The sequence below is a fragment of the Lemur catta genome, chromosome X (assembly GCF_020740605.2).
Source record: "Lemur catta isolate mLemCat1 chromosome X, mLemCat1.pri, whole genome shotgun sequence".
NCBI classification, from domain to species: domain Eukaryota; kingdom Metazoa; phylum Chordata; class Mammalia; order Primates; family Lemuridae; genus Lemur; species Lemur catta.
Window position 1 is genome coordinate 46903799 of NC_059155.1, and position 68975 is coordinate 46972773.

At 54.0% G+C, this 68975-nt stretch overlaps 2 protein-coding genes and 3 long non-coding RNA genes across 8 annotated transcripts; 1 reads left to right on the plus strand and 4 right to left on the minus strand.

The window, feature by feature from the left end:
- Positions 1 to 2853: 2853 nt before the first annotated feature.
- Positions 2854 to 8351, minus strand: LOC123628714. The gene is made up of 4 exons (XR_006731733.1): positions 8271 to 8351; positions 4475 to 4633; positions 3113 to 3150; positions 2854 to 2874 (listed from the first exon to the last, which is right to left on the minus strand). It is a non-coding gene; the product is annotated as an uncharacterized LOC123628714 (long non-coding RNA).
- Positions 8352 to 11454: 3103 nt separating this feature from the next.
- LOC123628716 lies at positions 11455 to 32414 on the plus strand. Of its 2 annotated transcripts, none has more exons than XR_006731737.1 (3): positions 11455 to 11471; positions 31990 to 32066; positions 32338 to 32414. It is a non-coding gene; the product is annotated as an uncharacterized LOC123628716 (long non-coding RNA). The 2 variants fall into 2 exon arrangements; XR_006731738.1 differs by lacking the exon at positions 11455 to 11471 and adding an exon at positions 31464 to 31474.
- On the minus strand, positions 15732 to 16971 carry LOC123628715. 3 transcript variants are annotated; one of them, XR_006731735.1, is made up of 4 exons: positions 16899 to 16971; positions 16394 to 16517; positions 15934 to 15983; positions 15732 to 15847 (listed from the first exon to the last, which is right to left on the minus strand). It is a non-coding gene; the product is annotated as an uncharacterized LOC123628715 (long non-coding RNA). The 3 variants fall into 3 exon arrangements; XR_006731736.1 differs by lacking the exon at positions 16899 to 16971 and adding an exon at positions 16582 to 16607; XR_006731734.1 differs by lacking the exon at positions 16899 to 16971 and having other exon boundaries at positions 16394 to 16571.
- Positions 32415 to 35789: 3375 nt separating the features above from the next.
- LOC123628235 (uncharacterized protein CXorf49-like) lies at positions 35790 to 39403 on the minus strand. Its single transcript, XM_045537865.1, has 7 exons — positions 38562 to 39403; positions 38063 to 38480; positions 37474 to 37630; positions 36873 to 36949; positions 36554 to 36599; positions 35901 to 35950; positions 35790 to 35813 (listed from the first exon to the last, which is right to left on the minus strand). Exons 1-6 carry the CDS (start codon positions 39401 to 39403, stop codon positions 35910 to 35912), a joined length of 1581 nt encoding a protein of 526 aa, XP_045393821.1. The 3' UTR covers positions 35790 to 35813; positions 35901 to 35909.
- An 8495-nt stretch (positions 39404 to 47898) lies between these two features.
- Positions 47899 to 50135, minus strand: LOC123628717 (uncharacterized protein CXorf49-like). The gene is made up of 6 exons (XM_045538624.1): positions 50122 to 50135; positions 49692 to 49866; positions 49107 to 49183; positions 48790 to 48835; positions 48142 to 48191; positions 47899 to 48055 (listed from the first exon to the last, which is right to left on the minus strand). The coding sequence occupies exons 2-5, from the start codon at positions 49858 to 49860 to the stop codon at positions 48151 to 48153; spliced, it is 333 nt and encodes a 110-aa protein (XP_045394580.1). The 5' UTR covers positions 49861 to 49866; positions 50122 to 50135; the 3' UTR covers positions 47899 to 48055; positions 48142 to 48150.
- Positions 50136 to 68975: the final 18840 nt, after the last annotated feature.

Sequence of the window (68975 nt, forward strand, 5' to 3'; positions counted from 1 at the left end):
CTGGCCTCGGGGCAAACCAAACGCCGCCGTCCCCTATTGGTTGGGACCCGAGAGACGGCCAAACAAGGGCTGCGCTGGTTAGCGGGGGCTGGGAGATGCGAACCAATGAGAAGGCAGCGGCGTTGAGCGGGCGCAGAAGCCAACCAATGAGAAGGCCGTGGGGTTGAGAAGGCGGGCGTTGAGCAAGGGCCGCGCTGTTGGAGGCCATGTCGTGTGGCTCCTGAGGGGCAGGCACCTTCTTTGTCTTGGCTGCTGCCAAGGTGGGTGTGTCCGGGGCTCTCCTGCTGTGACAAGGGCAGCCCTCTGCCCACAAACTGGACTGATCGAAGCAGCGACATGAGTTCCTCCGATGAGGTGTCTGTTTCGGGGGCCGCTTTCGGCCTGGAGGGCGGGGAGCGGGCCAGCGTCTGCCCGGCCAGCCCCGGAGCGCGGGGCCCCGGCCTAGACCTGGATCTGGGGGCGCCGCGGGGCGGCGAGGGCCAGGGCGCACTTGCAGACCCCGAGGGCTTGGACGACGATGAGGAGGACGGAAGGGGCGTGCTTTGGGGCCGGGAAGGCCGGCCCGGCACCCCGACTGACCAGATGTGGGACGATCTGGACTACGAGTCCCTCCAGGCTGACGAATGTGTGGCCATCGTGCAGCCGCTGAGCGAGTTGGATATCCGGGCCTTCCGCAGACAGCCATCATCAGTAGGCCACGAGGCCCAAATGTCCACTCTTTGGCCGGACCTAGGGGCAGGGCTCAGTGTTAGAGCCGCGCTGACCATGTCTGCCTCCCGTCCCACCTCCATCGTGCCCCGGAAATTCTGGGCCCGGGGGAACCCGAAAAGAGGCCCTAAAAGTAGGCTGAGCATGGGCGGCAGGGATCCCCAGCGGCCCTCCATGGAATGCCTCGTCGAGCTGCCTTCCAACCCCGAGTCACCAGCTGAGTTCAGGGAGATACCGATGAGGGTGAGCATTTACCCCAAAGGAGGAGTCCAAGCCAAACGAGGAGTCCAAGGCGAGCCCGGCAGCCCCGAGCAACCTGGGGACACACCCAGACACTCAAGTTTGCTTGTGAGGAAGAAGACACTTCCCATGCCAGGTTCTTTCTTGACCTCTGCTCCCCGGGGACTGGCTTCAGGCAGGGAAAGGCAGGCCGTGGGAGAGCTGCACGGCTCTTTCTCTAAGACAATTCAGGGTGTGGTGTTGGGGAAGGCAGGCAGCAGGCCCAGCTTCCCAGGAGCTGCTAGTGCTGCTGTGGGCGGCCTGCCCCAGGCTGCTTCCAGGAAGAAGGTGGCCCAGGAGAAGAAGTGCCCAGGGGCTGCCTCAAAATTGGCCCTGGGGAGAGCCTTTCCTCCATGGGGGCAGAGACTCTCAGCAGTTCCCCTGAAACCAGTCACCCTGCCCCCAATCGCTGGTGTTGGGCTGCTCGGGAAATCCAAGAGCTACTCCTTGGTCTCGTCCGGACCCAAACACTCCAAGCACAGCAGCACTGGGAAGAAATCTGGGGCGAGGAAGGCAAAGGATTCCAAGCCTGTGGCCAGAGACGATCATGACCCAAGTAGAGACCCACGCTCAAAGGCCCATGTGAGTAGGCCATCCTCCTCCTGTCTCCCCACACTTCCCCTCCCCGGCTCAGGCATCTATACTCTGTCGCTTGCTCAGGAGCTGTCCTTGGGAGTCCACGATCATTAGGAGGCCCAATCAGGGTCATCTTAGCAGGGGCAAAGGTTAAGAGAGCACTTAGTATGCGCCAGGCTGTGTACTTGACACTTTGCATGTTTCCTGCCTCTTCCCGAAAGAGGGGCTGGGCTTGATGGGATGACCCTTTAAAGATTGGGCTGCAAAGCTTGGAAGTCTAGACTCATCAACCTCCTGATTCATCATTCCTAGCCATTCCCCAAGCCTGCCTGGCAGGGGGCCTGGACTGCCTTAGCATGCCCCTGTTTTACCTGGCTCAGCGCTGCCTGCTGGCCTGGGACTGACTGAGGGAGAAAGTGCTAATAAGATTATGGCTTCCGAATTCCCCTCCTTGCTGCTTACCTCACCCGAGCCCCTGCACATACATGCTCACACCCACACGACCCAGCCCAGCTCTGAGATATTTTTGTTTCAGCTTCCAACGCCCAGGTCAGGGCCACCATGCCTGCACATACATCGTAGAGAATTCAGCAGTGGCGACCCCAATACCAGAGGCTTCCAGGTTCCAGGAAACTCACAGGCCACGGCCTTGAGCCAGGGAGGCGTCACGCCCAGAGGCCCTGCACCCTCCAGTGAGTCTTGTGGGTTTGGTGGAGTGGAGGGGAGAGGGGTGGAGGAGTGCAGCCTCTGGCTCTGTCACTTCTGGGGGCTCAGCTTTGCTCCTAGGCTTTCCGGGCTAGCCAGGCACCTCTTCCACAGGAAACAAATGTCGACAGTGCTGGGGTGGGAATGTGGGATGGGGGTGATTTGTACCACCACCCCAAACTCTGCCTCCAAAAGTAAACTCTCAGCAGAGCAGAGCCTTTTATGTTAAGTCCTCTTCAACCACACTGTTCCTCCGAGAGGCTGGCTGTGGCTGCAGCTGTGCTAGCATCCAACCCAGAGCCACAATCCCAGGGGCCACAGGCTCAGAAGGGCTGACACTGGGGAACAGGAACAGGGAAGGCAGGCCCAGAGAGAAGGTGGCAGCTGCTGGGCCGAACAGGAGCCAGTTGCCGCCAGGAGAGGGTGATGCTGCCTCACTTTAGAGCCAGCTGGGCCCTTGGCACCTCCAGGCTGTGAGGCTTGGAAGCTGAATTCCGTGTTCTCTTTCAGGTGATCAGGAGCCACCTGTCCATGCCCCAAGACCGGAAAGGCAGCAGCAACCACCGGGAGCACAGGGCTGTCCTCGGGTAATGCCTGGTCTGTCTCCTGGAAACGGAGGTCCTGACTAGATGGTGGGAACCGTGTCTGGGTTAAGCTGACTTCTGTGTCGTCCACTGCTTCCTTGCATCCCTCATCCCTCGCATCCCGCGTCCCACGCAGTGGGGGCGACGCGTTTCCACTGAGGATTCCTTGGTGGTCTGGCCACTGGGCTGTGGGTGGTGGGGGATGTAAGGGCCCCGGGCGAGAGGGAGGACAAGGAGAGAGGAGGGCAGAGTATACTCACCGTTTCTCTCCCTCCGGTGTTCACTGGGCTAGTGTGCTCTGCTGCGGAGAGACAGAGACCAACTTAAAGAGCGACTAGGTATGATGGACCCCTGGCTGGGGCTGGGAACAGGGGCTGGGACAGACCACAGTATCTTCCTGCAGATGCTGGGGACACGGGGCATGGATGTGCTGTAGGTACTGGCGACATCAGTGGGACCAACGTCCCCATGGGGAGGAGAACCAAGCAGTGCTCGCCCTGGAGCCTTCTGTGCATTTACAGCCAGGGTGGGCACGGATAAAATTGTATCGGCTGAGCTCTGTGTACACTTTGCCTAGGCATACTACAGAGCTCCTTCACATAGCACATTTAGTGCTACCTCATTTATTTCCCCATTTCTCTGCTTAGTATGGCTTGTACGGGTTTTGTTGTTGTTTCTTTGCTTGTTTGTCCTTTGAACACATTCTGAACAGTTCTCGTGGACCCCAGTGTTTGAGAAACACTGGTATATTTTGTTCCCGTTTACAAGACACTCCCACGTGTAATTCAGGTGGTGGGTGGGTGGGTCGGTCACAGGGTTACTGGACAGGGGCTGCAGAGGTTTCCGGTTGCAGGGCTAGGAGGGTCCTCCCGGGGACAGGGGGTGGTTTCTGTATCCCTATGTGTGTTGTGCCCGGTTATGCCTCTGTTTTCCAGCGGTCGTGGAGAGTGTCCTTAAAAAGTTGCACGCCCTTTGAAGTGAGAGAGTGAGAGTTACACATACCATGCCTGTTCCCGCAAAGCTGGTGGGTTTGGGGGGCTGTGGCCCGACCCTCACTCTGCTGTGTTTGACAGGTTGAACCCAGCATCTTCCTACCAGACCAACAGCTGGTACCTCTGGAGCCGGCGAGCTGCGACCAGCCTGGTTCCCTTTGTTTCTTCTTCAGCCACGGCTTCTTCTAGCCCCCTGCTCTTGCCCTCACCTCACCTGAGTTTACAGGAAATTATCAAAATAAAATACCTCTCATATTCGCATATTCTGTGGTCTGCCCTCTTTCTTCCGGGAGGTAGTGTCACTGCAGAGGGAATGGGTGGGGGTGCTCCTCGATTTTGGAGCTTTTGAAGCCAGGTTACCTGGGACCCTGTGCTCTGCGCTGTCCCTGTGGGGCGTCTCGACCAGGATCTGGGTGGCAGCCCTGCGCTCAGGCTCACCGTAGCGCCCTGGGTCTAGGCTCCGTAGGGTCCCTGCCCGGCCACATTAGGAGGCCCTGTTCATGGTCCCAACCAATGTCGTCTGATTCTGCGGTCTCATGGCTCCCATGCTGCACCGCTACCGGCCCCTCACCTTTAACAGGACCTAATCGACCTCCTCCCAGAGTTCCCAGCCCTCTTTCCCTTCCTCACTTGGTTCGCTGTCCTCGTTGGCCACTCTCGCCCTTCTTTTTTGTCAGCAGCATCCCTGGTCTCCTCCGTGGTTGATGCCCGGGGCCTTTCCTGCGGGGTTATTGCAACAGGTGTTAAAGAGCAGAGGCTTTCAACTTGGGATTCTGCTACCTACAGAGACTGGACGGAGCGTGCTACAGTGAGTCTGAGCACCAGGGCTGCCACCCAGATCCTGGCCCAGGCGCTGCATGGTAAGCTGGTGGAGCACAGGGTGCTAGGGAACCGGGCTTCAACTGCTCCAAAATGGAGCAGGACCCCTACACATCGCCTCCCCTGCAATGACCTCTCCCCCCAGAAACCAGGCAGACCATGGAATATGATAATACCAGACCTACTTTAATGTGATAATTTGTTGTAAGCTGGGCTGAGGTGAGGGCGAGAGCAGAGAGCAAGAGGAATCGGTGGCAGAAGAAGAAACAGAGGGACCCAGCTTGGTCGCAGCTCCTGGGCTCCAAAGGTACCAGCTGCTGGTCTGGTAGGAAGATGCTGGGTTCAACCTGTCAAACAGAGCAGAGTCAGGGTCGGGCCACAGCCCCCCAAAGCCACTACCTTTGCGGGAACAGGTATGGTATGTGTAACACTCACTTCAAGGTCCTCGAAGTTGCCAATGAGGCACTGCATGGCCGCTGGAATAGAGAGGCATAACCGGGCACAGCAGACATAGGGATACAGAAACCCACCCCCTGACCAAGGGGACCCGCCTAGCCCTGCAACCTGAAACCTCAGCAGCCCCTGTCCAGTCAGCCCTGGGACCGACCCACCCACCCACCACCTGAATTACACGTGGGAGTGTCTTCTAAATGGGAACAAAATATACCAGTTTTACGTCAACGATGGGGCACCCCAGAGCCCTTCAGAAGGTGTTAAAAGGACAAACAAGGAAAGGGAACAACAAAACCAGTACAAGCCCTACCAACCAGAGAAAGGGGGAAATAAATGAGGTAGAGCTAAACATGCTAAGAGAAGGAGCTCTGTGGGATTCCTTGGCAAAGTGCACACAGAGCTCAGCCGATACATTTTTATCTGTGCTCACCCCTGGCTGTCAATGCATAGAAGGCTCCAGGGACAGGACTTCTTGGTTCTCCTCCCCAGGGGAACCTTGCTCCCACTGATGTTACCAGTACGTACAGCCCATCCCTGCTCCACGTCCCCAGCATCTGCAGGAAGATACTGTGGTCTGTCCCAGCCCCGGCTCCAGACCGAGCCAGGGATTCATCATACCTAGTCGCTCTTTAAGATCGTCTATCTCTCTCTGCAGCATGGCACACTAGCGCAGTGGACGCCGGAGGAAGAGAAATGATCACCATATTCTGGCCTCCTCTCTGGTTGCCCCTGTACATACATACTCACACCCACATGCCCTAGCCCAGCGCTGGGAAAATTTTCTTTCTGCTTCCAAGGCCCAGTCCAGGGCAGACCTGCCTGCACATGCATCATGGAGAATTCAGCAGTGATGACCCCAACACCGTTGCCCCTCCAGCTCCAGGAAACTGACAGACCACTGCCCTGAGCCAGGGAGGCGTCATGCCCAGAGGCCCTGCACCCTCCAGTGAGTCTTGTGGGTTTGGAAGGAGTGTAGGGGAGAGGGGTGGAGGAGGGCAGCCTCTACCTCTGTCACTTCTGGGGGCTCAGCCTTACTCCAGGGATTCCCTGCCTACCCAGGCAGCTGTTCGACAGGAATCGGAGTGTAGACAAGGCTGGGGTGGGACTTGTGGATGGGGATGATTCATACCACCACCCCAAACTCTGACTCTAGAAGTAGACTCTCAGCAGAGCAGAGCCTTTTATGTTAAGTCCTCTTCAAGCACAGTGATCCTCCCAAGGGCTGGGTGTGGCTGCAGCTGTGCTAGCATCCAACCCAGAGCCACAATCCCAGGGGCCACAGGCTCAGAAGGGCTGACACTGGGGAACAGGAATAGGGAAGGCAGGCCCAGAGAGAAGGTGGCAGCTGCTGGGCCGAGCAGGAGCCAGTTGCTTCCAGCAGAGGGTGATGCTGCCTCACTTTAGAGCCAGCTAGGCCCATTGCACCTCCAGGCTGTGAGGCTTGGAAGCTGGATTCTGTGTTCTCTTTCAGGTGATCAGGAGCCACCTGTCCATGCCCCAAGACCGGAAAGGCAGCAGGAACCACCGGGAGCACAGGACTGTCCTCGGGTAATGCCTGGTCTGTCTCCTGGAAACCCAGGTCCTGACTAGATGGTGGGAACCGTGTCCAGGTTAAACTGACTTGTGTCTCGTCCCCTCCTCACCCGCATCCCGCACCCCACAGTGAAAGAGCACCTCCTTTCCACTGAGGATTCCTTGATGATCTGGCCACTGGATGTGGGCGGTGGGGGATGTAAGGGCCACGGGTCAGAGGGAGGACAAGGAGAGAGGAGGCCAGAGTATGGTGATCATTTCTCTTCCTTTGGTGTCTGCTGCGCTAGTGTGCTGAGCTGGAGAGAGAGATAGACGACCCTAAGGAGAGACTAGGTATGAGAAACCCCTGGCTCGGGCTGGGGCAGGGACTGGGACAGACCTAGGTGTCTGCCTGTGGCTACTGGAGACACGGGGCGGGGAAGGGCTCCAGGTGCTGCCGGCATCAGTGGGACCGAGGTTCCCGTGGGGAGAGGAACCAAGCAGGCCTGGCCCTAGAACCTTCTGTGCATTGACAGTCAGAGGTGAGCACGGATACAAACCTATTGGCTGCGCTCTGTGTACACTTTGCCAAGGAATTCCACAGAGCTCCTTGTCTTAGCACGTTTAGCGCTACCTCGTGTATTTCCCCCTTTCCCTGCTTTGTATGGCTTGTAGGGGTTTTTTGTAGTTTCCTTGCTTCTTTGTCCTTTGAACACGTTCTGAACGGTTCTGGGGTGCCCCAGCGTTGGCGAATCGCTGGATGGTACATTTTGTTCAGGTTTACCAGACATTCCCACATTTAATTCAGGTGGTGGGTGGGTGAGTCGGTCCCAGGGCTGACTGGACAGGGGCTGCGGACGTTTCCGGTTGCAGGGCTAGGAGGGTCCTCCCGGGGACAGGGGGTGGTTTCTGTACCCCTGTGTGTGTTGTGCCCGGTTATGCCTCTCTTTTCCAGTGGTCTTGGAGAGCGTCCTTAAAAATTTGCACGCCCTTTGAAGTGAGAGAGTGAGTGTTACACATACCATACCTGTTCCAGCAAAGCTGCTGGCTTCGGGGGGCTGTGGCCCGACACTGACTCTGCTGTGTTTGACAGGTTGAACCCAGCATCTTCCTACCAGACCGGCAGCTCGTACCTGTGGAGCCGGGGAGCTGCGACCAAGCTGGTTCCCTTTGTTTCTTCCTCAGCCACGGCTTCCTCTCACCCCCTGCTCTTGCCCTCACCTCACCCAAGTTCATGGCAAATTATCAAATTAAATTAGCTCTCAGATTCGCATATCCTGTGGTCTGCCCTCTTTCTTCCGGGAGGTAGTGTCACTGCAGAGGGAAGGGGTGGGGGTGCTCCTCGATTTTGGAGCATTTGAAGCCAGGTTACCTGGGACCCTGTGCTCTGCCCTGTCCCTGTGGAGCGTCCCGACCACGGTCTGGGTGGCAGCCCTGCGCTCAGGCTCACCGTAGCGCCCTGGGTCTAGGCTCCGTAGGGTCCCTGCCCGGCCACATTAAGATGCCCTGTTTATAGTCCCAACCAATGTCGTCTGATTCTGGGGTCTCATGGCTCCCATGCTGCATCGCTACCGGCCCCTCCCCTTTAGCAGGACCTAATCGACCTCCTACCAGAGTTCCCAGCCCTCTTTCCCTTCCTCACTTGGTTCGCTGTCCTCGTTGGCCACTCTCGCCCTTCTTTTCGGTCAGCAGCATCCCTGGTCTCCTCCGTGGTTGATGCCCGGGGCCTTTCCGGCGGGGTTATTGCAACAGGTGTTAAAGAGCAGGGTTGAGCTGAGCCTCCCCCTCCGGAGCCCCCGCCTCCTTCTGGAGTCATTCTCTCCCTCTGGAGCCGCCACTCACACACACAGCTCGCCCGGAAACTGGCGAATAATCCTCACTTCCTCTTTAGCCCTCACCTTGGAAACTCAGTTACCAAATCCTGTCAGATCTCCCGCCTTAGCTTCAGTGGAGGGGTGGAGGCAGGAGCCACATCCTGGGGCGTGGTGGAGCGAAAGGGGGGCTGCAGGGGACAAGGAAGAAGAGAGTAGGTTGGTCTCTGGGCTGCAGGTGGGGGAACTGAGTCCCTACTGGCGCCTCGGGGCCAAGCCGGGGGACACTGCCAGCTGGCAGCTTGGACAGATGGCCTATGGATCAGACCATCCACGTCCCTCAAGTCCTAGATGGACAATCGCCCCTTCTCCAGCCCGATGGGCTCCGCAGACTCCACTTGGGCAAGGCCAGTTAGTTTCCAGGGCACCTGTGCATGCTAGGTCTGAATGTCCTTGGACAGTCCCCGTCATATACCATCCGGGCACCCCCATGCCACAGACGCTGCTGGACGCGATGTTTCCGTGTCCCAGCTCAATCTTCCAGACTGCCTCCCGAGGCCACATGAGGTCTGTCTGAGCTCCCTGTTCTGATGTCACCCTCACTGACAGCTGGGATCGCCTCCTTCCTTCAGCGAGGGTCCCGGGCTGGGTGGGCCTGACACTCAGAGGGACAGACTCCTGTGTGGGTGAGGTGAGTGCATGTTCCGCCAGCTCCCATCGCCCAGAGACTGGGTGTTCACCAGACAAAGAGGGCACAAGTGCAGAAACCATCTGGGGTTAGCGTGTGCAGGGAGGGATGGTCTGTCTGTGTGTCTGTCTGCGTGCCTGTGGATCTAATCGGGGATGATCTCCCTGGAGGGAGAGACCTGATTGAGGGAGCGGGGGCAGTGTGGTCAAGGATCCGTAAGGGATGAAAACAGCCAAAGCAAGGGTGGGATGTCCCTTTCACAAGAGGTGTCCTTCAAGTCCGAAAAACACACAGGAGCGCACAGAGTGGGATGAGGTGGAAGGGGCCAAGCCCAGTGACGGGCACCAGGGCTCTGAGAGTGCTGCAGTCCCCGCAGCAGGCTCTTGATCCTGTGTGCGATGAATATGATGTCTCGAAAGTCCTGTGCGTGTGGGTGGCATGACAACGTGAAGGCTGGCTACCTGGGAGTCGGTGGGACGTGCCTCCCCTGTGAAGCAAAGGGCTCCCGTGGGAGACTGCCACGTTGTGAGCTGACGGAGACATGGGTAGCATGGGCGCGGTGAGGATGGAAACTAGGGAAGAGGGACTGCCCTGGGAAATCTACTCAGCCGTGGTACCAGCCCTCCCCCTATTCCCACTCTGCCTCCCTTCTGTGCCGGCTGGTCCGAGCTCAGGGAGACGGCCCATCACACGTGTGGTGGGACCATCACAGACCTCAGAGGCCGAAAGGAACATGAGTGGGGACTTAAACCATCCGCTTCAAACCCTCACTTGAGAGGGTGGGCTTGATTCCGCAGGCTGAACCTTTGACCCTGACCCCAGTGGTTCTTTCGTAGAAGGAGAACAGAGCGGGCTGGCGTCTGGGTGCAGACTCTGGCACAGATTTTCAACTTGGGATTCTGACACCTACAGAGCCTAGACGGAGCGTGCTACAGTGAGTCTGAGCACTGGGCTGCCACCCAGATACTGGCCCAGGTGCTGCATGGTAAGCTGGTGGAGCACAGGGTGCTAGGAAACTGGGCTTCAACTGCTCGAAAATGGAGCAGGACCCCTACCCATCGCCTCCCCTGCAACGACCTCTCGCCCTAAAAACCAGGCAGACCACGGAATATGATAATACCAGACCTACTTTAATGTGATAATTTGCTGTAAGCTGGGCTGAGGTGAGGGCAAGAGCAGAGAGCAAGAGGAATTGGTGGCAGAAGAAGAAACAGAGGGACCCAGCTTGGTCGCAGTTCCTGGGCTCCAAAGGTACCAGCTGCTGGTCTGGTAGGAAGATTCTGGGTTCAACCTCTCCAACAGAGCAGAGTCAGGGTCGGGCCACAGCCCCCCAAAGACACTACCTTTGCGGGAACAGGTATGGTATGTGTAACCCTCACTTCAAAGGTCCTGGACCTTGTCAACAAGGCACTCCATGTTCCCTGGAATACAGAGGCATAACCGGGCACAGCAGACATAGGGATACAGAAACCCACCCCCTGACCCAGGGGACCCGCCTAGCCCTGCAACCTGAAACCTCACCAGCCCCTGTCCAGTCAGCCCTGGGACCGACCCACCCACCCACCACCTGAATTACACGTGGGAGTGTCTTCTAAATGGGAACAAAATATACCAGTTTTACGTCAACGATGGGGCACCCCAGAGCCCTTCAGAAGGTGTTAAAAGGACAAACAAGGAAAGGGAACAACAAAACCAGTACAAGCCCTACCAACCAGAGAAAGGGGGAAATAAATGAGGTAGAGCTAAACATGCTAAGAGAAGGAGCTCTGTGGGATTCCTTGGCAAAGTGTACACAGAGCTCAGCCGATACATTTTTATCTGTGCTCACCCCTGGCTGTCAATGCATAGAAGGCTCCAGGGACAGGACTTCTTGGTTTTCCTCCCCAGGGGAACCTTGCTCCCACTGATGTTACCAGTACGTACAGCCCATCCCTGCTCCACGTCCCCAGCATCTGCAGGAAGATACTGTGGTCTGTCCCAGCCCCGGCTCCAGACCGAGCCAGGGATTCATCATACCTAGTCGCTCTTTAAGATCGTCTATCTCTCTCTGCAGCATGGCACACTAGCGCAGTGGACGCCGGAGGAAGAGAAATGATCACCATATTCTGGCCTCCTCTCTCCTTGCCCCTGTACATACATACTCACACCCACATGCCCTAGCCCAGCGCTGGGAAAATTTTCTTTCCGCTTCCAAGGCCCAGTCCAGGGCAGACCTGCCTGCACATGCATCATGGAGAATTCAGCAGTGATGACCCCAACACCGTTGCCCCTCCAGCTCCAGGAAACTGACAGACCACTGCCCTGAGCCAGGGAGGCGTCACGCCCAGAGGCCCTGCACCCTCCAGTGAGTCTTGTGGGTTTGGAAGGAGTGTAGGGGAGAGGGGTGGAGGAAGGCAGCCTCTACCTCTGTCACTTCTGGGGGCTCAGCCTTACTCCAGGGATTCCCTGCCTATCCAGGCACCTGTTCGACAGGAAACGGGGTGTAGACAAGGCTGGGGTGGGACTTGTGGATGGGGATGATTCATACCACCACCCCAAACTCTGACTCTAGAAGTAGACTCTCAGCAGAGCAGAGCCTTTTATGTTAAGTCCTCTTCAAGCACAGTGATCCTCCCAAGGGCTGGGTGTGGCTGCAGCTGTGCTAGCATCCAACCGAGAGCCACAATCCCAGGGGCCACAGGCTCAGAAGGGCTGACACTGGGGAACAGGAACAGGGAAGGCAGGCCCAGAGAGAAGGTGGCAGCTGCTGGGCCGAGCAGGAGCCAGTGGCCGCCAGGAGAGGGAGATGCTGCCTCACTTTAGAGCCAGCTGGGCCCTTTGCACCTCCAGGCTGTGAGGCTTGGAAGCTGGATTCCGTGTTCTCTTTCAGGTGATCAGGAGCCACCTGTCCATGCCCGAAGACCGGAAAGGCAGCAGCACCCACCAGGAGCACAGGACTGTCCTGAGGTAATGCCTGGTCTGGCTCCTGGAAACCCAGGTCCTGATTAGATGGTGGGAACCGTGTCCAGGTTAAGCTGACTTCTGTGTCGTCCAATGCTTCCTTGCATCCCTCATCCCTCGCATCCCACGTCCCACGCAGTGGGGGCGACTCGTTTCCACTGAGGATTCCTTGGTGGTCTGGCCACTGGGCTGTGGGCGGTGGCGGATGTAAGGGCCACAGGCGAGAAGGAGGAAAAGGAGGGAGGAGCCCAGAATGTAGTGATCGTTTCTCTTTCTCCAGTGTCCGCTGGGCTAGTGTGCCGTGCTGCAGAGAGAGATCGACAACCTCAAACAGCGACTAGGTATGATGAACCCCTGGCTCGGGCTGGGGCAGGGGCTGGGACAGACCACAGTATCTTCCTGCAGATGCTGGGGACACGGGTCAGGGATGTTTTGTAGGTACTGGCAACATCAGTGTGACCGACGTTCCCGTGGGGAGGAGAACCAAGCAGTCCTGGGCCTGGAGCCTTCTGTGCATTGACAGCCAGGGGTGAGCAGGGATACAAATGTATCGGCTGCGCTCTGTGTACACTTTGCCAAGGAATCCCACAGAGCTCCTTCTCTTAGCACGTTTAGCGCTACCTCGTGTATTTTCCCCCTTTCCCTGCTGGGTATGGCTTGTACGGGTTTTGTTGTTGTTTCTTTCCTTATTTGTCCTTTTAAAACCTTCTGGATGGTTCTGGGGTGCCCCAGCATTGACGAAACACTGCTATATTCTGTTCCAACTTTGAAGACACTCCCACGTGTAATTGAGGTGGTGGGTGGCTCGGTCGGTCCCAGGGTCTGGGTGAGTGGACAGGGGCTGCTGAGGTTTCAGGTTGCAGGGCTCGGCAGGTTCCCCCCAGGGACAGGGGGGTTGGTTTATGTGTCCCTATGTCTGCTGTGCCCGGTTATGCCTCTCTATTCCAGCGACCATGCAGTGCCTCGTTGACAAGTTCCAGGCCCTTGGAAATGAGTGAGTGAGTGTTACACATACCATACCTGTTCCCGCAAAGCTGGTGGCTTCGGGGGGCTGTGGCTCGACCCTGACTCTGCTCTGTTTGATTGGTTCTGCCCAGAATCTTCCTACCAGAGCAGCAGCTGGTACCTTTGGAGCCCCGGAGCTACGACCAAGGTGGTTCCCTCCGTTTCTTCTGCCACCGATTCCTCTTGCTGTCTGCTCTTGCCCTCACCTCAGCCCAGCTTACATCAAATTATCAAATTAAAGTAGGTCTCATATTGTTATATTCTGTGGTCGGTCTGGTTTCTCGGGGCAGGGTCGTTTCCGGAGAGGTGATGGGTAGGGGTCCGGCTCCATTTTCAGCATTTGAAGCTCGGTACCCTAGCACCCAGTGCTCCACCAGCTTACCATGCAGCGCCTGGGCCAGGATCTGGGTGGCAGCCCGGTGCTCAGAGTCACTGTAGCACGCTCCGTCTAGGCTCTGTAGGTGTCAGAATCCCAAGCTGAAAATCTGTGTCAGAGTCTGCACCCAGACGCCAGCCCGCTCTGTTCTCCTTCTACGAAAGAACCACTGGGGTCAGGGTCAAAGGCTCAGCCTGCGGAATCAAGCCCACCCTCTCAAGTGAGGGTTTGAAGCGGATGGTTTAAGTCCCCACTCATGTTCCTTTCGGCCTCTGAGGTCTGTGATGGTCCCACCACACGTGTGATGGGCCGTCTCCCTGAGCTCGTACCAGCCGGCACAGAAGGGAGGCAGAGTGGGAATAGGGCGGAGGGCTGGTACCACGGCTGAGTAGATTTCCCAGGGCAGTCCCTCTTCCCTAGTTTCCATCCTCACCGCGCCCATGCTACCCGTGTCTCCGTCAGCTCACAACGTGGCAGTCTCCCACGGGAGCCCTTTGCTTCACAGGGGAGGCACGTCCCACCGACTCCCAGGTAGCCAGCCTTCACGTTGTCATGCCACCCACACGCACAGGACTTTCGAGACATCATATTCATGGCACACAGGATCAAGAGCCTGCTGCGGGGACTGCAGCACTCTCAGAGCCCTGGTGCCCGTCACTGGGCTTGGCCCCTTCCACCTCATCCCACTCTGTGCGCTCCTGTGTGTTTTTCGGACTTGAAGGACACCTCTTGTGAAAGGTACATCCCACCCTTGCTTTGGCTGTTTTCATCCCTTACGGATCCTTGACCACACTGCCCCCGCTCCCTCAATCAGCTCTTTCTCCCTCCAGGGAGATCATCCCCGATTAGATCCACAGGCACGCAGACAGACACACAGACAGACCATCCCTCCCTGCACACGCTAACCCCGGATGGTTTCTGCACTTGTGCCCTCTTTGTCTGGTGAACACCCAGTCTCTGGGCGATGGGAGCTGGCGCAACCTGCACTCACCTCACCCACACAGGAGTCTGTCCCTCTGAGTGTCAGGCCCGCCCAGCCCGGGACCCTCGCTGAAGGAAGGAGGCGATCCCAGCTGTCAGTGAGGGTGACATCAGAACAGGGAGCTCAGACAGACCTCATGTGGCCTCGGGAGGCAGTCTGGAAGATTGAGCTGGGACACGGAAACATGACGTCCAGCAGAGTCTGTGGCATGTGGGTGCCCGGATGGTATCTGACGGGGACCGTCCAAGGACATTCAGACCTAGCATGCACAGGTGCCCTGGAAACTAACTGGTCTTGCCCAAGTCGAGCCTGCGGATCCCATCGGGCTGGAGACGGGGCGATTGTCCATCTAGGACTTGAGGGACGTGGAAGGACTGATCCATAGGCCATATGTCCTAGCTGCCAGTGGGCAGTGTCCCCGGCTTGGCCCCGAAGCACCAGAAGGGACTCAGTTCCCCCACCTGCAGCACAGAGACCAACCTGCTCTATTCTTCCGTGTCCCCTGCAGCCCCCCTTTCGCTCCACCACACCGCAGCATGTGGCTCCTGCCTCCACCCCTCCAATGAAACTAACGGGGGAGAACTGACAGGATTTGGTAACTGAGTTTCCAAGGTGAGGGCTAAAGAGGAAGTGAGGATGATGCGCCAGCTTCCGGGCGAGCTGTGTGTGTGAGTGGCGGCTCCAGAGGGAGAGAATGACTCCAGACGGAGGCGGGGGCTCTGGAGGGGGAGGCTCAGCTCAGTCCTGCTCTTTAACACCTGTTGCAATAACCCCGTGGGAAAGGCCCCGGGCATCAACCACGGAGGAGGCCAGGGATGCTGCTCACCGAAAAGAAGGGCGAGAGTGGCCAACGAGGACAGCGAACCAAGTGAGGAAGGGAAAGAGGGCTGGGAACTCTGGGAGGAGGTCGATTAGCTCCTGCTAAAGGGAAGGGTCCGGTAGTGGTGCTGCATGGGAACCTTGGGACCCCAGAATCAGACGACATTTGTTGGGACCATGAACAGGGCCTCCTAATGTGGCCGGGCAGGGACCCTACGGAGCCTAGACCTAGGGCGCAACGGTGAGCCTGAGCGCACGGCTGCCACCCAGATCCTGGTCGAGACGTCCCACAGGGACAGGGCAGAGCACAGGGTGCCAGGTAACCTGGCTTCAAATGCTACAAAATCAAGGAGCACCCCCACCCCTTCCCTCTGCAGTGACGCCCCCTCTCCCAGGAAAGAGGGCAGACCACAGAATATGCGAATATGAGAGCTAATTTAATTTGATGATTTCCCATAAACTCGGGTGAGGTGAGAGCAAGAGCAGGGGGTGAGAGGAAACCGTGGGTGAAGAAGAAACGTAGGGAACCAGCTTGGTCGCAGCTCCTGGGCTCCAGAGGTACCAGCTGCCGGTCTGGAAGGAAGATGCTGGGTTCAACCTGTGAAGCGGAAGAGTCGCTGTCGGGCCACAGTGTCCCGAAGCCACCAGCTTTGCGGGAACAGGTATGGTATGTGTAACACTCACTCTCTCACTTCACTGCGCCTGGAACTTGTCGAGGAGGCACTTCATGGCCGCTGGAATAGAGAGACATAACCGGGCACAGCAGACATAGGGACACAGAAACCCACCCCCTGTGTCAGGGGGACCCGCCTAGCCCTGCAACCTGAAACCTCCGCAGCCCCTGTCCAGTCAGCCCTGGGACCGACCCACCCAGCCACCACCTGAATTACACGTGGGAATGTCTTCTAAACGGGAACAAAATATACCAGTGTTTCTTAAACACTGGGGCACCCCAGAACCGTTCAGAACGTGTTCAAAGGACAAACCGGCAAAGAAACAATAAGAAAATGCACACAAGGCATATCAAGCAGGGAAAGGGGGAAATACACGAGGTAGCCCTAAACGTGCTAAGAGAAGGAGCTCTGTGGGATTCCTTGCCAAAGTGTACAGGGAGCTCAGCCGATACATTTATATCCGTGCTCACCCCTGGCTGTCAATGCACAGAAGGCTCCAGGGCCAGGCCTGCTTGCTTCTTCTCCCCACGGGAACATCTGTCCCACTGGTGCCCCCGGCACCTGCAGCCCATACCTGCCCCGTGTGCCCAGCACCTGCAGGAAGACACCTAGGTCTGTCCCAGCCCCTGCCCCAGCCCCAGCCTGGGGTTCATCTTACCTAATCGCTCTTTCAGGTCGTCTATCGCTCTCTCCAGCTCGGCACACTAGCACAGCAGACACCAAAGGAAGAAAAATGATCAGCATATTCTGGGCTCCAATCTCATCGTCCTCCCTTTTGCCTGTCGCCCTTACATCCCCCACCGCCCACAGCCCAGTGGCCAGATCATCAAGGAATCCACAGTGGAAAGGAGGTGCCCTATCTCCGTGGGGTGCGGGATGCGGGTGAGGAGGGGACAAAACACGTCAGTTTAACCTGGACACAGTTCCCACAATCTAGTCAGGACCTCCGTTTCCAGGAGCCAGACCAGGCATTACCCGAAGACAGCCCTGTGCTCCCAGTGGTTCCTGTTGCCTTTCTGGTCTTGGGGCATGGACAGGTGGCTCTTGGTCACCTGAAAGAGAACACGGAATCCAGCTTCCAAGCCTCACAGCCTGGAGGTGCAAAGGGCCCAGCTGGCTCTAAAGTGAGGCAGCATCACCATCTGCTGGTGGCCACTGGCTCCTGCTCAGTCTGGCGGCTCCCACCTTCTCTCTGGGCCTGCCTTCCCTGTTCTTGTTCCTCAGTGTCAGCCCACGTGAACCTGTGGCCGCTGGCATTGTGGCTCTCGGTTGGATGCTAGCACAGCTGCAGCCACAGCCAGCCCCTGGGAGGAACAGTGCGGTTGAACAGGACTTAACATAAAAGGCTCGAGTGTACTTTTGGAGGCAGAGTTTGGGGTGGTGGTACAAATCACCCCCACCCCACAAATCCCACCCCAGCCCTGTCTACACCCCGTTTCCTGTGCAAGGGGTGCCTGGGTAGGCCGGGAAGCCTGGGAGCAAGGCTGAGCCCTCAGAATTGACAGAGCCAGAGGCTGCCCTCCTCCACCCCTCACCCCTTCACTCTTACCAATCCCACAAGACTCACTCGAGGGTGCAGGGCCTCTAGGCTTGAGGACTCTCTCGGTCAAGTTCGAGGCCTGTGAGATTCCTGGAGCTTGGGGGCCTCTGGTGTTGGGGTCGCCACTGCTGAATTCTCCACGATGCATGTGCAGGCAAGGTGGCCCTGGCATTGGCATTGGAATCTGAAACAAGAATTTCTCAGAGCTTGTCTAGGACGTGTGGGTGTGAGCATGTATGTGCAGGGGCTGGGGTGACTTGGGCAGTAAGGGGGGAAATTTAGCGGCTATAATCTTATTAGCACTTTCTCTCTCAGGGCCTCAGGCCAGCAGGCAGCCCTGAGTCAGGGAAAACAGGGGGATGCTGAGAGAGTCCAGGCCCCCTGCCAGGCAGGCTTGGGGAACAGCTAGGAAGGAGGAGTCAGGAGGCTGAGGAGTCTACGCACCCAAGCTTTGCAGCCCAAACTTTAAAGGATCGTCCGATCGAAATCAGCTGCTAGCCCACTTCCTCTCTGGGGAAGAGGCAGGAAACGTGCAAACTGTCAAGAACAGTGCGTGGCATGTACCAAGTGCTCTCTTAATGTGTGCCCCTACTAAGATGACCCCGATTGGGTGTCCTAGGGACTGAGGACTGCCAAAGACAGGCCCTGAGCAAGGGACAGAGTAAAGATGCCTCTGATGGGGAGGGGAAGTGTGGGGAGACAGGAGGAGGATGGCCTACCCACTTGAGCCTTTGGGACTGGATCTCTACTTGGGTCATTATTGTCTCTGCCCACAGGCTGGGACTGCTTTGCCTTCCTGGCCACAGATTTCTTCCCAGTCCTGCTGGGCTTGGACTGTTTGGGTCCCGATGAGAGCAAGGAATATCTTTTGGACCTCCCAAGCAGTGGAACCCCAAGGATTTGGGGGAAGGTGGCTCGTTCCAGGGGAACTGCCGAGAGTCTCTGCCCCCATGGAGAAAAGGCTCCCCCTAGGGCTAAGTCTGAGGCAGCCCCTGGGCACTTCTTCTCCTGGGCCACCTTCTTCCTAGGAACAGCCCGGGGCAGGCTGCCCACAGCAGCAGCAGCAGCAGCTCCTGGGATGCCGGGCCTGCTCCCTGCCTTCCCCCACACCACGCCCTGCATTTGCTTAGAGGAAGAGCTGTGCAGCTCTCCCTCGTCCTGCCTTTCCATGCATCAAGTGAGTCCTCTGGGAGCAGAGGTCACGAAAGGGCCGGGCATGGGAAGGGTATTCTCCCTGACAAGCAAACTCGAGTGTCTAGGTGTGTCCCCAGGTTCCTCGGGGCTGCTGGGTTGGCCTTGGTCTCCTCCTTTGGGGTAAATGCTCACCCTCATTCGTACCTCCCCGAACTCATCTGGTGACTCGGGGTCGGAAGGCAGCTCGACCAGGCCTTCCTCGGAGGGCCGCTGGGGATCCCTGCCGCCGACGCTCAGCCTACTTTTAGGGCCTCTTTTCGGGTACCCGCGGGCCCGGGCTTTCCGGGGCATGATGACGGGGGGAGGGCTTCCAAAGGTGGTCAGCGCGCCTCTACCGGTGGGACCTGCTTCTAGGTCCGGCCACACGGTGGACACTTGGGCGTCGGGGCCTTCTGAGCATGGGTGTCTGTGGACGCCCCGGACATCCCAGTCACTCGGCGGCTGCACGATGGCCACAGGCTCCTCAGGCACGTGGTACTGGTAGTCCAGATCGTCTCCCTTCTCCTCACTCAGGGTGCGGGGCCCACCTTTCGGGCCCCAAAGCACGGCCCCTCCCGCCTCTATCACTTCCTGCCGGGCCTGGAAGCCCTCGGGGTCTGCAAGCGCGCCCTCGCCCTGGCTGCTCCGTGGCGCCCCCAGATCGAGGTCTAGGCCGGGGCCCCGCGCTCCGGGGCTGGTCGGGCAGTCGCTGGCCCGCTCCCCGCCCTCCAGGCCGAAAGCGGCCCCCGAAACAGACACCTCATCGGAGGAACTCATGTCGCCGGTTCGATCTGCCCGGTGTGATGGCAGACGGTCGCCCTCGGCACGGGGGCGGTTGCCTGGGACGCAGCACGAGATGACAGGGCCTGAAACAACGCGCGGCTTCCCTTCCCCTGCAGTCCCGCGCCGCGGCCTTCTAATTGGTTCGCTTCTCCAGCTCCCACCAACCAGCGTGCCCCTTGTTTGGCAGCCTCTCCGGCCCCAACCAATAGGGACGAGGGCGGTTGGTTTGCCCGAAGCCAGTCATTTGGCTGGTGGGAAGCCCATTGGGTCGCAGGTTCCCGGCCTCGTGCTCTCGTCCCACCTCTTTCTCGCCGTCCCTCTGCCGGGCATCTGCTTTCCACTGAGAGACACGTCTCTGAGCCTCAGTTTCCCATCTGTAAAGTGGACTAAGTGACGGCACCTAGCTCGGGGGCTCTTGAGGGTGAATGAGGGATGCGAAGCGCCCAGCGCAGGGAGGATTTGCAGGGCTTTATTCCACAACACCTCCCACCCGATAGGAAGATGCGCAAGGAAGCCCACGGTCAGTAATCAGAGCTTTTAGGGTTGTCTTGTCTACATGTGGAAAAATATGAAAAGTACCCTTGTGTTGTTTTGATAGGGCTTGCGTTGAATCTGTATATAACTTTGCGTAGTGTAGATATTTTAATAATCTTCCAATCCTTGAATGAGCACGGGGTATCTTTCCATTTATTCGTGTTTTTTCTCCCATCAGTGTTTTATAGTTTTGGTGTGCAGAGCTTTCACCTCCTTGGATAAATTTATTCCTAAGTATTTTTTCCTTGCATGCTATGGTAAACGTGAATAGTTTGTTGTTAGTGTATAGAAACACAAGTGACTTCTGAATGTTGCTTTTCTATCCTGCAACTTTACCGAATTTCTTTATTAGTTTTAATAGCTTTTTGGTGCAGTGTTTGGGGTTTTCTATATGTGAGATCATGTCATCTGCAAGCAGAGGTCATTTAACTTCTTACTTTCTGATCTGGGTTATCTTTCACTTCTTTTTCTTACAATAGGTAATCAAATCGGCGCGTGGCTGTGTGCCCATGACACTTTACTGGCGTGGCAGTTTGGCAGGCCAGAGCTTTCCCACCTCTCCCAGGCCCCCACACCCTCACTCTGAGTTTATTCAAGGAAGCGGGAATCCCAAGGCTCAAGGACCCCCCAAAAGATGCTCACCGTCACTGATCCTGAAGGTGCAAACTAAAGCCACAGATCAATTTTCACATGCCAGGTTTGCAACAATTAAAGAGCTTAGCCGTTCCAAGGGAGGGAGAGGTTATGAGCAAACCAGTGCTTTTGCTCACTGCTGGGGCAGGGGGGAAGAGGGAGAGCAGCCATTTGGGAGGGTAATTTGGCAGAGTCTGTGAAATGCAAGTTATATAACATTTACTATGTGCCCGGCTCTCTTCTAAGCACTGTAGATAAATACTAACTCATGCTCATGACAGTCCTAGGTCAAAGTACCTACTATTACCACCTTCGCACAGGCAAGGAAACAGGCACAGAGAGGTTCAGCGACTTGCTCAAGGTCATTCGGTATCAGCGGCAGGACGGAAACCAGGCAGTCAGGCTCCATAGTCCGTGCTGTGAGCCGAGACTCTTTAAACTGCGAAACACCCACTCCGTCAATGACCTGGCAGACCTGCCGGGTACACCTTCTGGAGAAACGCTGGTAGGTGTAGTGTACAAGGACACATGCAGAAGGATGTCGGTGAAGGGAAAATCGGGTATTGCTCTAAATTCCCATCAGTAAAGGAGTGGACGGATGCAACGTGGGCATGTGCGTCCAGTAGGTTAAATCTCAGCGGTCCAAAGCAACACATGAGGCTGTGTTAACAGACTTCAAAAACTCTCATGGTCGCATGCAGCAAGTTGCACAAGAATGCATAGATTTGCATGGACATTTGTAAACTGAAAAACCCAAACCGATCCTGTGTGTCATTTGGAAATACATACAGGTGTAGGTAAAATGACGTGTCTTTTTTGTTTTCTTTTTAAGCCTTGAAAGGACACATGACAAAGGCCTCACGGTGGTGGTGGTGGTGGCATGCCAATTTTCTGTCATGTTGCCCCTGGAGCTACCGGTCCCCAGCTTCCCTGAGCTGAGCAGTCCTGATATGTGGGGAGTGCTCCCTTCCTTGGTTTCCTTGAGGCCCTGGAGCGTTAGAATTTCCTTTCCTCGCCAGCCAAGCCTACTCCAGCAGCCTCTCATACCTTTCCTTCAGACTCATTCCTTTCACGCCTTCCTTCCTCGCTTTCCCACTCACGTTCACCTGTCTTTTCCGTTACCTCTGCCTTGTACGTCCTACTCTGACTGGTCTCCAGTAGAGGCCTGGGGTGTCTGAACTCTTGCCCGTGGGAAGTCAGGTCCCTGGTTTCTCTGAGTCGACACCTGAGAAGCCTACTCTGCTGGGGGTTACAGAGCAGGGTCGATTGGGTCTTCCAGAAAGCTGCCATCGTCCACGTCCACGTCTGACAGGTCCTCCACGATCCCTGCCTGTGTCTGCACAACTCCTTCTCACACTCCTTGCCATGACTTTTGAAGACACGGTGCACTGTTTCAGCCATGTCAAAAAGGATAACGAAAACCAAAGCAAAATCTCCCGTACCCACCACCGGTCTTAAGAAACGTCACGATCACACCAGTTGAAGCCTCTGGTGTACCTCTCCTCGTTTTCATTCCCTTGCTCCTTCCCTCTCCCGTACCGAGAATCCTAAAACGTTTTCACTCTTCTCCACTCTCTTCATCCCCGCGACCCTGTTACTTCCTCTTGCCCTGAGTCCTATAGATCTTTGGTGGGGGCACTAATCTCTGTCGGCCCCCAGACTTGCACCAGGATCTGATACTGGTTTTGACTTAATTTCTTGATCTGAGGCGGGGGCCGGTTTCAGGGGTTCCCTATGGCGTTCCCCACCTTGCTGGCCAGGGCCCCAGGCTGGGAGTTATTGCTCCAATTGCCAAATGTATCACTTACCAGCATTGATGTGGGGACAGGAGAAAGAACCACGGTGTAGGTCCTGGGAGCCAGTTGACTCTCTGTGAACCCATCTCTATCCCGAACTGCTTTTATTACCAGGGCCCCATGGTGACACCTTGGACCACCAGGATCTATGTCATCTCAGGCCCTGTTTCCAATAGTCCTAGAAATCTTGGCTATCCCCTTTTCCCCAGTGTACAGTCACCTCGAGGAGACGGCAGTCTTGTCTCTTTAGGGAAGGACCATGGCACAGTGACAGTAGATCCTCACCGCCTTGTTTCCAGGTCCTTCCTCCTCGGGACTCATCCGCCTCTTCAGTCAATGGGGCTGGTCTGAAAGTTGTCCAGGACCAGGAACTGAGCAGGGGTTCGTGGCTCCTTACCCGGATGACCACCCTCCTGCTCCTGCATTCTTGCCTTTTTCTGGCTGTAGTTGCACCTAGGGGGCCGTGTGTGTGAACAATCTTGCTGGCTTCTTGTGGGTCAAGCACTCGTGACTGCCCCCACCGACTCTGCCGGTTGTTACTGCAGACTAGTCTCCTGGCGTCGGTTGGGTAAGAGCCGTGCCCTGCCTTCTATCCTGCCGGGGCCCCAACCTTGCGTGAATGGTGGTAATGAGCCCAGACCTGGGACCACATTCCTTGCCCCGTCCCCACTGGCCTGCAGAGGAGGGCCACCACCGACCTCCTTAGTCGTGCTCCGGGCCCTCTCACCAGAACACTCCCTGTGGCTTTGGCCAGTGGTGTGTCCCCTGGGCGCTACCGTGGAACGTAACCCTCAGGCTGGCTCGCTGGCCTCCCATTTTCCATCCGCTCCCGGGCGGCTGCATCTTTCAACCTTTTTATTCCTCCCTCTGCCGTCTGCCACTCCCAGGCAGGCATTTCCATTTCTGTTCACGGGGGCCATGAGTTTCCCCAAGATTCTAGGGGTCAGCCTGGCAGTGGATTTCCTCCCTTTCCTGGAGTCCTTGCCAGGGTGCTAACTCCTATGACAGGAGCAAGTACCCCCCTGGGTAAAACTTGCTTATCCAGCCTTACATTCCAGGCCCCTGATCCAGCGCCCTCAACCCCCAGCCCCAGCCCCAGGGCAGTTCCCCTGGCTCCCGCCAGCACAGGCTAGCTCTTCCCCGCAGCTTCCTGGGTGTGTAATCTCTTCTCTCCCTCAGCCTCAGGCGCGCATTCCCCAGCCAGGTTATGGAGAGGAGATGGGGCAGCCCCTGAGGGCGGCGCCTGGGGCCCTGTAGGGGCTAGGGCTCTGTAGCGTCTGCCAGTGCAGCGCACGCGCTGGCGCTCCCTAGGGGAGGAAGGCTGCACTCTCCATCCAGCCTTCCCCGTCGCATAGTTCAGGAGCCTGGGTTTTTCCAAACAGGGCCCCGACCTTCACAGACCAGGGCCTGCATCTGTTGAAGACCTAAACGTCTCTGGAGTCCTGCATCTCTTGCTGTCAAATCATGCCGATACAGGGCTCCTCTCCTCAGTTGTGTCTGCTCCTCTTCTGCAGGAGGTAAGGGCCTCCCTCCAAGCCAGCCAGGAGGCCTTCTGGCTCTTACACTGAGCCCTTAACCGTGTGGTAACGTCCCTCAGTTTCTCATTATCCCTCTGCAGGGTGTCGGCACCACTTAGCCGTCACCAGCTGCTCCCACCATCCGTGTAGACGTTCTTCCCTCCCTACTGTTCAAAGGCCCGAATCATCTCACGGATGGACGAGGGTGAGACCCCGCACTGGGGTGTTTCCCAGGTAACTAAGTGTGAAGCCTCAAGCCATCGGGAGGTCACTTTGTGACCAGAGATTATCCATGCCCCACGTAACACTCAGGATGGGATCCTCTTTGTCGTTCTGGTGGTGGTGAGCCAGCCCCCAGACCCTCCTGGGACCACTTTTGTGAGTCTGCGTCCTCCAGAAGTATAGAGGCCAAGACGTGACTGGATGTGGGAGATCACTGTGGGGAACCTGCACCTGAGGGATAAAGGGGGAAGGAGCAGGAGCAGGCGGGGAGAGTCCTGCGAGTGCGCGATGCAGATCTCATGCCTGGAAGAGAGACACCGGGGAAGGAGGGTCAGCTAGGAATCTCAGATGCACTTCAGTTCTGACACAGTTTCAGCCGGGCTGATGCCAAGTCCCCAGGCTCAGCTTCCCACAGCCACGTACCCCTGCCACGCTCGGTCACTGGCTGGCAGCTGCCCAGAAGAGGGGTCCTCTTGGTGCAGAGTCAGTGGGGGGGACCCAGAGAAGTGGCAGTTGGGGCTTGTCAATCAACTGTGCTCTCTGCAGCAGGAGATCTGAGGGGCGGGTTTCCTTGGCCAGCACAGGGAGGCGGGAGTCAAGGACAACTAAGATTCACAGGGACATAGGAAGTTGAGCAAGTTTAGATGGGAAATGATGGGGCTGGTGTTTGCACCCGTCGAGTTTGAGGTGCTCGCGAAGGATATGCAGAATTCTCTCAGTCATGTGCTTCTGTGGCTCCAGAGAGGGATCAGAGCTAGAGTTACAGATTTTGGCGTCATTCATTCCCTCAGCGAGCATTTACAGAAGTGCGTTTTCACACAGTAGCATCACCTTACAGGTCCCTGCGTTCTCCCTCCTGATCCTATTGCCTTCACCCTTCACAGAGGTAACCTCTATCCCCGAACTGGTCTTCATCACTTCTTTTTTCTCTCTCTCTCTCTCTTTTTCTTTCTTTATCCTCTTCTTCTTCTTCTTTTTTTTTTTTTCTTTTTTGTTTCCTTCACTCTGTCACCCAGACTGGAGTGCAGTGGCATCATCATAGCTCACTGCAACCTCAGACTCCTGTTTCAGTGTTTATACCTCGGAGTGGACTTGGTGGCTCACAGGGGAGGCAGATTTCCAAGCTTGCCAGATGGTGCCAGATTTCTTACAAAGTGACTGTGCTAAGTTACACTCGTATGAAGGATGTTTAATTGTTTCTCTACATCCTCCTCATCATTTGATGTTAGGAAACTACAAAGTTTTTGTCTATCTGATGAATGTGAAATGGTATCTCACTGTGGTTTTAATGTGTAATTCCCTTGATTAGTAATGAGACGGAGCATGTCTTCACATGTATTGGCCTTTACGGTTTTCTTTTCTATGAGGTGTTTGTTGACTATGTTTCGCTCATTTCCCCCTTGGGGTAGTTGCCTGCTCATTTGTGGGAGTTCTCCTTGTAGTCTATATTTTAATTCTTTGATGCTTTCTCGTGATAGAGAATTATCTTTTTCTAGTTGGTAGCTTGCCTGTGCTCCCGTTACTGTACGTTTTAATGAGAAGATACACTTTTAAAAGGTTTTGCACAGCATTTTTTTTTTGAGACAGAGTCTCACTTTGTTGCCCGGGCTAGAGTAAGTGCCGTGGCGTCAGCCTAGCTCACAGCAACCTCAGACTCCTGGGCTTAAGCGATCCTACTGCCTCAGCCTCCCGAGTAGCTGGGACTACAGGCATGAGCCACCATGCCCGGCTAATTTTTTTGTATATATATTTTTAGTTGGCCAGATAATTTCTTTCTATTTTTAGTAGAGACGGGGTCTCACTCTTGCTCAGGCTGGTCTCGAACTCCTGACCTCGAGCGATCCACCCGCCTCGGCCTCCCAGAGCTAGGATTACAAGCGTGAGCCACCGCGCCCGGCCTTGCACAGCACTTTTTAATGAAAAGCTCCAAACACACAGAAAAGTTGTAAGCATTTTGTGTACCCATCATCTGGGTTCCACTGGTGACATTTTATTACACTTGTTTATCACACGTCCGTGCATCCATCCTTCATTCATCCATTCATCTCGTTTTTCATGCATGTCAAAGTATATGTAGGACATCCTAGTGCTTAATTTTAATGTGCTAGAATTAAAAAAAAATTTTGAACATATAGTTGGGTTCTTTTCCTGTCTTGTTTATGGAATCCTTCCCTACCCCAAGGTCATGAAGATATTCTTCTATCGTCTCTTCTTGACATTTGGGTGTTAGAGCTCGGCTCTTTGCACTTCTATGTACATTTTAGAATCCGTTTGTCATGTTCCACAAATATCCTGTTGGTGTTTTGATCGGGATTGCACTGAATCCATAGCTCAGTTTGGTGAGTTCTGACATCTTTATAAAATTGACTCTTCCAATGCGAGCACATGGAATATCCCTCCTTTTAGTTAGGTCTTTCAATAAAGTTTTACTATTTTCCACATAGAGGTCATGTACATCTTTCATCAGATTTATTCTTATGTACTTTAAGTACTTTAGGTATTATCATCAACTGGACTTTAAAAATTCATCTTCTCTGTGTTCATGCTATTTAGACATACACTTGGTTTCTGTATATTGACTCTGTCCAGCAACTTGGCTAAATACTTTCACTGATTCCCATGAATTATCTGTTGATTCATTTGACTTTTCTATGGACACAATCAAGTCACCCACAAATAATCAGAGATTATAGTCCCTTATTTTCAAACTCTTTGCTTTCCATCTATTTTTCTTGCCATACTATGCTGCCTAAGTGTTCTAGTACAATGATGAATAGAAGTGGTAAGAGGACACATCCTGGTTTATTCCTGATCTTAAATCCTCTCAACATTTCTCCAGTAAATACGACGTTTCCTGTAAGTTCTTTGTAGATACCTTTATCAGCTTAAGGAAATTCCTTTCTATTACTGGTTTCTTAACATCAAACAAAGTCATGAACGTTTCCTTATTATACTCTTAGTGCCTTTAGAATCTGCCATGATCTTCCCCTTTTCATTCTGATGTTGCTATTTCATTTCTTTTCTCTGTTTCCTTATCCATCTGCCTGGAGATTCAGCAATTTTATTGATCTTTTTCTTTCAAATAAACGTCCATAATTAGTGATTTTGTACTGTTGTTTTATTGATTTCTCACTGGTGTCTGGTTTTATCTTTAGTTTTTACTTCCTTCTGCTTACCCTGGATTCACTTGCTCTCCCTTTTCTAGTTTCTGAAGGCAGAAACTTAGATCACTGATCGGAGACTTTTCTTCTTTTTTAATATAAGCATTTAATTTTATAAATTTCCCCCTAAGTACTGCTTTAGCTGCACCACACAAATTTTGATACCTTGTGTTTGCATTTTCATTCATTAAAAACAATTTCTATTTTTTCTTGTTGTATCTGCTTTTACCCATTATTTATTAAGAAGGGTGGTGTTTCATTATCCTGAGTGAAGTACCTCAAGAATGGAAAAACAAACACCACACGTACTCTGTAATAAATTGGAAGTAACCGACAGGCACACATGTGCAGAGAGGAAAGTAAAAGTCATTGGAAAACAGGCAGGGGGGAGGGGGGAGGAGGGGCGGGGCAAAAACCTACCTAATGGGTACAATGAACACTATTTGGGTGATGGGCACACTTGTAGCCCTGACTCAAGCGGTACAAAAGCTATCCATGTAACAAATACCTTTGTACCCCATTGATATTTTGAAATTAGAAAACAAATATAGACATTAAAAAAGAAGTGTGCTGTTTAATTTACAAACATTTGGGGATGTCCGAGATATTGTTCTGTTATTGACTCCTAGTTTAGTACTATTTTGGTCAAAGATTATATGATTGCATGATTATAATTATTTTAAATTTTGGAGGTTTGTTTTGTGGTGCAGACATGATCCCTCTTGGTAAATGCCCCGTCTGTACTTGAAAAGAATGCTTATTCTGCTGCTGTTCATCTGAGAGTTGTATACTTGTCAAATAGGTAAAGTTGGTTGATAGTGTCGTTCGGATCTGCTATATCCGTACTGGTTTTCCATGTACTCATCTTATTGATCACTGATAGAAGAATGTCCAAGTCTCCAAGTATACTTGTGAAATTGAATAATTACTCCTTTGAGTTGTACCACTTTGGCTTCAAGCGTTTTGAAGCTTTGTTGTTAGGTGAATATTAATTTAGAATTTTAAAATTTGTTGGTGAATTTTGCCCCCTTTAGTCTTTTGTAACATCCTTTTTTATGCCAGGCAATATTCCTGAAGTCTACTTTCTCAGTTGTCACCGTAGCCACTTTGGTTTTCTTTGGATTAGTGTTTGCATGGGGTATCTTTTCCTATCCTTTAACATGTAGCCTACATATGGTATTATATTTCAAGTAGATTTCCTATAGACAGACGAGAGTTTGGTTTCTTTTTTTATGTAATCTGACATTCTGGCTTTTCATTGATGTGTTTAGACAATTTGCATTGAATGCAGTGTAGAACAGGACTGAAACAATATTTTAGTTAATTCTTGTTTTGCTTATAGCTAACAGCGAAAGTCTGCTTTTGTATACAAGGCTTGCTTGCTTAACTTATAGCTAACAGCCAAAGTCCGCTTTTGTATACAAGGCTTCCTTGCTTAACTTATAGCTAACAGCCAAAGTCCGCTTTTGTATACAAGGCTTGCTTGCTTAACGCTTGGTTGCGACAGAGAGCTAAAAACATGCTCCAATGTAGTTAAAAAAAAAAAAAAGAAAAAAAAAACAACCACGAGTAGCTTCCTGATAAGGGGGCCAAGGCCTGATCAATACGTGAACAAGCTTGTGAGGGGCGTATGTCCCCTTATGGAAAGTAACTGGCTGTAAAGAATTCCAGGAAAGAATATAAAAGACATGTACTCCCGCTGCACGGGGTCCCTGCCCATGGAAAGAGACCACTGTGTTGGTACTCGGGGCTTGGACCCTAGCTCGAGCTAGTCAATAAAACTCCTTTGCCTTATTGTAGCCTCAGTGACTCTGTCATTCTGTTCCCGGGGCCGAGGGAAACCGGTTTTAACAGTAGTTATTGAAGTAGATTCAAAACTACCATTTTGCTATTTGTCTTCTTTCTTATCACCTCTTTGTCTCAGTGAATGTAATTTACCCTATTAACAAACTAAAGAAGAACTGCTGTAAGATCACCTCAATAGATATAGAAAAAGCTTTTGAGGAAATTCACCAATGATTTATGATTAAAAAATAAACACTTCTCAGAAAACTGGGAATTAAGGAGAACCTCTTTAATTTAGGATATCTGTGAAGACTACAGCTGACATACTGTTCGTGAAAGACTAAATGTTTTTTCTCCGTGATTACTATAAAGCCACAGTAATTCAGACAGTGTGGTACTGGTGCAAGAGTAGTTGAATAGATCAATGGGACAGAATACAGAGCCCAGAAATAGGCTTACATGTGTCTACGGCCACACCACACTGAACACGCCGGATCTCATCTGATCTCGGGAGCTAAGCAGGGTCGGGCCTAGTTAGTACTTGGATGGGAGAAGTAGGCTCACGTGAATATAGCTTTGACAAAGGAGCAAAAGCAACACAATGGAGCAAAGATAGTCTTTTCAACAAATGGTGATGGAACATCTAGACATCCACATGCAAAAGAAGTGGTTCTAGCCATAGACATTACACCATTCACAAAAATTGACTTAAAACTGACCACACGCCAAATGCAAACTGCAAAACTATAAAACTTCTAGAGGACATCATAGGAGAAAACCTCTATGACCTCGGGTATGGTGATGACTTTTTATTACAACACCAAAGGCATGATCCATGAAAGAAAGAATGGGACTTCATTGAAATTAAAACTTCTGCTCTGTGAAAGACAATGTCAAAGAATGAGAAGACAAGGCACAGACTAGGAGAAGCTATTTGCAAAAGACACATCTGATAAAGGACTGCTATACAAAATATACAAAGAGTACTTAAAATTCAGTAATAAGAAACAAACAACCTGATTTAAAAATAGGCAAAAGTCCTGAAGAGACACCTATTCAGAGAGATACATGGCAAGTAAGCATATGGAAATATGTTCAACATCCTATGTCATCAGGGAATTGCACGTTAAAACAACAGTGAGATATCACAACACACGTATTAGAATGGCCAAATTCCAAAACACTGACAACGCTAAACCCTGGTGAGGATGTAGAGCAGCACTCACTGCCGGTGGCGAGGCAAAATCCGCTTTAGAAGACAGTTTGGCAGTTTCTCACGACACTAAACATACTCCTACAATGCAATCCAGCAAGTATGTTCCTCAGAATTTACGCAAGTGAACTGAAAACCTATGCACCAAAAATATGCATATGGAAGTTTATGGTACTTTTATTCACAATTGCCGACACTGGGAAGGAACGGCAACGTCCTTTGGTAGGTGAATGGATAAATGAACTATAGTACCCCCAGACAGTGGAATGTTATCTGGTGCTAAAAACAAGTGAGCTATCAAGCTATGAAAAGACATGGAGGAAACTTAAATGCATATCATTAAGTGAAAGAAGCCAATGTGGGAAGGCTAAACACTATATGATTCCAACCACATGCCATTCCAAACAGTCCAAGCACAGCAGCGGGGGAAGAAATCTGTGGCCAGGAAGGTAAAGCAGTCCCAGCCTGTGGGCAGAGACGATAATGACCCAAATAGCCATCCAGTCCGAAAGTCCCAAGTGAGTGGGCCATCCTCCTCCTGTCTCCCCACACTTCCCCTCCCCGGCTCAGGCATCTTTACTCTGTGCCTTGCTCAAGGCCTGTACTGGGGAGTCGTCGGTCATTACGACACCGAATCGGCGTCATCTTAGTTAGGGCACACATTAAGAGAGCACTTGGAACATGCCAGGCACTGTTCCTGACACTTTGCCGGTTTCCTGCATCCTCCCCAGGGAAGAGCTGGGCTGGCACCTGATTTGGATCGGAAGACCCTTTAAAGTTTGTCTGCAAAGCTTGGGAGTGTAGACTCTTGAGCCTCCTGACTCCTCCTTCCTAGCTGTTCCCCAAGCCTTCCTGGCAGGGGGCCTGGACTGTCCCAGCATCCCCTGTTTTCCCTGGCTCAGGGCTGCCTGCCTGCCTGGCGCTGAGTGAGGGAGAAAGTGTTAACAAGATTATAGCCGCCAAATTCCCCTCTTTCCTGCCCACCTCACCCCAGCCCCTGCACATAAATGCTCACACCCACACACCCTAACTCAGCTCTGAGAAATATTTGTTTCAGCTTCCAATGCCAATGCCATGTATCATGGAGAATTCAGCAGTGGCGACCCGAAACCAGGGCCCACGAAGTTTGAGAAAACTCAGAGGCCACGGCCTTGAGTCAGGGAGGTGTCAGGCCCAGAGGCCTTGCACCCTCCAGTGAGCCTTGTGGGTTTGGTAGGAGTGGAGGGGAGAGGGGTGGAGGAGGGCAGCCTCTGGCTCTGTCACTTCTCGGGGCTCAGCCTTGCTCCCAGGATTCCCTGGCTACCCAGGAAGCTCTACCACAGGAAACGGGTTACACATAGTGCTGGGGTGCGATTTGTGGGGTGGGGGTGATTTGTAGCACCACCCCAAACTCTGCCTCCAAAAGTACACTCGAGCCTTTTATGTTAAGTCCTGTTCAACCGCACTGTTCCTCCCAGGGGCTGGCTGTGGCTGCAGCTGTGCTAGCATCCAACCGAGAGCCACAATGCCAGCAGCCACAGGTTCAGGTGGGCTGACACTGAGGAACAGGAACAGGGAAGGCAGGCCCAGAGAGAAGGTGGGAGCCGCCGGACTGAGCAGGAGCCAGTGGCCACCAGCAGATGGTGATGCTGCCTCACTTTAGAGCCAGCTGGGCCCTTTGCACCTCCAGGCTGTGAGGCTTGGAAGCTGGATTCCGTGTTCTCTTTCAGGTGACCAGGAGCCACCTGTCCATGCCCCAAGACCAGAAAGGCAACAGGAACCACTGGGAGCACAGGGCTGTCTTCGGGTAATGCCTGGTCTGGCTCCTGGAAACGGAGGTCCTGACTAGATGGTGGGAACTGTGTCCAGGTTAAACTGACGTGTTTTGTCCCCTCCTCACCCGCATCCCGCACCCCACGGAGAGAGGGCACCTGCTTTCCACTGTGGATTCCTTGATGATCTGGCCACTGAGCTGTGGGCGGTGGGGGATGGAAGGGCCACAGGCAAAAGGGAGGACGATGAGATTGGAGCCCAGAATATGGTGATCATTTCTCTTCCTTTCGTGTCTGCTGTGCTAGTGTGCCGAGCTGGAGAGAGAGACAGACGACCTGAAAGAGCGATTAGGTAAGATGAATCCCAGGCTGGGGCTGGGGCAGGGGCTGGGACAGACCTAGGTGTCTTCCTGCAGATGCTGGGCACACGGGGCAGGTATGTATGGGCTGCAGGTGCCGGGGGCACCAGTGGGACAGATGTTCCCGTGGGGAGAAGAAGCAAGCAGGCCTGGCCCTGGAGCCTTCTGTGCATTGACAGCCAGGGGTGAGCACGGATATAAATGTATCGGCTGAGCTCCCTGTACACTTTGGCAAGGAATCCCACAGAGCTCCTTCTCTTAGCACGTTTAGGGCTACCTCGTGTATTTCCCCCTTTCCCTGCTTCGTATGGATTGTACGGGTTTTGTTCTTATTTCTTTGCTTGTTTGCCCTTGGAACACGTTCTGAACAGTTCTGGGGTGCCCCACCATTGTTGAAACACTGGTTGGTATATTTTGCTCCCGTTTAGAAGACATTCCCACGTGTAGTTGAGGTGGTGGGTGGGTCGGTCCCAGGGCTGACTGGACAGGGGCTGCTGAGGCTTCAGGTTGCAGGGCTAGGCGGGTCCCCCTGAGGACAGGGGGTTGGTTTCTGTATCCCTATGTCTGCTGTGCCTGGTTATGTGTCTCTATTCCAGCGGCCGTGCAGTGCCTCTCTGACAACTTCCAGGACCTTTGAAATGAGTGAGTGTTACACATACCATACCTGTTCCCGCAAAGGTGGTGGCTTTGGGGGGCTGTGGCCCGACCCTGACTCTGCTCTGTTTGACGGGTTGAACCCAGCATCTTCCTACCAGACCAGCAGCTGGTACTTTTGGAGCCCAGGAGCTGCGACCAAACTGGGTCCCTCTGTTTCTTCTTCTGCCACCAATTCCTCTTGCTGTCTGCTCTTGCCCTCACCTCAGCCCAACTTACAGCAAATTAACAGATTAATGTAGGTCTTGTATTATCACATTCCGTGGTCTGCCTGGTTTCTGGGGCGAGGGGTCATTGCGGGGGAGGTGATGGGTAGGGGTCCTGCTCCACTTTCCAGCATTTGAAGCCTGGTACCCTAGCACCCTGTGCTCCACCAGCTTACCATGCAGTGCCTGGGCCAGGATCTGGGTGGCAGCCCAGTGCTCAGACTCACTGTAGCACGCTCCGTCTAGACTCTGTAGGTGTCAGGATCCCAAGTTGAAAATCTATGTCAGAGTCTGTACCCAGACGCCAGCCCGCTCTGTTCTCCTTCTACGAAAGAACCACTGGGGTCAGGGTCAAAGGCTCAGCCTGCGGAATCAAGCCCACCCTCTCAAGTGAGGGTTTGAAGCGGATGGTTTAAGTCCCCACTCATGTTCCTTTCGGCCTCTGAGGTCTGTGATGGTCCCACCACACGTGTGATGGGCCGTCTCCCTGAGCTCGTACCAGCCGGCACAGAAGGGAGGCAGAGTGGGAATAGGGGGAGGGCTGGTACCACGGCTGAGTAGATTTCCCAGGGCAGTCCCTCTTCCCTAGTTTCCATCCTCACCGCGCCCATGCTACCCGTGTCTCCGTCAGCTCACAACGTGGCAGTCTCCCACGGGAGCCCTTTGCTTCACAGGGGAGGCACGTCCCACCGACTCCCAGGTAGCCAGCCTTCATGTTGTCATGCCACCCACACGCACAGGACTTTCGAGACATCATATTCATCGCACACAGGATCAAGAGCCTGCTGCGGGGACTGCAGCACTCTCAGAGCCCTGGTGCCCGTCACTGGGCTTGGCCCCTTCCACCTCATCCCACTCTGTGCGCTCCTGTGTGTTTTTCGGACTTGAAGGACACCTCTTCTGAAAGGGACATCCCACCCTTGCTTTGGCTGTTTTCATCCCTTACGGATCCTTGACCACACTGCCCCCGCTCCCTGAACCAGGTCTTTCTCCCTCCAGGGAGATCATCCCCGATTAGATCCACAGGCACGCAGACAGACACACAGACAGACCATCCCTCCCTGCACACGCTAACCCCGGATGGTTTCTGCACTTGTGCCCTCTTTGTCTGGTGACCACCCAGTCTCTGGGCGATGGGAGCTGGCGGAACATGCACTCACCTCACCCACACAGGAGTCTGTCCCTCTGAATGTCAGGCCCGCCCAGCCCGGGACCCTCGCTGAAGGAAGGAGGCGATCCCAGCTGTCAGTGAGGGTGACATCAGAACAGGGAGCTCAGACAGACCTCATATGGCCTCGGGAGGCAGTCTGGAAGATTTAGCTGGGACACGGAAACATCGCGTCCAGCAGAGTCTGTGGCATGTGGGTGCCCGGATGGTATGTGACGGGGACTGTCCAAGGACATTCAGACCTAGCATACACAGGTGCCCTGGAAACTAACTGGTCTTGCCCAAGTCGAGCCCGCGGAGCCCATCGGGCTGGAGAAGGGGCGATTGTCCATCTAGGACGTGAGGGACGGACGTGGAAGGTCTGATCCCTAGGCCATCTGTCCAAGCTGCCAGCGGGCAGACTCCCCCAGCTTGGCCCCGAGGCACCAGAAGGGACTCAGTTCCCCCACCTGCAGCCCAGAGACCAACCTGCTCTCTTCTTCCATGTCCCCTGCAGCCCCCCTTTCGCTCCACCATGCCCCAAGATGTGGCTCCTCCCTCCACCCCTCCAATGAAACTAACGGGGGAGAACTGACAGGATTTGGTAACTGAGTTTCCAAGGTGAGGGCTAAAGAGGAAGTGAGGATGATGCGCCAGTTTCCGGGCGAGCTGTGTGTGTGAGTGGCAGCTCCAGAGGGAGAGAATGACTCCAGAAGGAGGCCCGGGCTCCGGAGGGGGAGGCTCAGCGCATCCCTGCTCTTTAACACCTGTTGCAATAACCCCGTGGGAAAGGCCCCGGGCATCAACCACGGCGGAGACCAGGGATGCTGCTGACCGAAAAGAAGGGCGAGAGTGGCCAACGAGGACAGCGAACCAAGTGAGGAAGGGAAAGAGGGCTGGGAACTCTGGGAGGAGGTCGATTAGCTCCTGCTAAAGGGAAGGGTCCGGTAGTGGTGCAGCATGGGAACCTTGGGACCCCAAAATCAGACGACATTAGTTGGGACCATGAACAGGGCCTCCTAATGTGGCCGGGGAGGAGCCTAGACTCAGGGCGCTACGGTGAGCCTGAGCGCAGGGCTGCCACCCAGATCCTGGTCGGGACGCCCCACAGGGACAGCGCAGAGCACAGGGTGTCAGGTAACCTGGCTTCAAATCCTGCAAAATCGAGGAGCAATCTCACCCCTTCCCTCTGCAGTGACGCCCCTTCTCCCAGGAAAGAGGGCAGACCACAGAATATGCGAATATGAGAGCTAATTTAATTTGATAATTTGCCGTAAACTCGGGTGAGGTGAGGGCAAGAGCAGGGGGTGAGAGGAAGCCGCGGGTGAAGAAGGAACGGAGGGATCCAGCTTGGCCGCAGCTCCGGGGCTCCAGAGGTACCAGCTGCTACTCTGGTAGAAAGATGCTGGGTTCAGCCTGTCAAATAGAGCAGAGTCAGGGTCGGCCACAGTGCCGCGAAGCCACCAGTTTTGCAGGAAGAGGTATGGTATGTGTAACACTCACTCTCTCACTTCAGATGGCCTGGAACTTTTCAAGGATGCTCTCCATGGCCGCTGGAACAGAGAGGCATAACCGGGCACAGCAGACATAGGGATACAGAAACCCACCCCCAGTCCCAGGGGGAGCCTGCCTAGCCCTGCAACCTGAAACCTCAGCAGCCCCTGTCCAGTCAGCCCTGGGACCGACCCACCCACCCACCCACCACCTGAATTACACTTGGGAATGTCCTCTAAAGGGGAACAAAATACACCAGTCTTTCACCAACACTGGGGCACCCCAGAACCGTTCAGAACGTGTTCAAAGGACAAAGAAGCAAGAAAACAACAACAAAACCCGTAAAATCCATACCAGGCAGGGAAAGGGGGAAATACACGAGGTAGCGCTAATCGTGCTAAGAGAAGGAGCTCTGTGGGATTCCTTGGCAAAGTGTACACAGAGCTCATCGGATATATTTCTATCCGTGCTCACCCCTAGCTGTCAATGCACAGGAGGCTCCAGGACCAGGCCTGCTTGGTTCTCCTCCCCTCGGGAACATCAGTCCCACTGATGCCGGCGGCACCTGGAGCCCTTCCCCGCCCCGTGTCTCCAGCAGCCACAGGCAGACACCTAGGTCTGTCCCAGCCCCTGCCCCAGCCCGAGCCAGGGGTTCGTCATACCTAGTCGCTCTTTAAGGTCGTCTATCTCTCTCTCCAGCTCGGCACACTAGCGCAGCAGACACCACAGGAAGAGAAATGATCAGCATATTCTGGCCTCCTCTCTCCTCGTCCTCCCACTCACCCGTGGCCCTTACATCCCCCACCGCCCACATCCAGTGGCCAGATCATCAAGGAATCCTCAGTGGAAAGGAGGTGCCCTCTCTCCCTGGGGTGTGGGATGCGGGTAAAGGAGGGGACAAGACACAAGTCAGTTTAACCTGGACACAGTTCCCACCATCTAGTCAGGACCTGGGTTTCTGGGAGCCAGACCAGGCATTACCTCAGGACAGTCCTGTGCTCCCGGTGGTTCCTGCTGCCTTTCCGGTCTTGGGGCATGGACAGGTGGCTCCTGATCACCTGAAAGAGAACACGGAATCCAGCTTCCAAGCCTCACAGCCTGGAGGTGCAAAGGGCCCAGCTGGCTCTAAAGTGAGGCAGCATCTCCCTCTGCTGGCAGCCACTGGCTCCTGCTCGGCCCAGCAGCTGCCACCTTCTCTCTGGGCCTGCCTTCCCTGTTCCTGTTCCCCAGTGTCAGCCCTCCTGAGCCTGTGGCCCCTGGGATTGTGGCTCTGGGTTGGATGCTAGCCCGGCTGCAGCCACAGCCAGCCCCTGGGAGGAACAGTGTGGTTGAAGAGGACTTAACATAACAGGCTCTGCTCTGCTGAGAGTGTACTTCTGGAGGCAGAGTTTGGGGTGGAGGTACAAATCACCCCCACCTACAAATCCCACCCCAGCACTGTCAACACCCCGTTTCCCGTGGAAGAGCTGCCTGGCTAGGCCGGGAAGCCTGGGAGCAAGGCTGAGCCCCCAGAAGTGACAGAGCTAGAAGCTGCCCTCCTCCGCCCCTCTCCCCTCCACTCCACCAAACCCACAAGACTCACTGGAGGGTGCAGGGCCTCTGGGCGTGACGCCTCCCTGGCTCAGGGCAGTGGCCTGTGAGTTTCCTGGAGCTTGAGGGGCTCTGGTGTTGGGGTCGTCACTGCTGAATTCTCCACGATGCATGTGCAGGGAAGTCTGCCCTGACCTGGGCCTTGGAAGCTGAAAGAAAAATTTCCCAGAGCTGAGCTAGTGTGTGTGGGTGTGAGCATGTATGTGCAGCGGCTTGGTTGCGGTGGGCAGTAAGGAGGGGAATTCGGAGGCTACAGTCTTATTAGCACTTTCTCCCTCAGTCAGCCCCAGGCCGGCAGGCAGCCCTGAGTCAGGGAAAACAGGGGGAGGCTGTGACAGTCCAAGTCCCCTGCCAGGCAGGCTTGGGGAAAAGCTAGGAAGGAGGAGTCAGGAGGCTGAGGAGTCTACACAGCCCAAACTTTAAAGGGTCGTCCAATCGAAATCAGCTGCTAGCCCACTTCCTCTCTGGGGAAGAGGCAGGAAACGTGCAAACTGTCAAGAACAGTGCGTGGCATGTACCAAGTGCTCTCTTAATGTGTGCCCCTACTAAGATGACCCCGATTGAGTGTCCTAATGACCGACGACACCCAAGGACAGGCCTTGAGCAAGGGACAGAGTAAAGATGCGTGTGCCGGGGAGGGGAAGTGTGGGGAGACAGGAGGAGGATGGCCTAGTCATTTGGGCCTTTGGGACTGGATCGCTATTTGGGTCATCAGCATCTCTGGCCACCGGCTGGGGTTCCTTTGCCTTCCTAGGCACAGATTTCTTCCCAGTGCTGCTGGGCTTGGACTGTTTTGGTCCAGATGAGAGCAACGAACATCTTTGGGCCGTTCCAAGCAGTGGAACACCCACGACTGGGGGAAAGGTGGCCGGTTCCAGGGCAACTGCAGAGAGTCTCCGCCCCCATGGAGGAAAGGCTCCCCCCAGGGCCAAGTCTGAGGCAGCCCCTGGGCCCATCTTCTCCTGCGCCACCTTCTTCCTAGGAGCAGCCTGGGGCAGGCTGCCCACAGCAGCAGTAGCAGCAGCTCCTGGGATGCCGGGCCTGCTCCCTGCCTTCCCCCACACCACGCCCTGCATTTACTTAGAGGAAGAGCTGTGCAGCTCTCCCACGGCCTGCCTTTCCGTGCCTGAAGTGAGTCCTTGGGGAGCAGAGGTCACGAAAGGGCCTGGCATGGGAAGGAAATCCTCCCTGACAAGCAAAATCGAGTGTCTGAGTGTGTCCCCAGGTTGCTCGGGGCTGCCGGGCACTCCATGGTCTCCTCCTTTGGGGTAAATGCTCACCCTCATCGGTACCTCGCTGAACTCATCTGGTGACTCGGGGTCGGAAGGCAGCTCGACCAGGCCTTGCTCGGAGGGCCGCTGGGGATCCCTGCCGCCCACGGTCGGCCTACTTTTAGCGCCTCTTTTCGGGTACCCGCGGGCCCGGACTTTCCGGGGCACGAGGAGGGGGAGAGGGGCGGCAGACGGGGCCAGCGCGCCTCTACCAGTGGGACCTGCTTGTAGGTCCGGCCACACTGTGGACACTTGGGCGTCCCATCCTTCTGAGGACGGGTGTGTGCCGACGCCCCGGACAGCCCAGTCGCTCAGCGGCTGCACGATGGCCACAGACTCGTCAGCCAGGAGGGACTCGTAGTCCGGTTCTTCCCACATCTGGTCAGTCGTGGTGCCGGGCCGGCCTTCCCGGCCCCAGAGCTCGGCCCCTCCCCCCTCTATCACTTCCCGTTCAGCCTCGAAGCCCTCGGGGTCTGCAAGGGCGCCCTCGCCCTCGCCCTCGCCCTGGCCCTCGCCGCCCCGCGGCGCCCCCAGATCGAGGTCTAGGCCGGGGCCCCGCGCTCCGGGGCTGGCCGGGCAGACGCTGGCCCGCTCCCCGCCCTCCAGGCCGAAAGCGGCCCCCGAAACAGACACCTCATCGGAGGAACTCATGTCGCTGCTTCGATCAGTCCAGGTTGTGGGCAGAGGGCTGCCCTTGTCACAGCAGGAGAGCCCCGGACACACCCACCTCGGGTGCAGCCAAGACAAAGAACGTGTCTGCCCCTCAGGAGCCACACGACATGGCCTCCAACAGCCCGGCCCTTGCTCAACGCCCGCCTTCTCAACCCCACGGCCTTCTCATTGGTTGGCTTCTGCGCCTGCTCAAAGCCGCTGCCTTCTCATTGGTTCGCATCTCCCAGCCCCCGCTAACCAGCGCAGCCCTTGTTTGGCCGTCTCTCGGGTCCCAACCAATAGGGGACGGCGGCGTTTGGTTTGCCCCGAGGCCAGTCCTTTGGCTCCTTGGAAGCCCGCTGGCTCACAGGGTCTTGGCCTCGGGCTCTCGTCCCAGCTCTTTCTCGCTGTCCCTCTGTCGGGCATCTGCTTTCACACTGAGAGCCACGTGTCTCAGCCTCAGTTTCCCATCTGTAAAGTGGGCTAAATAACAGCACCTAGCTCAGGGGTTTGTGAGGGTCAGTGGTGGATGTGAAGCAGCCAGCGCAGAGAGGATTTGCAGGACTTTATTCCCCAACACTTGCCACCCGTGAGGAAGCCCACAGTCAGTAATCGGAGCTTTTATGGTTTTCTTTTCCACGTCTTTGAAACATTCCCTTGCTGCTTCTCAGATTGGACAATTTCAGTTGACCCTTCTTGAAGTTCACTGATTCTTTGCCTACTCAAAACTACAGTTGGCCCCCTTGGTGGGTTTTTCATTTCAGTTATTGCACGTTCAGCTCCAAAATTGTGGTTCGGTTCCTTTGTGTAGTTAGTGTCTTTTTATCGATATTGTCTATGTGGTCATGTAGTATTCTTCTGGTTTGATTTAGCTCTTTGAGCATATTTGAGACAATCAAGTTAACCTCTTTGTTTACTACGTCCAACATCTGTGCTTCCTCAAGCACAGTTTCTCTTAATATCTTCCGTGAATCAGGCATACTCGTGGGGGGGGGGTTATTTTTTATTTTTTGCATGCTAAGTTTGTTGTTAAAAACGACATTTTGGGTATTGTAATATGGTAACTCTGGGCATCATATTCCAGGGTTGTTTTTTTTCTTTCTTGGTGTGGGATGTAGCTGTTTATTTCTTGTGTTCTAAACTATTTTTGTAGTTTGTATTCATTGTCAGGTTTGATCTCTGAGTCTTTGTTCCTTTAGTTCGTGTTAAGCTAGTGTTCTGGAGAAACGTCCTTGAATGCTGGGGGCCAGAGGGGACGGGAGGTGCAAGCGGAGGAGAAACAAGAGAAGGAGGAGAAGCCAGCAGAAACAAAAAGGACAACAAAAACCTCTTGCAGTCTTTGCACATTTGTTCTATGCTTAGAGATTTGGTGAGTGCTCAGCCAGGCCATTTAAAACTCCGAGTTAGCCTTCACTTCTTGCTTGCGCTGAGACGAGAGAGCAGCCAGACTTGAAAGTTTAGGTCCTTTTCAGGACCTCTCTAAGCATGCATCCAGCCCTGGACACGCACATGGCTTTCTGAATTCCCCAGTGAACATGGACAATTTTGAATGATCTAATTTCCCCCTCTCCCCAGCTTTTCCTCCTAAGCTTTGAGCACTCTTCTGAATGAATTAACTATAATGTTTTGCTGCTAGAAGCTTCAGACTGTTTGCCTTACAAAGTTTTAAAGGAATATGTGCCTGTTTTTCTTCCTGAGTGAGTTCTGAATAAGGTGCATCAGCCCTTTGGCTAGCCCCGGACAGATTGGGACAGACAAAATTCTTTCAGGTAAGCCAGCTGGGCTCTCTTCAGAAGCAGGGACCAGCGTGTCACACTGGGAATGTAGACTGTGAGCCAGCTGGGGTCCCAGGGTATGGAGGAATAAAAGTGCCACAATTCTTATATAGAGTTCTTAAATTGCCCTTTTCCTGGTTAAGCATTTACCTGGTTGCTGTAAAGCTTAATTAGTTTCCAGAATTCTAATAAAGTTGATTTTCATAGTTTTTGCTTGTTTGTTTGATGTTTTCATAGAGGGACTGATCATTGGAGATATGTGCTTCCCTATGTTTACAGATGTTGTTCATGCAAACAAAGCGCTCTGGTCCCTATGGTTTGGGGCCAGAGAGGCGGCCAAACACGGGGCGCGCCGGATGGTGGGGGCTGAGGGAAGCGAACCCATGAGAAGGCCGCGGCCTGCAGAAACCGGGTGTGGAGCACACTAGGAAGCCGCGCATTGTTGCGGGCCGTCTGCTGTGGCTCCTTAGGCAACGGCGCCCCCGTTGGCCTCTCTGCTGCTGAGGCGGGCGTGTGCGGGGCTCTCCTGGCTTCACAAGGGCTACCTGGTGCTCGGAACCCGGGCTGATCGTACCCGCGACATGAGTTCCTCGGATGAGGTGTGTGTTTCGGGATCCATTTTCAGACTGCAGGGTAAGGAGCAGGCCAGCGACCGCCCAGCTGGCCCCGAAGCCCCGGGGGGCCCCTGCCTAGGCCTTGATCTGGTGGCGCCACGGAGCAGCCAGGGCGAGGGCTGCGCTTGCAGACCCCGAGGGCTTCCAGGCCAAGGGGGAAGAGATCCAGGCGGGAGGGGCTGTGCTTTGGGATCTGGAAGGCGGGCCCAGCTGTCCGACCAAGGAAATGCGGGATGATCTGGACTACAAGATCTCCAATGGCTGAAGAGTCTGTGGCCCAGGAGCAGCCTCCCGAGAAACTCCGCTACACCCGCATCCGCAGACAACCATGCTGAGAAGGCTGGGACAACCAAGTGTCCACCGTGTGGCTTGACCTAGAAGCAGGTCCCACTGGTAGAGGCGCGCTGGCCCCGTCTACCGCCCCCCTCCCCCTCATCGTGCCCCGGAAAATCCGGGCCCGTGAGTACCCGAAAAGATGTGCTAAAAGTAGGCTGACCGTGCACGGCAGGGATCCCCAGCGGCCCTCGTGGAAGGCCTGGTCGAGCTGCCTTCCCACCCCGAGTCACCAGATGAGTTCAGACAGGTACCGATGAGGGTGAGCATTTACCCCAAAGGAGGAGACCATGGAGTGCCTGGCAGCCGCGAGCAACCTGAGGACACAGCCAGACACTGGAGTTTGCTTGTCAGGGAGAATACCCTTCCCATGCCAGGCCCTTTCTTGACCTCTGCTCCCCAGGACTCACTTCAGGCACGGAAAGGCAGGCCGTGGGAGAGCTGCATAGCTCTTCCTCTGAGCAAATGCAGGGCGTGGTGTGGGGTACGGAGGGAGCAGGCCCGGAATCCCAGGAGCTGCTGCTGCTGCTGCTGCTGTGAGCAGCCGGCCCCGGGCTGTTCCTAACAAGAAGGTGGCCCAGGAGAAGAAGTGCCCAGGGGCTGCCTCAAACTTGGCCCTCGGGAGAGCCTTTCCTACGCGGGTGAGAGACGCTCAGCAGTTCCCTGGAGCCGGCCTCCTTCTCCCCAGTCGCTGGTGTTCCGCTGCTCGGGAGGTCCAAGAGATATTCCTTGCTCTCGTCCGGACCCAAACAGTGCAAGTACAGCAGCGTGGGAAGAAATCTGTCGCCAGGAATGCAAAAGATTCCCAGCCTGTGGCCCGAGACGATAATGGCCCAAAAAGAGATCCAGTCCCAAAAGCCCAAGTGAGTGGGCCATCCTCCTCCTGCCTCCCCACACTTCCCCTCCCCGGCACAGGGATCTTTACTCTGTCGTGGGCCCTGGGCGAGTCCTTCGGTGTCCTGGGTCATTAGGATGCCCAATCGGGGTCATCTTAGTAGGGACACACATTAAGAGAGCACTTGGTATGTGCCACGCACTGTTCCTGACACTTTGCCTGTTTCCTGGATTCTCCCGAGGGAAGAGCTGGGCTGGCACCTGATTTGGATCAGAAGACCCTTTAAAGTTTTTCTGCAAAAGTTGGGTGTGTAGACTCTTGAGCCTCCTGACTCCTCCTTCCTAGCTGTTCCCCAAGCCTGCCTTGCAGGGGGCCTGGACTGTCCCAGCATCCCCTGTTTTCCCTGGCTCAGGGCTGCCTGCCTGCCTGGCACTGAGGGAGGGAGAAAGTGGTAACAAGATTAAAGCCTCCAAAAGCCCCTCTTTACTGGCCACCTCACCCCAGCCCCTGCACATACATGCTCCCACCCACACGCCCTAGCGCAGCTCTGAGAAATATTTGATTCAGCTTCCAATGCCAAGGCCAGGGCCACCTTGCCTGCCGGTGTATCATGGAGAATTCAACAGTGGCAAGCCTAAACCAGCGCCCACCAACTTTCAGAAAACTCACAGGCCGTGGCCTTGAGTCAGGGAGTTGTAAGGCCCAGAGGCCCTGCACCCTCCAGTGAGCCTTGTGGGTTTGGTAGGAGTGGACGGGAGAGAGGTAGAGGAGGGCAGCCTCTGGCTCTGTCATTTCTCGGGGCTCAGCCTTGCTCCCAGGATTCCCTGGCTACCCAGGAAGCCCTACCGCAGGAAGTGGGGTGCTCATAGTGCTGGGGTGCGGTTTGTGGGATGGGGGTGATTTGTAGCACCACTCCAAACTCTGAGTCCAGAAGCACCCTGTCAGCAGAGCAGAGCAGAGCAGAGCCTTTTAACTTAAGGCCTGTTCAATCCAATTGCTCCTCCCAGAGCTGGCTGTGGCTGCAGCTGTGCTAGCATGCAACCCGGAGCCACAATCCCAGGGGGCCACAGGCTCAGATGGGGTGACACTGGGGAACAGGAACAGGGAAGGCAGGCCCAGAGAGAAGGTGGCAGCTGCTGGGCCGAGCAGGAGCCAGTTGCTTCCAGCAGAGGGTGATGCTGCCTCACTTTAGAGCCAGCTAGGCCCATTGCACCTCCAGGCTGTGAGGCTTGGAAGCTGGATTCTGTGTTCTCTTTCAGGTGATCAGGAGCCACCTGTCCATGCCCCAAGACCGGAAAGGCAGCAGCAACCACCGGTTGCACAGGACTGTCCTCGAGTAATGCCTGGTCTGGCTCCTGGAAACCCAGGTCCTGACTAGATATTGGGAACCGTGTCCGGGTTAAGCTGACTTCTGTGTCGTCCACTGCTTCCTTGCATCCCTCATCCCTCGCATCCCGCATCTCACGCAGTGGGGGAGACTCGTTTCCACTGAGGATTCCTTGGTGGTCTGGCCACTGGGCTGTGGGCGGTGGCGGATGTAAGGGCCACAGGCGAGAAGGAGGAAAAGGAGGGAGGAGCCCAGAAAGTACTGATCGTTTCTCTTCCTCCGGTGTCCGCTGGGCTAGTGTGCCGTGCTGCAGAGAGAGATCGACCACCTCAAAGAGCGACTAGGTATGATGAACCCCTGGCTCGGGCTGGGGCAGGGGCTGAGACAGACCACAGTACCTTCCTGCAGATGCTGGGGACACGGGTCAGGGATGTTTTGTACGTACTGGCGACATCAGTGGGACTGACGTTTCCCTGGTGAGGAGAACCAAGCAGTCCTGGGCCTGGAGCCTTCTGTGCATTGACAGCCAGGGGTGAGCAGGGATACAAATGTATCGGCTGCGCTCTGTGTACACTTTGCCAAGGAATCCCACAGAGCTCCTTCTCTTAGCACGTTTAGCGCTACCTCGTGTATTTCCCCCTTTCCCTGCTGGGTATGGCTTGTACGGGTTTTGTTGTTGTTTCTTTCCTTATTTGTCCTTTTAAAACCTTCTGGATGGTTCTGGGGTGCCCCAGCATTGACGAAACACTGCTATATTCTGTTCCAACTTTGAAGACACTCCCACGTGTAATTGAGGTGGTGGGTGGCTCGGTCGGTCCCAGGGTCTGGGTGACTGGACAGGGGCTGCTGAGGTTTCAGGTTGCAGGGCTCGGCAGGTTCCCCCCGGGGACAGGGGGGTGAGTTTATGTGTCCCTATGTCTGCTGTGCCCGGTTATGCCTCTCTATTCCAGCGACCATGCAGTGCCTCGTTGACAAGTTCCAGGCCCTTGGAAATGAGTGAGTGAGTGTTACACATACCATACCTGTTCCCGCAAAGCTGGTGGCTTCGGGGGGCTGTGGCTCGACCCTGACTCTGCTCTGTTTGATTGGTTCTACCCAGAATCTTCCTACCAGAGCAGCAGCTGGTACCTTTGGAGCCCCGGAGCTACGACCAAGGTGGTTCCCTCCGTTTCTTCTGCCACCGATTCCTCTTGCTGTCTGCTCTTGCCCTCACCTCAGCCCAGCTTACATCAAATTATCAAATAAAAGTAGGTCTCATATTGTTATATTCTGTGGTCGGCCTGGTTTCTCGGGGCAGGGTCGTTTCCGGAGAGGCGATGGGTAGGGGTCCTGCTCCATTTTCAGCATTTGAAGCTCGGTACCCTAGCACCCAGTGCTCCACCAGCTTACCATGCAGCGCCTGGGCCAGGATCTGGGTGGCAGCCCGGTGCTCAGACTCACTGTAGCACGCTCCGTCTAGGCTCTGTGGTTGTCAGAATCCCAAGTTGAAAATCTATGCCAGAGTCTGCACCCAGACGCCAACCCGCTCTGTTCTCCTACGAAAGAACCACTGGGGTCAGGGTCAAAGGTTCAGCCTGCGGAATCAAGCCCACCCTCTCAAGTGAGGGTTTGAAGCGGATGGTTTAAGTCCCCACTCATGTTCCTTTCGGCCTCTGAGGTCTGTGATGGTCCCACCACACGTGTGATTGGCAGTCTCCCTGAGCTCGGACCAGCCGGCACAGAAGGGAGGCAGAGTGGGAATAGGGGGAGGGCTGGTACCACGGCTGAGTAGATTTCCCAGGGCAGTCCCTCTTCCCTAGTTTCCATCCTCACCGCGCCCATGCTACCCGTGTCTCCGTCAGCTCACAACGTGGCAGTCTCCCACGGGAGCCCTTTGCTTCACAGGGAAGGCACGTCCCACCGACTCCCAGGTAGCCAGCCTTCAGGTTGTCATGCCACCCACACGCACAGGACTTTCGAGACATCATATTCATCGCACACAGGATCAAGAGCCTGCTGCGGGGACTGCGGCACTCTCAGAGCCCTGACGCCCGTCACTGGGCTTGGCCCCTTTCACCTCATCCCACTCTGTGCGCTCCTGTGTGTTTTTCGGACTTGAAGGACACCTCTTGTGAAAGGTACATCCCACCCTTGCTTTGGCTGTTTTCATCCCTTACGGATCCTTGACCACACTGCCCCCGCTCCCTCAATCAGCTCTTTCTCCCTCCAGGGAGATCGTCCCCGATTAGATCCACAGGCACGCAGGCAGACACACAGACAGACCATCCCTCCCTGCACACGCTAACCCCGGATGGTTTCTGCACTTGTGCCCTCTTTGTCTGGTGACCACCCAGTCTCTGGGCGATGGGAGCTGGCGGAACATGCACTCACCTCACCCACACAGGAGTCTGTCCCTCTGAATGTCAGGCCCGCCCAGCCCGGGACCCTCGCTGAAGGAAGGAGGCGATCCCAGCTGTCAGTGAGGGTGACATCAGAACAGGGAGCTCAGACAGACCTCATGTGGCCTCGGGAGGCAGTCTGGAAGATTCAGCTGCGACACGGAAACATCACGTCCAGCAGAGTCTGTGGCATGGGGGAGGCCGGATGGTATCTGACGGGGACTGTCCAAGGACATTCAGACCTAGCATGCACAGGTGCCCTGGAAACTAACTGGTCTTGCTCAAGTCGAGCCTGCGGAGCCCGTCGGGCTGGAGACGGGGCGATTGTCCATCTAGGACTTGAGGGACGTGGAAGGTCTGATCCATAGGCCATCTGTCCTAGCTGCCAGTGGGCAGTGTCCCCGGCTTGGCCCCGAGGCGCCAGAAGGGACTCAGTTCTCCCACCTGCAGCACACAGACCAAACTGCTCCATTCTTCTGTGTCCCCTGCAGCCCCCCTTTCGCTCCACCACACCGCAGGATGTGGCTCCTGCCTCCACCCCTCCAATGAAACTAACGGGGGAGAACTGACAGGATTTGGTAACTGAGTTTCCAAGGTGAGGGCTAAAGAGGAAGTGAGGATGATGCGCCAGTTTCCGGGCAAGCTGTGCGTGTGAGTGGCGGCTCCAGAGGGAGAGAATGACTCCAGAAGGAGGCCCGGGCTCCGGAGGGGAAGGCTCAGCTCAATCCTGCTCTTTAACACCTGTTGCAATAACCCCGCGGGAAAGGCCCCGGGCATCAACCACGGAGGAGACCAGGGATGCTGCTCACCGAAAAGAAGGGCGAGAGTGGCCAACGAGGACAGCGAACCAAGTGAGGAAGGGAAAGAGGGCTGGGAACTCTGGGAGGAGGTCGATTAGCTCCTGCTAAAGGGAAGGGTCCGGTAGTGGTGCAGCATGGGAACCTTGGGACCCCAAAATCAGACGACATTAGTTGGGACCATGAACAGGGCCTCCTAATGTGGCCGGGGAGGAGCCTAGACTCAGGGCGCTACGGTGAGCCTGAGCGCAGGGCTGCCACCCAGATCCTGGTCGGGACGCCCCACAGGGACAGCGCAGAGCACAGGGTGTCAGGTAACCTGGCTTCAAATCCTGCAAAATCGAGGAGCAATCTCACCCCTTCCCTCTGCAGTGACGCCCCCTCTCCCAGGAAAGAGGGCAGACCACAGAATATGCGAATATGAGAGGTAATTTAATTTGATGATTTCCCATAAACTCGGGTGAGGTGAGGGCAAGAGCAGGGGGTGAGAGGAAACCGTGGGTGAAGAAGAAACGTAGGGAACCAGCTTGGTCGCAGCTCCTGGGCTCCAGAGCTACCAGCTGCCGGTCTGGAAGGAAGATGCTGGGTTCAACCTGTGAAGCGGAAGAGTCAGTGTCGGGCCACAGTGTCCCGAAGCCACCAGCTTTGCGGGAACAGGTATGGTATGTGTAACACTCACTCTCTCACTTCACTGCGCCTGGAACTTGTCGAGGAGGCACTTCATGGCCGCTGGAATAGAGAGACATAACCGGGCACAGCAGACATAGGGACACAGAAACCCACCCCCTGTGTCCGGGGGACCCGCCTAGCCCTGCAACCTGAAACCTCAGCAGCCCCTGTCCAGTCAGCCCTGGGACCGACCCACCCACCCACCACCTGAGTTACACGTGGGAGTGTCTTCTAAACGGGAACAAAATATACCAGTGTTTCTTAAACACTGGGGCACCCCAGAACCGTTCAGAACGTGTTCAAAGGACAAACCGGCAAAGAAACAATAAGAAAATGCACAGAAGGCATACCAAGCAGGGAAAGGGGGAAATACACGAGGTAGCCCTAAACGTGCTAAGAGAAGGAGCTCTGTGGGATTCCTTGCCAAAGTGTACAGGGAGCTCAGCCGATACATTTATATCCGTGCTCACCCCTGGCTGTCAATGCACAGAAGGCTCCAGGGCCAGGCCTGCTTGCTTCTTCTCCCCACGGGAACATCTGTCCCACTGGTGCCCCCGGCACCTGCAGCCCATACCTGCCCCGTGTGCCCAGCATCTGCAGGAAGACACCTAGGTCTGTCCCAGCCCCTGCCCCAGCCCGAGCCTGGGATTCATCTTACCTAATCGCTCTTTCAGGTCGTCTGTCTCTCTCTCCAGCTCGGCACACTAGCACAGCAGACACGAAAGGAAGAGAAATGATCACCATATTCTGGGCTCCAATCTCATCGTCCTCCCTTTTGCCTGTGGCCCTTCCATCCCCCACCGCCCACAGCTCAGTGGCCAGATCATCAAGGAATCCACAGTGGAAAGCAGGTGCCCTCTCTCCGTGGGGTGCGGGATGCGGGTGAGGAGGGGACAAAACACGTCAGTTTAACCTGGACACAGTTCCCACCATCTAGTCAGGACCTCCGTTTCCAGGAGCCAGACCAGGCATTACCCGAAGACAGCCCTGTGCTCCCAGTGGTTCCTGTTGCCTTTCTGGTCTTGGGGCATGGACAGGTGGCTCCTGGTCACCTGAAAGAGAACACGGAATCCAGCTTCCAAGCCTCACAGCCTGGAGGTGCAAAGGGCCCAGCTGGCTCTAAAGTGAGGCAGCATCACCCTCTGCTGGCAGCCACTGGCTCCTGCTCAGTCCGGCAGCTCCCACCTTCTCTCTGGGCCTGCCTTCCCTGTTCCTGTTCCCCAGTGTCAGCCCCCCTGAGCCTGTGGCCCCTGGGATTGTGGCTCTCGGTTGGATGCTAGCCCGGCTGCAGACACAGCCAGCCCCTGGGAGGAACAGTGCGGTTGAACAGGACTTAACATGAAAGGCTCTGCTCTGCTGTGAGTGTACTTTTGGAGGCAGAGTTTGGGGTGGTGGTACAAATCACCCCCACCCCACAAATCCCACCCCAGCCCTGTGTACACCCCGTTTCCTGTGCAAGGGGTGCCTGGGTAGGCCGGGAAGCCTGGGAGCAAGGCTGAGCCCTCAGAATTGACAGAGCCAGAGGCTGCCCTCCTCCACCCCTCACCCCTTCACTCTTACCAATCCGACAAGGCTCACTGGAGGGTGCAGGGCCTCTAGGCTTGAGGACTCTCTCGGTCAAGGTCGAGGCCTGTGAGATTCCTGGAGCTTGGGGGGCTCTGGTGTTGGGGTCGCCACTGCTGAATTCTCCACGATGCATGTGCAGGCAAGGTGGCCCTGGCATTGGCATTGGAATCTGAAACAAGAATTTCTCAGAGCTTGTCTAGGACGTGTGGGTGTGAGCATGTATGTGCAGGGGCTGGGGTGACTTGGGCAGTAAGGGGGGAAATTTAGCGGCTTTAATCTTATTAGCACTTTCTCAGGGCCCCAGGCCAGCAGGCAGCCCTGAGTCAGGGAAAACAGGGGGATGCTGAGAGAGTCCAGGCCCCCTGCCAGGCAGGCTTGGGGAACAGCTAGGAAGGAGGAGTCAGGAGCTGAGGAGTCTACACACCGAAGCTTTGCAGCCCAAACCCTAAATGATCGTCTGATCGAAATCAGCTGCTAGCCCACTTCCTCTCTGGGGAAGAGGCAGGAAACGTGCAAACTGTCAAGAACAGTGCGTGGCATGTACCAAGTGCTCTCTTAATGTGTGCCCCTACTAGGATGACCCCGATTGCCTGTCCTAGGGACTGAGGACTCCCAAAGACAGTCCCTGAGCAAGGGACAGAGTAAAGATGCCTCTGATGGGGAGGGGAAGTGTGGGGAGACAGGAGGAGGATGGCCTACCCACTTGAGCCTTTGGGACTGGATCTCTACTTGGGTCATTATTGTCTCTGCCCACAGGCTGGGACTGCTTTGCCTTCCTGGCCACAGATTTCTTCCCAGTCCTGCTGGGCTTGGACTGTTTGGGTCCCGATGAGAGCAAGGAATATCTTTTGGACCTCCCAAGCAGTGGAACCCCAAGGATTTGGGGGAAGGTGGCTCGTTCCAGGGGAACTGCCGAGAGTCTCTGCCCCCATGGAGGAAAGGCTCCCCCTAGGGCTAAGTCTGAGGCAGCCCCTGGGCACTTCTTCTCCTGGGCCACCTTCTTCCTAGGAACAGCCCGGGGCAGGCTGCCCACAGCAGCAGTAGCAGCAGCTCCTGGGATGCCGGGCCTGCTCCCTGCCTTCCCCCACACCACGCCCTGCATTTGCTTAGAGGAAGAGCTGTGCAGCTCTCCCACGGCCTGCCTTTCCGCGCCTGAAGTGAGTCCTGGGGAGCAGAGGTCACGAAAGGGCCGGGCATGGGAAGGGTATTCTCCCTGACAAGCAAACTCGAGTGTCTATGTGTGTCCCCAGGTTCCTCGGGGCTGCTGGGTTGGCCTTGGTCTCCTCCTTTGGGGTAAATGCTCACCCTCATTCGTACCTCCCCGAACTCATCTGGTGACTCGGGGTCGGAAGGCAGCTCGACCGGGCATTCCTCGGAGGGCCGCTGGGGATCCCTGCCGCCGACGCTCAGCCTACTTTTAGGGCCTCTTTTCGGGTACCCGCGGGCCCGGGCTTTCCGGGGCATGATGACGGGGGGAGGGCTTCCAAAGGTGGTCAGCGCGCCTCTACCGGTGGGACCTGCTTCTAGGTCCGGCCACACGGTGGACACTTGGGCGTCGGGGCCTTCTGAGCATGGGTGTCTGTGGACGCCCCGGACATCCCCGTCACTCGGCGGCTGCACGATGGCCACAGGCTCCTCAGGCACGTGGTACTGGTAGTCCAGATCGTCTCCCTTCTCCTCACTCAGGGTGCGGGGCCCACCTTTCGGGCCCCAAAGCACGGCCCCTCCCGCCTCTATCACTTCCTGCCGGGCCTGGAAGCCCTCGGGGTCTGCAAGCGCGCCCTCGCCCTGGCTGCTCCGTGGCGCCCCCAGATCGAGGTCTAGGCCGGGGCCCCGCGCTCCGGGGCTGGTCGGGCAGTCGCTGGCCCGCTCCCCGCCCTCCAGGCCGAAAGCGGCCCCCGAAACAGACACCTCATCGGAGGAACTCATGTCGCCGGTTCGATGTGCCCGGTGTGATGGCAGACGGTCGCCCTCGGCACGGGGGCGGTTGCCTGGGACGCAGCACGAGATGACAGGGCCTGAAACAACGCGCGGCTTCCCTTCCCCTGCAGTCCCGCTCCGCGGCCTTCTAATTGGTTCGCTTCTCCAGCTCCCACCAACCAGCGTGCCCCTTGTTTGGCAGCCTCTCCGGCCCCAACCAATAGGGACGAGGGCGGTTGGTTTGCCCGAAGCCAGTCATTTGGCTGGTGGGAAGCCCATTGGGTCGCAGGTTCCCGGCCTCGTGCTCTCGTCCCACCTCTTTCTCGCCGTCCCTCTGCCGGGCATCTGCTTTCCACTGAGAGACACGTCTCTGAGCCTCAGTTTCCCATCTGTAAAGTGGACTAAGTGACGGCACCTAGCTCGGGGGCTCTTGAGGGTGAATGAGGGATGCGAAGCGCCCAGCGCAGGGAGGATTTGCAGGGCTTTATTCCACAACACCTCCCACCCGATAGGAAGATGCGCAAGGAAGCCCACGGTCAGTAATCAGAGCTTTTAGGGTTGTCTTGTCTACATGTGGAAAAATATGAAAAGTACCCTTGTGTTGTTTTGATAGGGCTTGCGTTGAATCTGTATATAACTTTGCGTAGTGTAGATATTTTAATAATCTTCCAATCCTTGAATGAGCACGGGGTATCTTTCCATTTATTCGTGTTTTTTCTCCCATCAGTGTTTTATAGTTTTGGTGTGCAGAGCTTTCACCTCCTTGGATAAATTTATTCCTAAGTATTTTTTCCTTGCATGCTATGGTAAACGTGAATAGTTTGTTGTTAGTGTATAGAAACACAAGTGACTTCTGAATGTTGCTTTTCTATCCTGCAACTTTACCGAATTTCTTTATTAGTTTTAATAGCTTTTTGGTGCAGTGTTTGGGGTTTTCTATATGTGAGATCATGTCATCTGCAAGCAGAGGTCATTTAACTTCTTACTTTCTGATCTGGGTTATCTTTCACTTCTTTTTCTTACAATAGGTAATCAAATCGGCGCGTGGCTGTGTGCCCATGACACTTTACTGGCGTGGCAGTTTGGCAGGCCAGAGCTTTCCCACCTCTCCCAGGCCCCCACACCCTCACTCTGAGTTTATTCAAGGAAGCGGGAATCCCAAGGCTCAAGGACCCCCCAAAAGATGCTCACCGTCACTGATCCTGAAGGTGCAAACTAAAGCCACAGATCAATTTTCACATGCCAGGTTTGCAACAATTAAAGAGCTTAGCCGTTCCAAGGGAGGGAGAGGTTATGAGCAAACCAGTGCTTTTGCTCACTGCTGGGGCAGGGGGGAAGAGGGAGTGCAGCCATTTGGGAGGGTAATTTGGCAGAGTCTGTGAAATGCAAGTTATATAACATTTACTATGTGCCCGGCTCTCTTCTAAGCACTGTAGTTAAATACTAACTCATGCTCATGACAGTCCTAGGTCAAAGTACCTACTATTACCACCTTCGCACAGTCAAGGAAACAGGCACAGAGAGGTTCAGCGACTTGCTCAAGGTCATTCGGTATCAGCGGCAGGACGGAAACCAGGTAGTCAGGCTCCATAGTCCGTGCTGTGAGCCGAGACTCTTTAAACTGCGAAACACCCACTCCCTCAATGACCTGGCAGACCTGCCGGGTACACCTTCTGGAGAAACGCTGGTAGGTGTAGTGTACAAGGACACATGCAGAAGGATGTCGGTGAAGGGAAAATCGGGTATTGCTCTAAATTCCCATCAGTAAAGGAGTGGACGGATGCAACGTGGTCATGTGCGTCCAGTAGGTTAAATCTCAGCGGTCCAAAGCAACACATGAGGCTGTGTTAACAGACTTCAAAAACTCTCATGGTCGCATGCAGCAAGTTGCACAAGAATGCATAGATTTGCATGGACATTTGTAAACTGAAAAACCCAAACCGATCCTGTGTGTCATTTGGAAATACATACAGGTGTAGGTAAAATGACGTGTCTTTTTTGTTTTCTTTTTAAGCCTTGAAAGGACACATGACAAAGGCCTCACGGTGGTGGTGGTGGTGGCATGCCAATTTTCTGTCATGTTGCCCCTGGAGCTACCGGTCCCCAGCTTCCCTGAGCTGAGCAGTCCTGATATGTGGGGAGTGCTCCCTTCCTTGGTTTCCTTGAGGCCCTGGAGCGTTAGAATTTCCTTTCCTCGCCAGCCAAGCCTACTCCAGCAGCCTCTCATACCTTTCCTTCAGACTCATTCCTTTCACGCCTTCCTTCCTCGCTTTCCCACTCACGTTCACCTGTCTTTTCCGTTACCTCTGCCTTGTACGTCCTACTCTGACTGGTCTCCAGTAGAGGCCTGGGGTGTCTGAACTCTTGCCCGTGGGAAGTCAGGTCCCTGGTTTCTCTGAGTCGACACCTGAGAAGCCTACTCTGCTGGGGGTTACAGAGCAGGGTCGATTGGGTCTTCCAGAAAGCTGCCATCGTCCACGTCCACGTCTGACAGGTCCTCCACGATCCCTGCCTGTGTCTGCACAACTCCTTCTCACACTCCTTGCCATGACTTTTGAAGACACGGTGCACTGTTTCAGCCATGTCAAAAAGGATAACGAAAACCAAAGCAAAATCTCCCGTACCCACCACCGGTCTTAAGAAACGTCACGATCACACCAGTTGAAGCCTCTGGTGTACCTCTCCTCGTTTTCATTCCCTTGCTCCTTCCCTCTCCCGTACCGAGAATCCTAAAACGTTTTCACTCTTCTCCACTCTCTTCATCCCCGCGACCCTGTTACTTCCTCTTGCCCTGAGTCCTATAGATCTTTGGTGGGGGCACTAATCTCTGTCGGCCCCCAGACTTGCACCAGGATCTGATACTGGTTTTGACTTAATTTCTTGATCTGAGGCGGGGGCCGGTTTCAGGGGTTCCCTATGGCGTTCCCCACCTTGCTGGCCAGGGCCCCAGGCTGGGAGTTATTGCTCCAATTGCCAAATGTATCACTTACCAGCATTGATGTGGGGACAGGAGAAAGAACCACGGTGTAGGTCCTGGGAGCCAGTTGACTCTCTGTGAACCCATCTCTATCCCCAACTGCTTTTATTACCAGGGCCCCATGGTGACACCTTGGACCACCAGGATCTATGTCATCTCAGGCCCTGTTTCCAATAGTCCTAGAAATCTTGGCTATCCCCTTTTCCCCAGTGTACAGTCACCTCGAGGAGACGGCAGTCTTGTCTCTTTAGGGAAGGACCATGGCACAGTGACAGTAGATCCTCACCGCCTTGTTTCCAGGTCCTTCCTCCTCGGGACTCATCCGCCTCTTCAGTCAATGGGGCTGGTCTGAAAGTTGTCCAGGACCAGGAACTGAGCAGGGGTTCGTGGCTCCTTACCCGGATGACCACCCTCCTGCTCCTGCATTCTTGCCTTTTTCTGGCTGTAGTTGCACCTAGGGGGCCGTGTGTGTGAACAATCTTGCTGGCTTCTTGTGGGTCAAGCACTCGTGACTGCCCCCACCGACTCTGCCGGTTGTTACTGCAGACTAGTCTCCTGGCGTCGGTTGGGTAAGAGCCGTGCCCTGCCTTCTATCCTGCCGGGGCCCCAACCTTGCGTGAATGGTGGTAATGAGCCCAGACCTGGGACCACATTCCTTGCCCCGTCCCCACTGGCCTGCAGAGGAGGGCCACCACCGACCTCCTTAGTCGTGCTCCGGGCCCTCTCACCAGAACACTCCCTGTGGCTTTGGCCAGTGGTGTGTCCCCTGGGCGCTACCGTGGAACGTAACCCTCAGGCTGGCTCGCTGGCCTCCCATTTTCCATCCGCTCCCGGGCGGCTGCATCTTTCAACCTTTTTATTCCTCCCTCTGCCGTCTGCCACTCCCAGGCAGGCATTTCCATTTCTGTTCACGGGGGCCATGAGTTTCCCCAAGATTCTAGGGGTCAGCCTGGCAGTGGATTTCCTCCCTTTCCTGGAGTCCTTGCCAGGGTGCTAACTCCTATGACAGGAGCAAGTACCCCCCTGGGTAAAACTTGCTTATCCAGCCTTACATTCCAGGCCCCTGATCCAGCGCCCTCAACCCCCAGCCCCAGCCCCAGGGCAGTTCCCCTGGCTCCCGCCAGCACAGGCTAGCTCTTCCCCGCAGCTTCCTGGGTGTGTAATCTCTTCTCTCCCTCAGCCTCAGGCGCGCATTCCCCAGCCAGGTTATGGAGAGGAGATGGGGCAGCCCCTGAGGGCGGCGCCTGGGGCCCTGTAGGGGCTAGGGCTCTGTAGCGTCTGCCAGTGCAGCGCACGCGCTGGCGCTCCCTAGGGGAGGAAGGCTGCACTCTCCATCCAGCCTTCCCCGTCGCATAGTTCAGGAGCCTGGGTTTTTCCAAACAGGGCCCCGACCTTCACAGACCAGGGCCTGCATCTGTTGAAGACCTAAACGTCTCTGGAGTCCTGCATCTCTTGCTGTCAAATCATGCCGATACAGGGCTCCTCTCCTCAGTTGTGTCTGCTCCTCTTCTGCAGGAGGTAAGGGCCTCCCTCTAAGCCAGCCAGGAGGCCTTCTGGCTCTTACACTGAGCCCTTAACCGTGTGGTAACGTCCCTCAGTTTCTCATTATCCCTCTGCAGGGTGTCGGCACCACTTAGCCGTCACCAGCTGCTCCCACCATCCGTGTAGACGTTCTTCCCTCCCTACTGTTCAAAGGCCCGAATCATCTCACGGATGGACGAGGGTGAGACCCCGCACTGGGGTGTTTCCCAGGTAACTAAGTGTGAAGCCTCAAGCCATCGGGAGGTCACTTTGTGACCAGAGATTATCCATGCCCCACGTAACACTCAGGATGGGATCCTCTTTGTCGTTCTGGTGGTGGTGAGCCAGCCCCCAGACACTCCTGGGACCACTTTTGTGAGTCTGCGTCCTCCAGAAGTATAGAGGCCAAGACGTGACTGGATGTGGGAGATCACTGTGGGGAACCTGCACCTGAGGGATAAAGGGGGAAGGAGCAGGAGCAGGCGGGGAGAGTCCTGCGAGTGCGCGATGCAGATCTCATGCCTGGAAGAGAGACACCGGGGAAGGAGGGTCAGCTAGGAATCTCAGATGCACTTCAGTTCTGACACAGTTTCAGCCGGGCTGATGCCAAGTCCCCAGGCTCAGCTTCCCACAGCCACGTACCCCTGCCACGCTCGGTCACTGGCTGGCAGCTGCCCAGAAGAGGGGTCCTCTTGGTGCAGAGTCAGTGGGGGGGACCCAGAGAAGTGGCAGTTGGGGCTTGTCAATCAACTGTGCTCTCTGCAGCAGGAGATCTGAGGGGCGGGTTTCCTTGGCCAGCACAGGGAGGCGGGAGTCAAGGACAACTAAGATTCACAGGGACATAGGAAGTTGAGCAAGTTTAGATGGGAAATGATGGGGCTGGTGTTTGCACCCGTCGAGTTTGAGGTGCTCGCGAAGGATATGCAGAATTCTCTCAGTCATGTGCTTCTGTGGCTCCAGAGAGGGATCAGAGCTAGAGTTACAGATTTTGGCGTCATTCATTCCCTCAGCGAGCATTTACAGAAGTGCGTTTTCACACAGTAGCATCACCTTACAGGTCCCTGCGTTCTCCCTCCTGATCCTATTGCCTTCACCCTTCACAGAGGTAACCTCTATCCCCGAACTGGTCTTCATCACTTCTTTTTTCTCTCTCTCTCTCTCTTTTTCTTTCTTTATCCTCTTCTTCTTCTTCTTTTTTTTTTTTTCTTTTTTGTTTCCTTCACTCTGTCACCCAGACTGGAGTGCAGTGGCATCATCATAGCTCACTGCAACCTCAGACTCCTGTTTCAGTGTTTATACCTCGGAGTGGACTTGGTGGCTCACAGGGGAGGCAGATTTCCAAGCTTGCCAGATGGTGCCAGATTTCTTACAAAGTGACTGTGCTAAGTTACACTCGTATGAAGGATGTTTAATTGTTTCTCTACATCCTCCTCATCATTTGATGTTAGGAAACTACAAAGTTTTTGTCTATCTGATGAATGTGAAATGGTATCTCACTGTGGTTTTAATGTGTAATTCCCTTGATTAGTAATGAGACGGAGCATGTCTTCACATGTATTGGCCTTTACGGTTTTCTTTTCTATGAGGTGTTTGTTGACTATGTTTCACTCATTTCCCCCTTGGGGTAGTTGCCTGCTCATTTGTGGGAGTTCTCCTTGTAGTCTATATTTTAATTCTTTGATGCTTTCTCGTGATAGAGAATTATCTTTTTCTAGTTGGTAGCTTGCCTGTGCTCCCGTTACTGTACGTTTTAATGAGAAGATACACTTTTAAAAGGTTTTGCACAGCATTTTTTTTTGAGACAGAGTCTCACTTTGTTGCCCGGGCTAGAGTAAGTGCCGTGGCGTCAGCCTAGCTCACAGCAACCTCAGACTCCTGGGCTTAAGCGATCCTACTGCCTCAGCCTCCCGAGTAGCTGGGACTACAGGCATGAGCCACCATGCCCGGCTAATTTTTTTGTATATATATTTTTAGTTGGCCAGATAATTTCTTTCTATTTTTAGTAGAGACGGGGTCTCACTCTTGCTCAGGCTGGTCTCGAACTCCTGACCTCGAGCGATCCACCCGCCTCGGCCTCCCAGAGCTAGGATTACAAGCGTGAGCCACCGCGCCCGGCCTTGCACAGCACTTTTTAATGAAAAGCTCCAAACACACAGAAAAGTTGTAAGCATTTTGTGTACCCATCATCTGGGTTCCACTGGTGACATTTTATTACACTTGTTTATCACACGTCCGTGCATCCATCCTTCATTCATCCATTCATCTCGTTTTTCATGCATGTCAAAGTATATGTAGGACATCCTAGTGCTTAATTTTAATGTGCTAGAATTAAAAAAAAATTTTGAACATATAGTTGGGTTCTTTTCCTGTCTTGTTTATGGAATCCTTCCCTACCCCAAGGTCATGAAGATATTCTTCTATCGTCTCTTCTTGACATTTGGGTGTTAGAGCTCGGCTCTTTGCACTTCTATGTACATTTTAGAATCCGTTTGTCATGTTCCACAAATATCCTGTTGGTGTTTTGATCGGGATTGCACTGAATCCATAGCTCAGTTTGGTGAGTTCTGACATCTTTATAAAATTGACTCTTCCAATGCGAGCACATGGAATATCCCTCCTTTTAGTTAGGTCTTTCAATAAAGTTTTACTATTTTCCACATAGAGGTCATGTACATCTTTCATCAGATTTATTCTTATGTACTTTAAGTACTTTAGGTATTATCATCAACTGGACTTTAAAAATTCATCTTCTCTGTGTTCATGCTATTTAGACATACACTTGGTTTCTGTATATTGACTCTGTCCAGCAACTTGGCTAAATACTTTCACTGATTCCCATGAATTATCTGTTGATTCATTTGACTTTTCTATGGACACAATCAAGTCACCCACAAATAATCAGAGATTATAGTCCCTTATTTTCAAACTCTTTGCTTTCCATCTATTTTTCTTGCCATACTATGCTGCCTAAGTGTTCTAGTACAATGATGAATAGAAGTGGTAAGAGGACACATCCTGGTTTATTCCTGATCTTAAATCCTCTCAACATTTCTCCAGTAAATACGACGTTTCCTGTAAGTTCTTTGTAGATACCTTTATCAGCTTAAGGAAATTCCTTTCTATTACTGGTTTCTTAACATCAAACAAAGTCATGAACGTTTCCTTATTATACTCTTAGTGCCTTTAGAATCTGCCATGATCTTCCCCTTTTCATTCTGATGTTGCTATTTCATTTCTTTTCTCTGTTTCCTTATCCATCTGCCTGGAGATTCAGCAATTTTATTGATCTTTTTCTTTCAAATAAACGTCCATAATTAGTGATTTTGTACTGTTGTTTTATTGATTTCTCACTGCTGTCTGGTTTTATCTTTAGTTTTTACTTCCTTCTGCTTACCCTGGATTCACTTGCTCTCCCTTTTCTAGTTTCTGAAGGCAGAAACTTAGATCACTGATCGGAGACTTTTCTTCTTTTTTAATATAAGCATTTAATTTTATAAATTTCCCCCTAAGTACTGCTTTAGCTGCACCACACAAATTTTGATACCTTGTGTTTGCATTTTCATTCATTAAAAACAATTTCTATTTTTTCTTGTTGTATCTGCTTTTACCCATTATTTATTAAGAAGGGTGGTGTTTCATTATCCTGAGTGAAGTACCTCAAGAATGGAAAAACAAACACCACACGTACTCTGTAATAAATTGGAAGTAACCGACAGGCACACATGTGCAGAGAGGAAAGTAAAAGTCATTGGAAAACAGGCAGGGGGGAGGGGGGAGGAGGGGCGGGGCAAAAACCTACCTAATGGGTACAATGAACACTATTTGGGTGATGGGCACACTTGTAGCCCTGACTCAAGCGGTACAAAAGCTATCCATGTAACAAATACCTTTGTACCCCATTGATATTTTGAAATTAGAAAACAAATATAGACATTAAAAAAGAAGTGTGCTGTTTAATTTACAAACATTTGGGGATGTCCGAGATATTGTTCTGTTATTGACTCCTAGTTTAGTACTATTTTGGTCAAAGATTATATGATTGCATGATTATAATTATTTTAAATTTTGGAGGTTTGTTTTGTGGTGCAGACATGATCCCTCTTGGTAAATGCCCCGTCTGTACTTGAAAAGAATGCTTATTCTGCTGCTGTTCATCTGAGAGTTGTATACTTGTCAAATAGGTAAAGTTGGTTGATAGTGTCGTTCGGATCTGCTATATCCGTACTGGTTTTCCATGTACTCATCTTATTGATCACTGATAGAAGAATGTCCAAGTCTCCAAGTATACTTGTGAAATTGAATAATTACTCCTTTGAGTTGTACCACTTTGGCTTCAAGCGTTTTGAAGCTTTGTTGTTAGGTGAATATTAATTTAGAATTTTAAAATTTGTTGGTGAATTTTGCCCCCTTTAGTCTTTTGTAACATCCTTTTTTATGCCAGGCAATATTCCTGAAGTCTACTTTCTCAGTTGTCACCGTAGCCACTTTGGTTTTCTTTGGATTAGTGTTTGCATGGGGTATCTTTTCCTATCCTTTAACATGTAGCCTACATATGGTATTATATTTCAAGTAGATTTCCTATAGACAGACGAGAGTTTGGTTTCTTTTTTTATGTAATCTGACATTCTGGCTTTTCATTGATGTGTTTAGACAATTTGCATTGAATGCAGTGTAGAACAGGACTGAAACAATATTTTAGTTAATTCTTGTTTTGCTTATAGCTAACAGCGAAAGTCTGCTTTTGTATACAAGGCTTGCTTGCTTAACTTATAGCTAACAGCCAAAGTCCGCTTTTGTATACAAGGCTTCCTTGCTTAACTTATAGCTAACAGCCAAAGTCCGCTTTTGTATACAAGGCTTGCTTGCTTAACGCTTGGTTGCGACAGAGAGCTAAAAACATGCTCCAATGTAGTTAAAAAAAAAAAAAAAAAAAAAAAAACAACCACGAGTAGCTTCCTGATAAGGGGGCCAAGGCCTGATCAATACATGAACAAGCTTGTGAGGGGCGTATGTCCCCTTATGGAAAGTAACTGGCTGTAAAGAATTCCAGGAAAGAATATAAAAGACATGTACTCCCGCTGCACGGGGTCCCTGCCCATGGAAAGAGACCACTGTGTTGGTACTCGGGGCTTGGACCCTAGCTCGAGCTAGTCAATAAAACTCCTTTGCCTTATTGTAGCCTCAGTGACTCTGTCATTCTGTTCCCGGGGCCGAGGGAAACCGGTTTTAACAGTAGTTATTGAAGTAGATTCAAAACTACCATTTTGCTATTTGTCTTCTTTCTTATCACCTCTTTGTCTCAGTGAATGTAATTTACCCTATTAACAAACTAAAGAAGAACTGCTGTAAGATCACCTCAATAGATATAGAAAAAGCTTTTGAGGAAATTCACCAATGATTTATGATTAAAAAATAAACACTTCTCAGAAAACTGGGAATTAAGGAGAACCTCTTTAATTTAGGATATCTGTGAAGACTACAGCTGACATACTGTTCGTGAAAGACTAAATGTTTTTTCTCCGTGATTACTATAAAGCCACAGTAATTCAGACAGTGTGGTACTGGTGCAAGAGTAGTTGAATAGATCAATGGGACAGAATACAGAGCCCAGAAATAGGCTTACATGTGTCTACGGCCACACCACACTGAACACGCCGGATCTCATCTGATCTCGGGAGCTAAGCAGGGTCGGGCCTAGTTAGTACTTGGATGGGAGAAGTAGGCTCACGTGAATATAGCTTTGACAAAGGAGCAAAAGCAACACAATGGAGCAAAGATAGTCTTTTCAACAAATGGTGATGGAACATCTAGACATCCACATGCAAAAGAAGTGGTTCTAGCCATAGACATTACACCATTCACAAAAATTGACTTAAAACTGACCACACGCCAAATGCAAACTGCAAAACTATAAAACTTCTAGAGGACATCATAGGAGAAAACCTCTATGACCTCGGGTATGGTGATGACTTTTTATTACAACACCAAAGGCATGATCCATGAAAGAAAGAATGGGACTTCATTGAAATTAAAACTTCTGCTCTGTGAAAGACAATGTCAAAGAATGAGAAGACAAGGCACAGACTAGGAGAAGCTATTTGCAAAAGACACATCTGATAAAGGACTGCTATACAAAATATACAAAGAGTACTTAAAATTCAGTAATAAGAAACAAACAACCTGATTTAAAAATAGGCAAAAGTCCTGAAGAGACACCTATTCAGAGAGATACATGGCAAGTAAGCATATGGAAATATGTTCAACATCCTATGTCATCAGGGAATTGCACGTTAAAACAACAGTGAGATATCACAACACACGTATTAGAATGGCCAAATTCCAAAACACTGACAACGCTAAACGCTGGTGAGGATGTAGAGCAGCACTCACTGCCGGTGGCGAGGCAAAATCCGCTTTAGAAGACAGTTTGGCAGTTTCTCACGGCACTAAACATACTCCTACAATGCAATCCAGCAAGTATATGTTCCTCAGAATTTACCCAAGTGAACTGAAAACCTATGCACCAAAAATATGCATATGGAAGTTTATGGTAGTTTTATTCACAATTGCCGACACTGGGAAGGAACGGCAACGTCCTTTGGTAGGTGAATGGATAAATGAACTATAGTACCCCCAGACAGTGGAATGTTATCTGGTGCTAAAAACAAGTGAGCTATCAAGCTATGAAAAGACATGGAGGAAACTTAAATGCATATCATTAAGTGAAAGAAGCCAATGTGGGAAGGCTAAACACTGTATGATTCCAACCACATGCCATTCCAAACAGTCTAAGCACAGCAGCGGGGGAAGAAATCTGTGGCCAGGAAGGTAAAGCAGTCCCAGCCTGTGGGCAGAGACGATAATGACCCAAATAGCCATCCAGTCCCAAAGTCCCAAGTGAGTGGGCCATCCTCCTCCTGTCTCCCCACACTTCCCCTCCCCGGCTCAGGCATCTTTACTCTGTGCCTTGCTCAAGGCCTGTACTGGGGAGTCATCGGTCATTACGACACCGAATCGGCGTCATCTTAGTTAGGGCACACATTAAGAGAGCACTTGGTATGTGCCACGCACTGTTCCTGACACTTTGCCGGTTTCCTGCATCCTCCCCAGGGAAGAGCTGGGCTGGCACCTGATTTGGATCGGAAGACCCTTTAAAGTTTGTCTGCAAAGCTTGGGAGTGTAGACTCTTGAGCCTCCTGACTCCTCCTTCCTAGCTGTTCCCCAAGCCTTCCTGGCAGGGGGCCTGGACTGTCCCAGCATCCCCTGTTTTCCCTGGCTCAGGGCTGCCTGCCTGCCTGGCGCTGAGTGAGGGAGAAAGTGTTAACAAGATTATAGCCGCCAAATTCCCCTCTTTCCTGCCCACCTCACCCCAGCCCCTGCACATAAATGCTCACACCCACACACCCTGACTCAGCTCTGAGAAATATTTGTTTCAGCTTCCAATGCCAATACAATGTATCATGAAGAATTCAGCAGTGGCGACCCGAAACCAGGGCCCACGAAGTTTGAGAAAACTCAGAGGCCACGGCCTTGAGTCAGGGAGGTGTCAGGCCCAGAGGCCCTGCACCCTCCAGTGAGCCTTGTGGGTTTGGTAGGAGTGGAGGGGAGAGGGGTGGAGGAGGGCAGCCTCTGGCTCTGTCACTCTCGGGGCTCAGCCTTGCTCCCAGGATTCCCTGGCTACCCAGGAAGTTCTACCACAGGAAACGGGTTACGCATAGTGCTGGGGTGCGGTTTGTGGGATGGGGGTGATTTGTAGCACCACTCCAAACTCTGAGTCCAGAAGCACCCTGTCAGCAGAGCAGAGCAGAGCAGAGCCTTTTAACATAAGGCCTGTTCAATCCAATTGCTCCTCCCAGAGCTGGCTGTGGCTGCAGCCGTGCTAGCATCCAACCCAGAGCCACAATCCCAGGGGGCCACAGGCTCAGATGGGGTGACATTGGGGAACAGGAACAGGGAAGGCAGGCCCAGAGAGAAGGTGGCAGCTGCTGGGCCGAGCAGGAGCAAGTTGCTTCCAGCAGAGGGTGATGCTGCCTCACTTTAGAGCCAGCTGGGCCCATTGCACCTCCAGGCTGTGAGGCTTGGAAGCTGGATTCTGTGTTCTCTTTCAGGTGATCAGGAGCCACCTGTCCATGCCCCAAGACCGGAAAGGCAGCAGGAACCACCGGGAGCACAGGACTGTCCTGAGGTAATGCCAGGTCTGGCTCCTGGAAACCCAGGACCTGATTAGATGGTGGGAACCGTGTCCGGGTTAAGCTGACTTCTGTGTCGTCCACTGCTTCCTTGCATCCCTCATCCCTCACATCCCGCATCCACGCAGTGGGGGCGACTCGTTTCCACTGAGGATTCCTTGGTGGTCTGGCCACTGGGCTGTGGGCGGTGGCGGATGTAAGGGCCACAGGCGAGAAGGAGGAAAAGGAGGGAGGAGCCCAGAAAATACTGATCGTTTGTCTTCCTCCGGTGTCCGCTGGGCTACTGTGCCATGCTGCAGAGAGAGATCGACCACCTCAAAGAACGACTAGGTATGATGAACCCCTGGCTCGGGCTGGGGCAGGGGCTGGGACAGACCACAGTATCTTCCTGCAGATGCTGGGGACACGGGTCAGGGATGTTTTGTACGTACTGGCGACATCAGTGGGACTGACGTTTCCCTGGTGAGGAGAACCAAGCAGTCCTGGGCCTGGAGCCTTCTGTGCATTGACAGCCAGGGGTGAGCACGAATAAAAATGTATCGGCTGCGCTCTGTGTACACTTTGCCAAGGAATCCCACAGAGCTCCTTCTCTTAGCACGTTTAGCGCTACCTCGTGTATTTCCCCCTTTCCCTGCTGGGTATGGCTTGTGCGGGTTTTGTTCTTGTTTCTTTTCTTGTTTGTCCTTTAAATGCCTTCTGAACGGTTCTGGGGTGCCCCAGTATTGACGAAACACTGCTATATTCTGTTCCAACTTAGAAGACACTCCCACGTGTAATTCAGGTGGGGGGTGGGTGGGTTAGTCCCAGGGCTGACTGGACAGGGGCTGCTGAGGTTTCAGGTTGCAGGGCTCGGCAGGTTCCCTCCAGGGACAGCGGTGTGGGTTTCTGTGTCCCTATGTCTGCTGTATGTGGAGTGCCTTGTTGACAAGTTCCAGGCCCTTGGAAGTGAGAGAGTGAGTGTTACACATACCATACTTGTTCCGGCAAAGCTGGTAGCTTCGGGGGGCTGTGGCCCGACCCTGACTCTGCTCTGTTTGACATGTTCTACCAAGAATCTTCCTACCAGACCAGCAGCTGGTACCTTTGGAGTCCGGGTACTGAGACTAAGGTGGTTCCCTCCGTTTCTTCTTCTGCCACCGATTCCTCTTGCTCTCTGCTCTTGCCCTCACCTCAGCCCAACTTACAGCAAATTATCAGATTAAAGTAGGTCTCGTATTATCATATTCCATGGTCTGCCTGGATTCTGGGGGGAGGGGTCATATCGGGGGAGGCGATGGGTAGGGGTCCTGCTCCATTTTCCAGCATTTGAAGCCCGGTACCCTAGCACCCAGTGCTCCACCAGCTTACCATGCAGCGCCTGGGCCAGGATCTCGGTGGCAGCCCGGTGCTCAGACTCACTGTAGCACGCTCCGTCTAGACTCTGTAGGTAGCAGAATCCCAAAGTGAAAGCCTCTGCTCTTTAACACCTGTTGCAATAACCCCGTGGGAAAGGCCCCGGGCATCAACCACGGAGGAGACCAGGGATGCTGCTGACCGAAAAGAAGGGCGAGAGTGGCCAACGAGGACAGCGAACCAAGTGAGGTAGGGAAAGAGGGCTGGGAACTCTGGGAGGAGGTCGATTAGGTCCTGTTAAAGGGGAGGGGCCGGTAGTGGTGCAGCATGGGAGCCATGAGACCCCAGAATCAGACGACATTGGTTGGGACCATGAACAGGGCCTCCTAATGTGGCCGGGCAGGGACCCTACGGAGCCTAGACCCAGGGCGCTATGGTGAGCCTGAATGCAGGGCTGCCACCCAGATCCTGGTCGGGACGCGCCACAGGGACAGGGCAGAGCACAGGGTCCCAGGTAACCTGACTTCAAATGCTCCAAAACCGAGGAGCAAACTCACCCCTTCCGTCTGCAGTGATCCCCCCCTCCCCAAAGAAAGACGGCAGACCACAGAATATGCGAATATAAGAGGTATTTTATTTTGATAATTTGCCATAAACTTGGGTGAGGTGAAGGCAAGACAGGGGGCGAGAGGAAGCCTTCGCTGAAGAAGAAACAAAGGGAACCAGGTTGGTCACAGCTCGCCGGCTCCAGAGTTACCAGCTGCTGGTCTGGTAGGAAGATGCTGGGTTCCACCTGTCAAACAGAGCAGAGTCACTGTCGGGCCACAGCCCCCCAAAGCCACCACCTTTGCGGGAACAGGTATGGTATGTGTAACACTCACTCATTTCAAAGGTCCTGGAAGTTGTCAGAGAGGCACTGCACGGCCGCTGGAATAGAGAGACATAACCGGGCGCAGCAGACACAGGGATACAGAAACCAACCCCCTGTCCTCAGGGGGACCCGCCTAGCCCTGCAACCTGAAATCTCAGCAGCCCCTGTCCAGTCAGCCCTGGGACCGACCCACCCACCCACCACCTCAATTACACGTGGGAATGTCTTCTAAACGGGAACAAAATATACCAACCAGTGTTTCGACCATGCTGGGGCACCCCGGAACCGTTCAGAACGTGTTCCAAGGGCAAACAAAGAAACAAACAACATCAAAACCCGTACAATCCATACCGAGCAGGGAAAGGTGGAAATACACGAGGTAGCGCTAAACATGCTAAGAGAAGGAGCTCTGTGGGATTCCTTGGCAAAGTGTACACAGAGCTCAGCCGATACATTTTTATCTGTGCTCACCCCTGGCTGTCAATGCACAGAAGGCTCCAGGGCCAGGCCTGCTTGGTTCTCCTCCCCACGGGAATGTCGGTCACACTGATGTCGCCACTACCTACAGCCCATCCCTGCCCCGTGTCCCCAGCATCTGCAGGAAGATACTGTGGTCTGTCCCAGCCCCTGTCCGCAGCCCCAGCCAGGGGTTCATCATACCTAGTCGCTGTTTGAGGTGGTCGATCTCTCTCTGCAGCACGGCACACTAGCCCAGCGGACACTGGAGAAAGAGAAACGATCACTACATTCTGGGCTCCTCCCTCCTTTTCCTCCTTCTCGCCTGTGGCCCTTACATCCGCCACCGCCCACAGCCCAGTGGCCAGACCACCAAGGAATCCTCAGTGGAAACGAGTCGCCCCCACTGCGTGGGACATGGGATGCGAGGGATGAGGGATGCAAGGAAGCAGTGGACGACACAGAAATCAGCTTAACCCAGACACGGTTCCCACCATCTAATCAGGACCTGGGTTTCCAGGAGCCAGACCAGGCATTACCCGAGGACAGTCCTGTGCTCCCGGTGGGTGCTGCTGCCTTTCCGGTCTTGGGGCATGGACAGGGGGCTCCTGATCACCTGAAAGAGAACACGGAATCCAGCTTCCAAGCCTCACAGCCTGGAGGTGCAAAGGGCCCAGCTGGCTCTAAAGTGAGGCAGAATCTCCCTCTCCTGGCGGCCACTGGCTCCTGCTCGTCCCAGCAGCTGCCACCTTCTCTCTGGGCCTGCCTTCCCTGTTCCTGTTCCCCAGTGTCAGCCCTTCTGAGCCTGTGGCCCCTGGGATTGTGGCTCTGGGTTGGATGCTAGCACAGATGTAGCCAAAGCCAGCTCTGGGAAGAGCAATTGGATTGAACAGGCCTTAAGTTAAAAGGCTCTGCTCTGCTCTGCTCTGCTGACAGGGTGCTTCTGGACTCAGAGTTTGGAGTGGTGCTACAAATCACCCCCATCCCACAAATCATACCCCAGCACTATGAACACCCCATTTCCTGTGGTAGAACTTCCTGGGTAGCCAGGGAATCCTGGGAGCAAGGCTGAGCCCCGAGAAGTGACAGAGCCAGAGGCTGCCCTCCTCCACCCCTCTCCCCTCCACTCCTACCAAAACCACAAGGCTCACTGGAGGGTGCAGGGCCTCTGGGCCTGACAACTCCCTGACTCAAGGCCGTGGCCTGTGAGTTTTCTGAAACTTGGTGGGCCCTGGTTTAGGGCCGCCCCTGCTGAATTCTCCGTGACACATGGGCAGGCAAGGTGGCCCTGGCCTTGGCATTGGAAGGTGAATGAAATATTTCTCAGAGCTGGGCTAGGGCGTGTGGGTGGGAGCTTGTATGTGCAGGGGCTGGGGTGAGGTGGCCAGTAAAGAGGGGCTTTTGGAGGCTATAATCTTGTTACCACTTTCTCCCTCCCTCAGTGCCAGGCAGGCAGGCAGCCCTGAGCCAGGGAAAACAGGGGATGCTGGGACAGTCCAGGCCCCCTGCCAGGAAGGCTTGGGGAACAGCTAGGAAGGAGGAGTCAGGAGGCTCAAGAGTCTACACACCCAAGCTTTGCAGAAAAACTTTTAAGGGTCTTCCGATCCAAATCAGGTGCCAGCCCAGCTCTTTTCTGGGGAGAATCCAGGAAACAGGCAAAGTGTCAGGAACAGTGCGTGGCACATACCAAGTGCTCTCTTAATGTGTGTCCCTACTAAGATGACCCCGATTGGGCCTCCTAATGACCCAGGACACCGAAGGACTCGCCCAGGGCCCACGACAGAGTAAAGATCCCTGTGCCGGGGAGGGGAAGTGTGGGGAGGCAGGAGGAGGATGGCCCACTCACTTGGGCTTTTGGGACTGGATCTCTTTTTGGGCCATTATCGTCTCGGGCCACAGGCTGGGAATCTTTTCCCTTCCTGGCCACAGATTTCTTCCCACGCTGCTGTACTTGCACTGTTTGGGTCCAGATGAGAGCAAGGAATATGTCTTGGACCTCTCGAGCAGCGGAA

Coding starts and splice junctions, on each gene's coding strand:
- LOC123628235 (XM_045537865.1), bottom strand. CDS start 39,403: ATGAGTTCCTCCGATGAGGTGTCTGTTTCGGGGGCCGCTTTCGGCCTG. Junction 36,950..37,473: donor CAGAGGCCCTGCACCCTCCA/GTGAGTCTTGTG, acceptor GTTCTCTTTCAG/GTGATCAGGAGCCACCTGTC. Junction 36,600..36,872: donor GAGCACAGGACTGTCCTGAG/GTAATGCCTGGT, acceptor CTGCTGCGCTAG/TGTGCCGAGCTGGAGAGAGA.
- LOC123628717 (XM_045538624.1), bottom strand. CDS start 49,860: ATGCCAATGCCAGGGCCACCTTGCCTGCACATGCATCGTGGAGAATTC. Junction 48,836..49,106: donor GAGCACAGGGCTGTCTTCGG/GTAATGCCTGGT, acceptor CTGCTGTGCTAG/TGTGCCGAGCTGGAGAGAGA. Junction 48,192..48,789: donor CGACCTGAAAGAGCGATTAG/GTAAGATGAATC, acceptor TCTCTATTCCAG/CGGCCATGAAGTGCCTCCTC.